Genomic DNA, 72,089 nt, shown 5'->3' on the forward strand with positions numbered 1-72,089 from the left:
ACCACGATCAAGAATATCCTTAAGTACTTGAGAAGAACTAAGGATACGTTCCTAATATATGGAGGTGAGGAAGAGTTAAGTGTAAAAGGTTACGCTGATGCCAGCTTCCAAACTGATAAGGATGATTCTCGATCTCAATCAAGTTTTGTGTTTTGCCTTAATGGTGGTGCTGTGAGCTGGAAGAGTTCAAAGCAAAGTACAATAGCCGATTCTACAACAGAGGCCGAGTATATTGCAGCTAGTGAGGCAGCGAAAGAAGCTGTTTGGATCAAGAAGTTCATTACTGAACTAGGGGTTGTGCCTAGCATATCAAATGCTATAGAACTTCGATGTGATAACAATTGAGCTATTGCACAAGCTAAAGAACCCAGATCTCACCAGTGATCTAAACATATACTTAGGCGCTACCATCTTATTCGAGAGATTATCGATCGAGGGGATGTAGAGATATGCAGAGTACCTACATATGATAACATTGTTGATCCCTTGACCAAGCCTCTGACACAAAAGAAGCATGATCGTCACACTAAGTCACTTGGTATTAGATATATGAGTGATTGGTCTTAGTGCCAGTAGGACATTGTAAGAGTATGCCCAAAGATCAATCACGAGATGGTTGTAATAACATACTTGATTTATCATGTTTATTGATATAAGGCTTTGCCATTATTATTTTAGTTTCTTTTCTGTGTACATAAATAAATTGTTTTATAATAATGTCCTGAGAATAATATGATTATTCTTAAAAGATCCTTAGTCAAGTATTATTGTTGGCTAGGACAACAATAATGCATTAAGACTAACATGTAGTTGATTGATGATAAAGAGTTGTCATTGATATGGAGTGTCAAAATCAATGCATGAATATGTGTGTTAGAGAATAACATATTGGACTGACCTGCTATGAGTATGTTTCTTGGATTATTATGTAATTGTCACAATATTACTCATAGTGATTAATATGTATATGATCCTCATACTTGAGATCATCATTATCCCAACATCGTGAGTTGTATATTTTGATATAGTCAAACGAATATCGTAACTGGTTGTTCTATAAAGACTAATGTTGGATATACCATAACCTATGTAGAGGGATATGGTTGATCAATATAGGATAAGTCCCTCCTACATAATGGGAGTAATATCTTAGGCCACTTGATTGAGTGAGACTAGAAATGCATGGCCATGCTCAAATAAGTTGATATGAGATGTCATACTTACTTGTGTATCATAGTTCACTTAAGGTATCAAGAAACATGGGATGGACTATGCAAATGTGACTATTCCATGACTTGTGTCCATTCCAAAGATATAGGACTTAAGGATTAATGCATGAAAGGTTAATCACAAAATGTTATGTCGAATCATGACTTCTCGTAACTTAGGTAGCAATGATGCATTGCTAGATGCCACTCATTGTTTCTAACATTAGAATCGTTCTAATATTATTGCTAACTTTACAAGAACCTATAGGGTCACACCCTATGGTTGAAATGAACGGAGTAAAACATAGTTGGTATTGTATTCTGATTGTCAGATGAATTAAATCAATTATAGAATTAATTTAATTGGGCAATCAAATTGTTGAACATACTATACGTACAAGAATGTTGTACACATAATCAGAACATAATTTCAAAGTATATGAATTCGGTTCAGATATAAGTTTAAATAAATATAGTTTATCAAATCTTTATTATAATTAATGTAATTATAATTTTGGTTAAACATTATTATATTTATTTTAATGATGACTATTATGTTGATTAATTTTAATGAATTAATATTCATTAAAAGATATACCAATTAAAAGGGTGTAAAAACCCTAAAGAGATAATATATAAATAAGCCCGAAACTATGCAAAAGGGTCTAGCAACCGTCAAGCATAAAAATCACTGAAATAGTTTCTAAGATTTTTCTACCGTTTATTGTCAACTGGGTGGACTACGTAGAGGCCGACATCGGAAAGGTTGCGGCTTGGTTCGATAGTGGTTCAGGATTCCTGTTGCCTAGGCGTCGCTGTCTACTCAGATTGAAGTTTCGATAATTTCGAAACCTTTTATCACCCCGATATGTTCCTTACACATGGATCCATGGTTTGGATCGCCGAAATGTTTTTAATTATTTTATTTTTCCGCTGTGCCTTGGAGGCACCGGCGTTCCAACAAACACAACATATGCAAAATCTCACAACAACATAGCTAGGCCGAATCTTCCTTATATTCATACAAATCCATACATTACATTTATTTTACATTTTAGTCCCTCAATTTATTATTTTTGCAATTTAGCCCTAATTACTCAATTTCATCAAAAAATCCAATACAAAACATATTAATCCAAAACATACTTTCATAATTCATCATCAAACATCACAAAACACAAATATTCATCAATGGAATAATTCAAAATATTCATCAAAATCGGAAATTCTAGCATGATTCGGATAGTATTCGAAGCAATGATCTCAAAAACGGAAAAATTATCAAAAACCGAAACCAAACTAACCTTGAATTTGAATCAACAATGGCCGAATATCATTTGCTTTCTATTTTTCCTTTCTTTTACTAGTTTCGGTCAAAGAAAGATGAACACATGCATGTTTTCTTTTAATGTTTTATTATATTATAACTTATATTATTTTATTAAATTACCTAAATAACCTTTATAACAAATATCCAACCATTATGAAACTATCTTTCATCTATTTAAATATGGTCAAATTTCCACTTAAATACTCTATATTAAAAAGACATATTCAATTCGGCCATTTTCTATTAAATCATTAAATTTTCATTTTACGCGATTAAGCCCATTTTTTTTTAAATTAGGCATCCAAACGATAAAATTTTAAAATGAAAATTTAGCACACACAAATTCACACATTATAAACACCAAAAATAATTTTAAAAATATTTTTCTAACTCGAATTAGTAGTCCCGAAACCACTGTTCCGAATAGGGTCAAAATTGGGTTGTTACAGTGAGAGTGGTATTGTTGAGGCTGTTAAGGCCAATTCTTGAGTGGGCACTGATGATGGGCTTGCCTCGCCACTCTTTGGATTTAAAAGGGCCCGTCGTGGCCTACTTGTATGGGGACGCCGACACCTCACCTCTTCCCCTAACAAATATGGTTTGCCATAGATCTTAAAACATGACATGCAATTCGGATTGATACTAACTCCGAAACGAGAATTGCGTCGCGAGTAGGTAAAAAATCATATTGATTATTCCACATGTTGATGTACTACAAGTGGAATATCGACCAATTCGTATCCGGTCGCCGTAAGTTGATACAATACAGATCATCAATCTCCTAAAGTGCCACGGGAATCAATTATCGAAATTCAAACTGCCGCAACACTTTATCTACCTCACGCATCTCAACAGTAACGTATACTACCAATGAGACCTTAACGTGCCAAGCATTGGGATTTACAAGGAATTCATTAATAATTACTGCCCGAATTGTCGGGTCCTCGTATGGTGTCTATTTAAACTATATGAATGTGATCAAAACGTTAGTGTTATATATACTACTGAATACTAGATATGAAATTGACTACGTTATTTGTATATAGTTCAAAATTGAATAAATACATACATCCACTTCCAACTATTGGTCTAATAGAAGTCATATGTCTTCAAGCTCGATAGGTAATTCCACATGACTCAGGGCATAGTTTCACTTATTCAAATAACTAATTAGCATAATAATTTTATTTTAAATCAATTTTAATAATCGTAATATCTATTAAATTTTACCTTGTTACGAGTGGGAATGTATACGGGTAGTCCACTTAAAGACATAAAAATGGAAAACGGTACTGAGCCCATGATTGTAGTAGTAAAAGGCAACCATTGATTTTTATTTTTTCTGGTTTTGTCACTCAACACATCTCCCGGTACAATATCACCAACATGTTTGACCCCCAACTAAGTTCGTCAGCTCCTCTGAAATCGATAAGTTCCAGCAGCCACCTTAGATGTACAAGGTTTCGTGACTTATCCAACATCAAAAAACCCCCGATAATCTGAATGATGTACGCTCGAGTGTATCGTTCTCTTCTCTCTTCAGTAGAATCCTCCGCCAGCTCCATGAAATTATTTCGTAACCAGGCCATTTTGATTCGACCTTCGTAAATCATCTCTAGAACCACACCCAAAAGATCGTAACATACGATTCCCCAATTAGCAGTTTGAACAGACCCGGTCAATGACTACTGACCCGTACACGAGTAAGCTCAACTGTAACTGCACGTCCTCTAGAGTGATAGTACACTCACCATATGGAAGATAGAATGTGTGCATCTCGGGTCTCCACCTCTCCACCAACGCGCTTATGAGTTTCGGATCCAACTTACACCCTCGACCTACAAGGGCCACATGCAAAAAACCAGCTTCCCTCAGGTATGTTTCGATCAGCAGTGATAGAGGACTAGGTAGATTACGAATATGGCATTACAAAATTCGATTTTCCGCCTATTTACATAAAATTTATAAAAAATATTAAGTTCAATTATAACTATGAAATAAAAAAACAAAAAAATTATTAAAATTTATTTTTACCATTTGCAATTGGTTGACAGAGATGTGCTTGTTATTAAGACGGACTAGAGACTCGACCATTGCTAAATATATAATTGAACATGAACAAATTTTTAATAAAAATATTATTTCTTGAAATTACTAATAAAAATAATAAAAAGAATAATTTAGATAAAAATAGAATTTAAGAAAATAATCTAAGAGACTATTTGAAAGATTTAGGAGAGAATTGTACTTGAGAAATGTGTGTGTGTGAGAAGAGGGTTATACTTTTTTCTTTTTTTTTTTTATCGTTGGAATCCAACATCTAATTTAAATAGTCGTTGAAGTTAATCATTAGAGCACGGACAAAAATGCGCTTATATGAAAGTACTTTAATAAAGCATGCTAACGTAGATACATTTTATTTGTCATTAAAGAAAAAAGCATTAAACTGAACGCACTTTTTTACATTTTCCCTAAAAACATGCCAACTCAATGTTTTTTAATGAAATCGATTCTTTCTAATTATTTTTGAACAAAACGATCTATTCTCGGTTTTTTTTTTTTTATTGTAAAAATGCGGTTAGTAATTTAGTCCTAATCCCCTTCCTGACAAAAGGAAATTAGTTTATTTATCTTCTTTGAATGCTGCTCTTAAATTGTCTTATCTATTATGGATAAAAGGAAAAAGAAAACCCTCTGTCTACATCTAACCTTCAGAAAATAAAATGAAAGGAAACCCTAGATTTCTCGACCTGTGAATACTTATCCAAAAACCATAAATCTCTTGGTTAATAGCTTCTTTCTTGCTAGTATTTCGAAAGCCTCGGATCCAATTCCTGTATCTCTAGGGTTTTTGTTTTGGTTAATGGATTTGCAATTGGTGAACAATGCGTTGACTTTTTCACGAAGGAAGAAAAAATGGCTTATATTGCTAGCTATATGTGGAGTCTCTGGTTATGGGGTCTATAAGGTGTATAATTTACCCTCTGTGGTGAAGAAAAGGAAGAGGCTTTTCAAGCTCTTCGGAGCTCTGATTTCGTTAGCTGAGTTGGTCTCCGAATCCGCCGAGACCATCAATGTTGTCTCCAAGGAGTTGAAGGAGTTTTTGCAATCCGATTCTGATCAAGCTCCGAGTAGTTTGAAGCAAATTTCAAAAATTGTGAGATCAGAGGAATTTTCCCAATCTTTAATTTCGGTTACTGAGGCTTTAACAGTTGGAGTTTTAAGAGGGTATAAGTTAGAATCAGCGAATGAGAATGAATTCGCAGCGGGTTCCGAAAATTCCAGCATTACTGATAGGGTGTTGGATAGGGTTTTTTCTAATGCTGGGACTGGTTTTGTATCTGTTGTTGTTGGTAGCTTTGCTAGGAATCTGGTTTTGGGGTTCTACTCAAGTGGCGGAGAAGTGGAGGGTTTGAGTGGGAATAATGGGTCATCTGATGTACCCAAATGGGTTAATGTCCTTTATGATGATAAGTCTAAAGAGCTAATTGCTGATTGCATTCAAAGATTTGTAAGCACAGCTGTTGCAGTTTATCTTGACAAGACAATGGACATTAATACTTATGATGAAATTTTTGCTGGGATGACCAATCCCAAGCATCAAAAACATGTCAGAGACACTCTGGTTTCTGTTTGTAATGGGGCTGTGGAAACACTGGTGAGAACATCTCATCAAGTGTTGACAAGTTCAAAATTGAATTCGGCTTCAACATGCTCGATTTTTGATCAGAGCGCAGGTGCTGGGGGAATGAGAGATGGTTTCGAGAAGGAAGTGTCATTAAAAGGAGTGAAAAGGGGGAGCTCATTTGATGGGATTCAGAATAATGGGTGGGTTGATAAGGTCTCATCCACATGGGCAGTTCCCAGCAATAGGAAGTTTGTGCTTGATGTGACTTGGAGAGTAACCTTTGAAACATTAAGGTCTTTAGTATTTTTTATATTATGGATGCTTTCAGAGGGTCTGAAAAGAAGCGTTCATATTGTCCATGAGGAAGTTGTGGAAAGGGGACTGGATGTTATCCGATATGTTGGTGCTAAGTCTTCCATTATAGTCACCGTTTGTCTTGCTCTGTATTTACATATCACGGGTGGTAGTAGGGTTCTGATGCCTGCTTGAATGTGTTTTCAGTCCAACTTTTTCGAGGAAATATAATGAAATCTTACTGAAGTTGCTTATATCAGAAGGCCTTGTATGTATATTTCTCTCCTGGAAAATGTTTATAGTATTAGGAAATACTCAGCTTCCTTCAAATTTATTTGAATGTATACTCAATAATCTCAGTTCTCACTGCTGTATGCCAGAACTAGTGGTATTTGTTCCAAAAATATCAAATCCTTTTATTATTTTAGAAACGAAAATTTGCTTTAGGATCAAGAATTTCAATATTTGTGTCAGTGGTCGTTGTTAATAACAGCATGTATCATTCATCATCATGTTATATGCTTTACGGACAAAGATTTATTCTAAATAGGAGGGGATTTCTACACTGGTTGATTCCTTAGTAGACATCTATCCGTAGGAGACTCTGTTCTGCTAAGGAAAGTTTATCTGATACCTCAATATTATTCTACACAGTGAGTGGATTATGATAGAGATAGTAATCTATTTTATGGAAGAGATCAAGAGATTGATCAATTTTAATCGCAGAATGTTAGAAGAAGAGCAATCACGGAAAGATTGAAGGGGACTTATGCACTACCCTTCAGATCCTGTGCATATAAGTGGGAATCTGCTAGAGAGTGAGGAAGTAGTATTTCTTATGTAACCCTATGCTCTCAGAGACAATAAATTACTCCCACAGGATCTGTCTTGTGGTTAATATGATCTAATGTTCTACTAGTAATATTATTTTTCTCAAGTTTATAGGGACAATCATCCATATATCTGATTATGAGAAGCAAATGCATCCTTCGAAAGTAGTAATGATTGTTTATTCTGTCCATTTAAATTTCAAATGTTGAGACTTATGAGAAGGAAAGTGACTTCTGAGGTAAACCAATGCCATGATCTTTGTTGATCTGTACTTTCATCTTTAGTCTCCCATTCATCTCCAAGTAAAATGTAAAATAAATTCTTCCCTACAACTGATCTTAGTATAAACTAAGATCCTTGATTATAATAAGAACTTATTTTTGTATCTTTTAATCGACCTGTTAAGATTTATATTTTAATAAAAGCCTAAGAATGAACCCATATGGGATAGTCTAGTTGGTAAGAAAAACTATTTTTGTTCCACCAAGTTTTGATCTTTGGTATTCAGAAATAAAATCTTAAATGTACCTGGTTGATGAAAGGAGTTTATTCTTAAAATCTTTTTGAGAGGAGATTATAACCGAAAGAAAATTTTATCTGATTCATCTTACTGATTGTTGTTGAATGGTATCAAATTGCATAGCTGTGTTTGACCCTCTGCCTGCCTGTTGTCATTGCTTGGTACAGGTAACTTCTTCACTTGTGCTGTGTCTTATCTATGAAATGTGATGCATGTTTTGATTATTTTCTGTGTATCAGCTGCTTGTTATTACCATCTAAGAGGTTAATGGTTTCCTAAAGTTAAATGCTATATTTTGTTTCTTATTACAATGTTTATTTGTTTCCTCCCCTATTACCCATTGGTGAACCACCTTTTTCTTTGAATTCGAATGCTGTAGCTTAAGAAAGAAAACAGAGATTTATTTGCTGCTACGGTGTTCTTTTTCTTTATTGAGTTTCAGTGTGTTTAGATTATGATTACACTTGAACCACGAGTTATTTTTCCTGTCTATTGCCATAGCATTTTACAGGTAACTTCTTCACTTCCTCGTGCTGTGTGCAATGTGATGCATATTTTATTTACTTTCTGTATATCAGCTTCATGTTGTTACCACCGAAAAGGTTAATTATTTCCTAAAGTTCAATGCTTTATTTTATTGGCATAATGTCAAGAATAGCTCCTAACGTTTAACTGTTTAATCATTTTAGTTGTTTATGTTTTTTTGGAACACTTTTAACACCTAACATTTTTTTTTGTCAAATTGGTCTAGTTTTAACGAACATGTTGACGTGGCCATTAGTTGGTTAACGATCAACATTAACAGCTGACGTGATGGTCCAAAGGTAATTAAATGCTGACGTGGCATTATTTTGTCTTATATACCACATTAGCAAATAATTTTAAAATTATTAAAAAAAAAAAACTCTTAAACACACAGACACAACTAAAACAATCTAAAAGCCCTTAAATGAAGAACCTTATATCTCGAATCCTCTCCCTCTTCACTGAAATTTTGCGCAAATCGAAGCTTGAAATTTAGTGGATCAGTAAAAGAATTGAAAATATTATTTGCAAAAAGTAGTAGGAAGCCATCAACGGAGAAATTTCCTTATTCGAAGCTGATTTCTTCATCACGAGGGGAGTTCGTTTATGATGGAGAAAAAGTAACATGTTTCTATAACAAGGTAGCTCCGAGAGAGACTTTGTAATAAGTTGGCTCTAAGGGAAAGTAACATGTTTCTATAACAAGTTAGCTCCGGAGCGATTTAAACCAAAATAGAAGGTATTATGGTTGCTTAGATTTTCAGGTAAGCATATATTTAGTAAATTTGTTTTAGTGTTCAAATAAAATTGGGGATTTTTTTAGTTTGTTTGATTTTTGTGTCGGTTGGGCTAAATTGGTGCTACATTTAGTCGTCAGTGAATTGTAGGGTTTATATAATATAATGTCGAACTTTTTTGTGTGAATTGTAGATTGGTGAATGCGGATTTTTTAAGTTGTATGAAGATAAGTTGTGTAACAGGGTGAATGAAGTAATACGTGAATTATGTGATAGCAAAAGAATACTTGCAAAAGAGAATACGAGACTTGGGAAGCAAATTATGAAGTGTGAAAGTATATGTGGTAGTAAAAGCAATAATGTTGAGATATCTGATACTGGCAGTGTGTATAAACATGTTAGTGGTGATGTTGTGGATCACATTGAATTAAGAACAAAGATTGAGGGCTTGAAGCAGAAATGTAAATCATTGAAGAAAGAGAGAGTTTTATAAGAAAATGTTTATTTGCAGTGTATTATTTATCTTATGTTTCACATTATGTAGAAATGTTATAATTTGAAAAGTATGGTGTCATGTTCTTGTGTTTTGTATATCTAGTATCTTCAAACTTTGTTGTTGACATAAATTGTCACATTCGAATTGATGTTTGTAGTTAATTTGAGGGAAGTATAAGGAAAATTGTACTTAGTTTTGTATCAATATTGGGTTTGTAGCTAATTTGAGGGAAGTATAATGAAAGGGGAAAATTGAATATATAAAAGAATGTTACATGTACTAAAATATTGGATATTTAACATTATATGTCATGCTCAAAATAGTTGTTTGTATGGGTAATTGTAGGCACCATGAACAAAAGTAACTAATAAAATGACCCTAGACCCACATAGTTGCCTACATCAATAATGATATACCACAACAATTTGTTACATATTACCATCATTGTTATACCAACTTTAAGCAAGTCATAGAAGCCTAAAATACAAAAAAAAAATATCTTAGGCAATTATTACATGTAATGACAAACAAAACATATCTTACACAACTATTTCAACAAACAAACAAAAGGTTTAGTCATAACAATATCTCGATTCATGTCTTTATCTTCTTTGCTGCAATGGATTTTTGTGTGTTGATAGATTCTTGATATGCTATCCTTTTTTAGCTTCTAGTTATTGTACTCGTACCAAACTAAGGAAAAAAATGCCCAACCCCAAATTAGATTTAAATATTTTGAAACTTGACACTAAAAAAGTGTTTACAATATACCTATGATCTAGTTGTGTTAGGTTGATTGCATGATCTTCTGTTGTTCCTTTTTTGGCTTCTAGTTCTTGTACTCGTACCAGACTGAGAAAAAAATGCACAACCCCAAATTAGATTTAAATATTTTGAAACTTAACAGTGAAAAAGTGTTTAAGATATACCTGTGATCCAATTGTGTTAGATTGATTGCATGATCCTCTGTTGTGACCTTTACCACCATATTTCCTGCATCTCATAATCAGACCAACTCTACTGAGTTGTCCATGCCTTACTTTTTTCGGTTTATTTTTTATCTTCCTTCTATTCTTCTTTTGCCTACCAGGCATTTTTTTCTCAACTGGTGGAAGCACGGGCTCAATACAAGATTTTCTCCACTCATGTGACCCATTTATGGGTTGTAAAGCATATGCATTTGCTTTCAAATATGTCTCCTTGTGGTGGTACCTATGTAAGTAGTCATCAGGTTTTTGTTCAAGATGCTGGAGAAGGCATAGGGACAAGGGATCCCAGATAATTGTCAACTTCGACAATTGTAGGCTCTATCCTTTACATTTACTACATACTATTTTTTGCCTTTCTTAACTCACACTCATTTTCCCTATTCTAGATCATCTTCCAATCAACACCTTCGTTCTTGCTGTAATCAAATTTCTTCTTTATCAGTGGACCATAATTGTATTTCCATGAACTGTATTGCTTCCTCTTATACACTATTATGGTTATTAGTTTAACTCTGATTTCCTCCAACATGGTTATTATGCTCTTGAATCTAGACTTCACGATGCTGTAGTTAAATGTTTCACAGAGGTTATTATCAATAATATCTGACACCGAGCACAACCTTTGTAAGGCCTTGGTCCAAGCTTTCGAATTCTTAGAGAACAAATCATTTACAACATTTTCTCTATCTTATACAAATCTTCTTTATTTTGTTCTCATCTCTATCTGCTGTAGACTTCACAGTTTTCCAAAAATCAAATTCATATGCTTTTTCTTTTTTATTGCTAGACTAGTTTGATAAGACATGCTTAACACAATTTTTATATTCTACTCTAGGTACAATGTCATTAATGGCTATCTCAAGACCCTACAAATTAATTTATAAACCATAAGTAAAACAATCTAACAAACATGTTCACATCAGTAATAAATTGGTGCAAATAACATAGCATTGTTTACCTTTTGTTGGTCACTGATGATGGTATACCAAAACCCATATTCCATTCCTAAGTCTGCTGTCAAAAGACTAAGAAACCATGACCAAGAATTAATGCATTTCCCCTCAATAATAGCCAAGACAACTGGATACATCTAATTGTTTCCATCTCTCCTAACAGTAGGCAATATCTAACCTTTGAATGGACATTTTAAGAAGAAACCATCCAAACCTAGTATAGGTCTGCACCCTTACTTCCCACTTCTTTTCAGTGCTTCAAAACAGACATAAAACCTCTTAAAATGTGGTGGGGATTCAGCTTTGACTCTTTTCACTGCAATATTTATAGTACTTCCAAGATTCTTTAGTCTTAACTCATCAGCAAAATCCCACACCATAGCAAATTCCTCTACAAAGTTTCCTGCCAACTTATCCTTCACCATTTTCTCGGCTCTTTACACCTTCTCATGTTAACATTCACATTTATTTATGAAGTTACCCTTCTTTGTATCTCCCTTAGCTTCATTTTTGGGTGGTCCCTAAAAGTAGCTTCAAAATTTTTTACAATTACTTTTACATTGACCATTTTGTTTCTAAAATTAACATAACAGTTGTGCTCATCATGAAAACTTTTCACTTGCAGGCACTAGGACATGCTACTATAACTTGCAAATATTCTCCATGTACACTTTTTAGATACAATACTTTAAATCTAACCCTATTTGGATCATTCTTGATTATTTTAAGTTCCCTTCTACAACACATTGAGTACTTACAAATTGCAGTTTTGAATTGCTCACCATCTTTAAACACCATCCCAGTACAAAAGTGTGGCCTTGCTGAGTTTGGATTGAAGTGGGGAACCTACTTCTTCTACAAGCATCAGTATTATCATAATCATTTGACCTAAGTATGCTCCCATGATCATCACTATCAAAATATTTAGTCTTATTTCCCTCTTCTTCCCTGACTACTTTATCATTTATTCCTTTACCCTTGACTTCTTTAGGGACCTCTACCCTAAACTACTTTCTAGAGCTTTTACTTTTAGTCTCATCAACTATTTTTTCCTTAGCTTTCCTACTAGTTTTCCCCTCCACTTCCCTCCACTTTTGGCTAGCTTCTTGAAACTCCTCATCATTATCACCATCTGAAAAGTACATCGCCTTCATCAAATAATCATAATCATCTTCTAAACTACTATCACTTTCATCTTCATACCCCTCATCATTAGCTTCTTCAACACCACTATTTAAACCTCCGTCACCCTATTCTAACCCTTCAACAGATGCATTTAAACTATCTAAAGCTTCACCTACAACATTAACCTTGATAATACTCTAGAATGAAATATTTTTATGTATTAATTACACATTTATTTTCAGTATGATACTACTAATTTGAGCTATTTATGGTTTTTTATCTTGTAGGGACTAAATTGAAGGCAAAAGGAAATTTGAGGGTAAAAAGCGTAAATTTAAAGATAAAATGGGCCGGCATGCCAAGTAAGAAGGAAATGGTGTCGAAAACACAAAATCTGGAAGACTTGAGGGCAAATGTGCAAAGAAGAGATTTTATAAGCACAAGACTCTATTTAATTTTTAATTATATTAGGATAATTGTTAAAGATTATTTAGATTTAATTGTAGCTTTTATCTTTAATTATATTTATTTATTTGTATTTATCTTTTAGAATTTAATTAGGAATAGATTAGGTTTCCTAGTACTATAAATAGGGGATAGAGTGACACAAATTACACTGATATTTTTTTGTAACACTCCATCTCCCAAAGAACTTAGCTTTTGTTCCTTTCTTCATTCGATAAAATTCTATTTTTATTAAGTTTATTTTTTTCTCAAAAATCATGAGCCACTAAATTCATCTAGCCAAAGGTTGTCGAAATTCCCCAAAAAGGGTTCATGAGGCTTAGAATCTGCGCTTAGCCTTCTCAACGAGTATTTATCGTTTCTCCGCATTATGAGGCTGACGCTTCCGTCCATGTCCCTTCAAAGGTGATCTTTTCAACTTATGCAAAGAACGCTCGCTTTATATGTTTTGGAAAGATTGCACAGTTAGTTCGTTAGCTTACTGTGTTACTGGTTGTCGAGCCGAAGAGACAAAATGGCGTGGCATTCGCCATTGAAAAGTGATGATCTAGTGTAAGACGATCCCACAAAAGCGACTGTTGGTTAGAGTCAGGTTCTTCTAAATCGTAAGTCCAAAATCTAAGTGGAATTGGTGGTCGTAGGTGTCCTCTTCCACTATAACTGGCTTATTCTGTTCGAGAATGATCACCTAAAAGCCTAGGATTGAACCCAAGGTAGATCGAGACAACCGGAGGTTGGAATCTCTCCATAAAAAACTCTCTTTCCTCAAATTTGTTTATCTCTACAATTTCAATTTTAATTTTTGAAATTTCAATTCAATCAAACTTTTAATTCTATTTTTTATTTTTTCCCAGGTATGCAGGTTTCACTAGGCACAACTCTGCCCGGGATCTAGAGGAACAAGAACTTGTGCAAATCCAGTCCCTGAAGATTTGACCTTACTCCCTTATACTATTATTTTCATTATTTTATAGGGATAGGATATTTTTGGTGCTTCCAACGACCGCATCAAACCTCATCACCTTTACTACCAACAACCTCAACACCCTCCTCATTTAAACATTTAAAATCCTCACCACCTTCACCACCCTCAACCTCACCACCCTCACCACCTTTATTGCTAGCAACCTTAACGCCCTCCCCATTTAAACCTTCAAAACTCTCACCACCTTTAGTGCCAACAACCTCAACACCCTCTCCATTTAACCTTTCAAAACCTTCACCACATTTACCACTGTCACCACCTTTATTGCCAGCAACCTCAACACCCTCCCTAGTTAAACCTTCACTACCCTTACCACCTTGATTCCCATAACCAAAACCTTCAACAAATGCATCTAAACCATGTAAGCATTAACTTGCAGCATCAACCTCAGCACCTTTACTGCAAACAACTTCAACACCCTCCCCATTTAAACCCTCACCACCTTGATTACCATCACTAGAACCTTTAACAGTTGCTATAGTTAACAATAAATCATCATCAAGAAAAATAACAATGTTAATCTCGTGCTCTACATACAAGTCTATCTCCTTATGCTTAACTTTGTCGTTCAACATGTAAATAGTGCTACTATCATTCCATACTACCCTATGGTTATCCTGTAAAGTCCTACTACCAGGTACATGGAAATAAATTAGTTGCATTGTATTGAACTTTAACCCATTTTTTAACTATTTAACATAACTCAAAATATAATATCATATTTGTATCCTCTTTAAGCCTCACCATTTCATTTCCTAAATACCTACCATGGGGATCATGTACAAATTTACCCCCAGCATACAAGTTTATGTAGTATTCCTCTACAAACATCTACAGTTTAAATAAAAAAATATATATTACAAAAGTTACAAAATAGTAAGATTCCATACTAATAGACAAACAAAGTGTAGCAAAAAAGGTGTAGGCAAATAAAATATCAAAATAATATAAAGAATACAAAATGCATATAAAGTTAAATGATTTAATAATTGTATAATCAAATCTTAAAAAGTTTATATATATAACAACAGAACAACAACAAAAGATAGACAGACCACTTCAATAAGTTCACCTATTGAACTATGCTTAGAACTAATGCCCCCACCAACCAACATTATAGTCCCAACATAAAATTTGTGCACTGAACCAAAAAGTATAATGAAACATGAAGATTTGTCTAATTTTGGGGTCGACCACTATCACTAACGAAATCGAAATCCCTCAACCAAGAAACCCTAAAAAATAAAAAGCCCTCTTTTTTTCAACAACCAAATCAAGAACCTTAAACAAAAAAACTAATATACCCAACATTCCTCTTCTAATTAGTATCCAAATCAATAACCCGAAACAAATATTTCAAAAATAAAAAACCCTAAACAAAAATCCCTAATATCAAAAACCCTAACCCAAAATCCCTAAATTCGATAACCCTAAACCCAAAATCCACAAACTCTAAAACCTTAAACCAAAATCGAAATAACGTATATTACATTTTCAATGTGAAAAATTTTAAAACATTCCCCAAAATATCATCCAAAATCAAATGTGATTCTGCAACAGGCTTTGGATAATCTTTTTTCGTGCAATTTTTTAACTTTCTCGAGTTAGGGTTCAATGTCTTTTTTGTTAGATTAACTGATTCAAGAGTTTTTTTTTTTTAGGATTGCCTTCTCTTTTTTTTTTAGATTACCTAATTCAATAGATTTTTTTAATTATTTTTTATTTTCATAAGTGTGAAATGTGTTGACGCCTAGGTAGAATAATTTTTTTTCCAAATTAGTGCCGTTAGTTAACTAACCTCTACGCCAACATGTCCATTAAAAATAAACCAATTTAACAAAAAAATGTTAGGTGTTAAAGTGCTCTAAAAAAAACATAAAGGGCCAAAGTGAACAAACAATCAAATGTTAGGGGCTATTTTTGACATTATGTTTATTTTGTTTCTTATTACTAACACTATCTATTCGTTTGCTCCCCCATTACTCTATGGTGAACTATCTTTTTGTGTCTCTGAATCTGAATGCTATAGCTTAAGAAAGAAAAGAGATGATTATTTGCTACCAAAGGTATTCGTTTTCTTTATTGATAGTTTCAATGTGTTATATCACCATTACACTTGAAGTACAAGTTTTTTTTCCCCTTTTCCACTTACCTTGTCCAAAGAAATCATCAAGCAGAGCAAGATTGAGAATTATTTGCTTTCTACAAGTTAACTCCTACTTTAATGTACTTAATGAAACTAATCTTTTGCAAGGATTCCAGAATGTCGATGCCAATATTATGAATTTATGATGCTACTTTACATAATTGAGGAGCTTTCATTCTACCATCCTGCAAGTTGTGAAGACTGTCTATACATCTTTCAGCCAAGTGAATTTTCATCTGGACTAGAAAAAGTTGTTCATCTGTATGTTTATGATCATAGTGTTGCACAAATGCACATGAAATTTCCAGTTAAGTAAACTTTGATATTAAATTCCATAGAAGAGCTTTAGTTTACTATACAGGGTTTCTGTTAGATTTCTAAAATAAAACTGAATAAACTAGGATATATCATGTCAAATCATCAAGAATAAATCAAGAATAAAACTAAATGCGGAAGCGTATCTGAATCCATGAATTCCTTGAAGCTTTTCACGATCTTGGGGATTTGATCTTCCAAATTAGCACATAAGAAATTCAAAGAATATTTACTCTCTCTTTCCTAAGGATGGGATATTAGAAAAGATATCTTGTGTATAATTTGGGGACCATAACCTAATATTTATAACATTGGCATATTAGTTCTAATTCCTAATTAGCCCGTCATTAATTAAAATTTGATTAGAACTCAATTACTAGAGTATCTGCACATATTTGACCCATACTTTATTTTATAATTAAAGCCCAATAAAATTTTAACCAAATTAGATCACTTTTAATTTGGGCTAACCTATCATGATAGTAAATAATAATGTGTAATTACCCTTATTATATATGTAATGTCCATATTTTCCAACAATCTCCCACTTAGACCACATATATATACTAATTAGTCTATAATTACATGTCATTATATAACCTTATGAACTCAAAATTTTACTATCATATCCAAAAGGCATTTCGAACAATCTCGTCCATTAATTATGTTAACATAAAACCAAGACGATTTTCGTTACATATATCGTAACTAAATCCATCCTTAATCACGTATATTAACACAACCAAATGACATTGATTAAGTATGGATGTGTAGCATGGAAATTTCATGCAATATAATCTAAACATGTCTATTTCCTATAGTCCTCCTTAAACCTTAGTGAGATCAAATCTTACCAAAACCAAAGTGTGAATAAACAAAAAAAAAACTTTATTTCTGCAGAAAATAAACTTAATATTTGTAAACTGAAATAACTAAAAATGTGTCTATAACATAAAAACATTTAAAAGTACAAACTCCCACTAAAACCAAATATCCTTAAATGATATTACACCCATATGAGCAATGTGCTCATGAAAAACCTTGGGTGTAGTCCTTTAGTAAATAGATCCGCAATCATAGAGTTTTTCCTAATATGCTTTATAGACACCTAACAACTCTGAACTTTTACTTTAACAACCAGGAACTTAAAATCTATGTGTTTTGACTTTGATGTGCTCTTGTTGCTATTGGAATAAAAGATTGCAATTTGTTTTCACAATTTGCACCTTAGTGACAAAATATTGTTCCATATTCCATCAAAATCGGAGTCTGTATACCTGATGATCTCTAACTGATTAGACCTCTGATATGTGAGCATGTAATCTTTTGTTCTCTGAAAATACCTTATAACCCTCTTGGATGCTATCTAATGGTCCAAACTAGGGTTGCTTAAAATATTTGCCTAACATCCCAACAGTGTACACAGAACCTAAACATACATTAGACTTCCTACTACTAAAATGTAAAAAAAAAAATCTTATGCATTTTTGTAATCTCAAAATCATTCTTAGGGCATTAATTGAGACTATACTTATTATTGACAAGCAGTATGCAATTAACATATAAAACCAAATATAGAACCTTACTCCCATTTAACTTATGGTATATACAATTATCGACAAAATTCATCTTTAAACCAAATAAGATAATCATTTAGTAAAATTGTAATACTATTGATGAGAAGTATGCTTAAACCCATAGATGAAGTTCTTCAATTTGCAAATCATTAACTTTGCATCATTAGACACAAAGTTTACTAGTTGCACCATATAAATGTATGATCAATGTTACCATTGAGAAACTATTAACTTAATATTCATCTGATGTAGCTTAAGGTCAAAATATTCCACTAAAGCCATTATAACCCTTTCTCTAATGGACCTTTTTAATGGAATTCATTCTTTAGGTTGTTGAGTTTGTTCTTCTAGAACAATTACCTCACCTTGAATAATGAGTTGTTTAACATTGTCTTATTGAGGTTCTAGATTCACTTCTTAATCAATAATAGGTATGAGAACCTAAACATTATCAAAAGTGATAGTAGGAAATAAGTTAGAATTCAATTCCTCATTAAAAGTAATGCCTCTAACCTTATTTCTCCTTCCAAACTCAACATCCTAAAAGAATGTTGCAATTCTCGTCTAAAAAATATTCCTAATTGTGGGATCATAAAACTCATAGCCCTTAGATCGCTTATAATTTCCTTAAACCTTAACTTTATAGACATCAAACAAGTCAGAAGTGATGTCATTTCAACCTTATCGCTTTTAGTAAAATGTTTTTCAATTTCGTCAAGTAAACCTTGGCCTGAGTAATCTTTTCAAATTCTGTGCCCCTAAAGGCTTCTGAAATGTTGTGCTTCATGATAATTAGATTCTTGCAATTTGAACGATCCCACCTCTCAAAATCCCTTTTAACATAGGGGGTGCTTTCTGCAGTGAGAGGTGCGAGTTGTTCTTCCCCTAGTGCAAGGTCTATATTTATAAAACCAAGCACTATAAGTAAGTGCCTTTTCCATTCACTGAAATTAGTCTCATTAAGCATGGGTATAGAAATTATATTAGTAGATATTGTGGCAGTAGAAGATGAATTAGCTGAATATAGAAAAAAATAAAAATAAAAATAAACTCTCGTTAATATTCATAAGTAAACAATAAATTTAAGATAATGACTAATCCCATCTTAAGATACCAAACACAACATTAATATCAAGTCTTTGGACAGTAATATTAACAGTAAGTGATACTCTTGTTGTAGAATCAAACATTGACAATAAATTATGTCGCAATTAATTAATCTTTGGACTAAGTTAGTACTCACATAAAATACCTTATAATTGTCCCACATTTATCACCACAGATGTTGTTGAAATTCTGCCAAATATTAACTTACCTTTGGGTCAATTAATAAATGCATGAATCACAAAAACATATAATCATCTTGATATTTCAAATAAACTAATCTACACAAAAGAGGTCACTTTATGCATTTTGTTTCAACTAATCTATTTAAAATATTAGACATCCTTAATTAAAACCTAAAGCCAAAATCTGAATTTATTTGTTTTAAAATACTTCTCCTAATTTCATATTTCAATCAAATTAAAAGATAATAGTATATATATATATGCATATATTTATCCCAAAACAACATACATTGATGTTGGCAAATATAACAATAGTTGAATAAATCATAAACCATAAACAACTTCATATAAGACTTCAAATTTAAACCAAAATAATTTGAATAAAGGTAAATCTCATCTCAAGATATCGATACTCCATTAATATTTCATATTTGGACAAAATATTAACTTGTAAGTGATATATTAGTGTAATAATCAAACATTGACAATAAGAATGTGTCAAACCATAAATCTTCTTTTGGGCTAATTTATTGCTCACATGTAAAACTGAATAATTGTCACATGTTTATTACCATAGTTGCACATGTAATATTATTAATTTTCATTTGGGCCAATCAATATTAACATAACTTAAGTTACATGCACACAACCTTTTATATTTTAAAACAAAATAATTTATACAAAAAAACTCACTTTGGTGACTTTTTGCTTCAATTAGGTTATTTTAAAATATATATAAACATACCAATATTCAAATCTAAAATTTCTCCAATAGTCAAACGTGAAAACTATTTTTTTATTGCTTTATAGACTCCGAAATAACCCAAAATAAGGTTGTCTTAATAATGCAATAAAAAACCGAAAACCTTAATTTTTGACTATTTCTTTTTTTTTTTGTTCCAAAACCATATATATCAAAACCAAACAAAAACAATGTAGTGGTTCAAAGCCAAATAATTAACAAGAACATGTATTCATAATTTTGGTATGGATAAAAACACCAAAGCAATTCACGCATATACATGTATTCATAATCAAATAGAAAAACTTACCTTGAATTTACCATGTAAATTCAAAGTTGTATTTATGATTAAACAAATATTCACATAAATACTTGAAAAATATTTTCAAGCCAATAAATTTAAAAATAAAAACAAAATCGTAATAGTTGTCATATCCCACAATTCATACAATAAACCATATCATCATAATTTAACCAAATATTTGGAACGATAAGATGCCAAAACCTAAGATTATAGAACCAAACTTAAAACCAAAATATTTAAATATGTATGTAGTTGACATGAATTTGCCCCAAAACACCCATAAAATTGAATATATAACCATAAAAAATTAACAACTTCAACGATATACATCAAAACTTAATTTCACCAATTAAACTATAAAAGATATCTTATTGAATAATGGTTATAAACACCTATTCACACAAGCTATAATCATGCATTAATCCTCAAAATCATTGATATGCATATAAAATATATACACACATAATATATACACACAATTATAATAATATAAAAATAATACTGGCTTGCCTTACATATTTCATGTAAACTCAAATTTATATTCATGACTAAAGACATTATCATAAAACTTCTTTATATGCACAAATGCTTAAAAGAAATTCATAACCACTAAATATAAAAAGAATATCAAATTATATAAAAGCCTTTATATGTGCAACTACTTATGAAAATTTATAGCCACCATATTTAAAAAAAATCCCAAATATTTTAATTTTAGTTGGGTTCCATAAGGACTAAAACTTATATAAAATAATTATCATAGAAACCAAAAGAAATCATCCAGATATATGAATTAAATTCAATGGTGAATATAATTCATCATGAATAAAGATAAAAGATGATAATTTTATATATATTCAACCACAAACAGAAAATTTAAAACAAATAGTGCGAAAAAAAATCTTACCAACGTTCATTTATTTGATTATCTAGTAAATTAACTTTCAAAATCAATTATACAATCCAATTGGAATTCTTCAATTGCAAAAGTTGTAACTTTGTAACTTTAATTTAATAAAGGCTTTAACCAAAATTTATAAAATAATTGTGTGAAAAGAAGAAAAGAAATCTCACAAATCAATTTTTATCAATTGATTATAAATAAATAAATAAATAAATAAACCTTCATCTTTCGAATAGCATATGCAAATATTAAACTAGATTATATTTATAAAACCCTAAAACTTTATTTAAAGAATCAAAACCTAAAATTTATTAAGAATCTCAAAGATTCAACATAATATATAATTAAGATATCAAATCCATAAAATTAAAAAAGAAAAACGAATCAATCCAAAAATAATAAAGAATCAATTCATCCTCAATGATTCAACATGATAAAACTCGAATGCCCACTTGTTAGATTTGTAAAATAAATCTAAAATAAAACTGAATAAACTAGGATCTATCATGTTAAACCATTAAGAATAAATCAAGAATAAAACTAAATGCGGAAGCGTACCTGAACCTATGAATTCCTTGAAGCTTTTTCCGATCTTAGAGATTTGATCTTCCTAATTAGCACATAAGAAATTTAAAGAATATTTACTCTCTCTTCCCTAAGGATGAGATATTAGAAAAGATATTTTGTGTATAATTTGGAGACCATAATCCTAATATTTATAACATTGGCATATTAATTCTAATTCCTAATTAGCCCATCATTAATTAGAATTTGATTAGAACTCAATTACTAGAGTATCTACACATATTTGACTTATATTTTATTTTATAATTAAAGTCTAATAAAATTTTAACCAAATTAAATCAATTTTAATTTAGACTAAGTAAATAATAACAGATAATTACCATGGCTAGTTTTACTTTACTGCCTTGCTCTTGCAACCCATTTTTAAAACAGTGAGCTAAGAAGTCGGAGCATGATGATTGTTCAGCATGTGTAAGGACCAATGTTACTTCTTTTGTCAAAGATTTGCACTCTTATCTTGGTTATAATGTCGCTCCGTCGTTCTTTATCATTTCTAATGACATTGCAGGATTTCATGAAAAGCAGAAACTTTTTGTTAATTGTAGGACCTCGCAACTTTTTATTTTCTATTGACAAGTCGCTTTCTCTTTGTAACTTAGACGTGAATTGCTTTTGATCTTTGAGGGACTCAATATATACTTTTGAGAACTCAACTACTAGTGTTGGCGAAGCAAAAGGGTAACGTGGATTCTCGAAGATTTCAGCTTTTGGGTACAGTGTAGTTTAGGGTAAACCTGACATGGGAGGGAGAGGCTCCAACTCGGTTTGCCTGTAGCTGAAGTAAATCCCTGAAAATGGCAAAGGGCTCAATTTTCTGGTCTGGTGTTGTGACGCATGCCAATTGAGTATTCGTGATAGAACAGCTTTTACCTTTTCTTTTTGTCATAATCTCAAAATCCTTTTCATTTTTTTTTTCAATTTTACACTTACTTTTTAGTTAAATTTACTTTTTTGATTTTTTAAAAAAAATTAAATTTGACAATCAATCTTTAAAAGGGTAGAAATGATGTTTTAACAATGATACTAATTAAAATGTTCAATTTTAACACTGTAACTTGTATAATAATTTATGTGTATTGTATTTTAAGTTTTTGAATTTTATGAAATTTTATATATTTTTAAATTTTAATTTTGATGTATTTTTATTTTTATAATTTTGAACTATTTATTGACACGATATAAAATAAATGATGTTATGTTAGCATAATGTGAATATAGACTGCAATATAAGTTATCATGTTAATAATATTAAAATTAATATTTTAGTTCGTATTTCTATTAAAAATTATTTATTTTTAAAAATTAAATGTTAATTAAAAATATCAAAATAATAAAAATTTAAAATATCAAAAATAAATCATTATACTTTCTTTTTAAAAAACTCCCCAAAAAGTAGAGGCCTTTTTGTTTTGCATTTGAGGAATGTTCCGCGCTTCCCTGTGCCGAATACGTTTCATCTTATTGCATTGCGAAAGTTGAGACAATAATATCCTAAAGAAGATATGGTTGGGCCATTTTTAACTTGTTTTAGACCATAGGATAAAATAATAGATTGGATCAGCCGATCTGGTTGGATCCAGTTGGGGTTAAATTCTCATATTAATCATAGACAAATATATTATCACGTGTAATATTATTTTAATTTTTTATTTTAACATGTTATTCACTAAAATTTAATTGATGAATTTATAATTGTTATTCACGTCAAGAGAAAATTTCAAATTCAAAAAGTATAGAGACTTAAAATGATCTAATTAGAAAATATAGACTAAATCTACGATTGTACAAATTTTAAGAATTAATAATTGAATTTAACTAAAAATTTAATTGCTATTTCTTGGGTTAGGACTAAAATTTTAAAATTTAAAAATACAAGAGCTGAAATTGACCATTTCAAAAGTACAAGACTAATTGATAAAATTAAAATACAATGACTAAATCTAAAATTAAAGTACAATTACTAATTGAGCGGAAAAATAAGGTTTAAATATGTCAAAGGTTCCTATACTTTTTTTTTGTTAAATTTTAAATTTAACCTCTATGCTTTAATTTTAAATTTAACCTCTATGTTTTAACCTCTATGACTAATTTAGAAATATTGGTCTCTCCATCTAAATTTTTTGTTAAAGTTAATGATAAAAGGTAAAATAACTTTTTAGTCCTCAACATTTATAATTTTTGTCAATTTGGCCCATACACTTTAAAAGTACATAATTTTTTAAAATTTTTCATATTTAAAAATAAAACATAAAAAATAAAATTATTTTAAAAATAAATATGAAAAAAATTCTTAAAATTTAAAAATATAAAAAATATTTTTAATATTTTAAAAATATAAAAATATAAAAATTCAATGTTATTTAAATCGGACCAGATCGGTTGGACCGTAAACTTGCTAGGGTATAGATTTGGTGAGAGATAAAAAAACCTATTGGCTCGGGAACCGTACAAGTCAATTGAATTGGACTAAAAAAACTAGTTGAACTAGTAGTTAAATTGATTTTTATAAATTCTATAATATTTTTTATTTTTTATTTTTTAATAATTTATTTGCTTTGAATTAGTCAGATCGGATGTTGTGGGAACCAATTGGTCTAACAAGCCAAGCCAAAACAACAAAATTTTTAGTTTTTGGTTGAAATTACTTTCTTATCTTCATTAAAGAATTCCAACATGTTTTCTATTTTCCAACAAATATTTAAAATGAATATTTTATTTTTTAAAATACGTTTTAATAATAATAGTAAACATTATTCAACTTTTAAAAACACTTTTCACAATACTTATGAACTTTAACAGTAAATATACAAATATGAATAATAAAAATATTATTCCTTTAATTTAAATTGCCAAAGTTATTTTACTTGAATTATTTGTTACTAATAGAAATGTGTTTAATCTACACTTAGTTTCCTTTTCCCCGCAATTACAATTCGATTGTTGGAAGCATCCGAAATTTATATATTTTAGAAAATCAATTAAAAAAACTAAATAAACTAAAAATCTAACTTAAGAAAATGTGAAATACTCTATTATAGGGATTAGATTAAATTAATCCTCTATTATTAAATGAATCAAATTAATCCATGTACTATTAAAAAGAATCAAATAAGATCAAATTGAAACAAAGTTAATATTTATTGTTTAAAAAAGACATGAATTTTTTTTCATTTATATTTCAAATCCAAACAAAATATTTCATCTACAAAATATTAAAAAAACTTTCAAAACATAACACTATTAAATAATAAATGACATTTTTAAACTATAAATGTTAATGTAGATAAAGAAATTTACAGACCAATTACAAAGTGCCACATGTCAAACCGAAATTACGATGGGTCAAGCTAAAATTACTATGGGTAAAAAGGATGACATTACATATTGTGTCATAATTATTTTTCTCTTTTTAATTTAAAGTAATTATGATATAAATCATAAAATTTTATATTATCACTAATTTAATTAAATAAATTAAGTCATAATATTAAATGATTATTCTATATCTATTTAATTTAATTTAATTAATTAGAAATAAATAAAAAATAAAAAGATTTAATCTTTGTGGATCACTTTAAATGAAAAGTTTACATTCCACAAGAGCTCTCTATTATTTGATTGACTAACACTATAAAAGGGGGTCACATCCAAGCTATTCAACAAGCATTTACAAGTTTACAAGTTCAGAAGTTCTCTTAAGAGAAGATTTTGTAGACTCAAAGCTTTCTAAAAAACCTCTCAGAAATTCCTGAAGAAACTGTTGGGCACAAAGAAATTCTAATGAACATCATACCATTTCTGAAGAAAGCCACCTTATGATCCAATTTAATTGAGGAAAGGAGGTCAAAAATTGTTTACGAGGAAAGCTACTTTTCGATCATGATCTATTGAAGAAAGGAGGTCAAAGCTTGTTTTAAGAGTAAATCACCATAACATTTGAAGCAAAATCAGCCATCCAATATCAAGTCTAGAAAAATTTTAGATCCAAACTCTCTCCAAATTCATTTTCAATTCAAGTCTCGACGACCCTTGGAGCAAACCCACCCATCCAAGATTAGTTCCTAAAGACTCTTGAGTCCAAGATAAAGTCTCGATGACCCTTCAAGTAGACATTTTCAAGATCAAATCTCAAAGACCTTTGAATCCATTCCAATCAAATTTTTAAGCAAGCATCTTACCAAACTCAACTTTAAGATTAAGTCTTAACAACCCTTGAAGCAAACCAAATCCTTCCAGGATCAAGTCTAGAAAATCCTTAAATCAAAGCTCCATCAAAGAGAAAAATCAAAGGAGTTTTATTTATAATCAAGAATTTCAAAGATTGTACTCTTTTCAAGTTGATAATAAAATTTGACTTCAAATTTTCCAAGTTAATATTCAAATCGAAATTTTTATATACATATTTTTGGCATGTTCGCTATGACAATCTTTACCTTTCAACTCTTCTCTCCAAAAGTCAAATTTCAAAGTTGCAATAGCCGTAAAGATCTCAACAAATCAACTTGTAAGTCTGCATAACCTAATCTTGCAGCCTGTTCAAATTCATGCCAAGCAGCAACTTCCTTGTTCATCCCTATGGCATTAGGTAAAAAATAAAAGCTCTTTTACAGTTATTTGGATAAACTTCTTCGATCTCAATGATAATCCATTTTTTGATGCTTATTTACCAAATCATGACCCAAAAGAATTTTTCCCTCATAGATCAAGTGTAACACCCTGATTTGATGAACCGGGTTGGATTGGGAAGACTACGCTAGTAAAGGACGCCTATGTTACTGGAATTAGCTCATTGAAGGTTGGTGACTGTATGGCGAAGTAACTCATAGAACTTCGCCAATGTAATGGGATATATTAGTGTGAAATGACAAGGTAAAGGTTAGGGTGGGGACTTTATTAGACGGACATTTTTGCTAATGAGATCGCCACCCATGTTTTTACATAGTGGCTAGAGTAAGTAAATAGCTTGTGAAACATATTTAAGTCATTTAACGTTCTATTAAAGGAAACTTGTCGACAATTAGGACACTTGAGGGCCACGTAGGATGTGATTAATTAGTGGAAGCGTGCGAGAGCTAGAAGTGATTCAGAGGTAGTTACGATTAGGATTTGTTCTATAAATAGGATAGAGTAGTGGTGGTGAGAAGATTTCTGGATCATATTCTCCACTGGACCTTGTTATTATCGAAGAAACTAGAAGAGTTCTTCCTTGCTAACGAATGTGTTAACTGTTAGAGATTAGGAGAGCTTCTACGATAAGTTGTCTATTGGTAAATTCTTAAACCTTTTTTTCAATTTTACTAGATAGATAGATAAGTGTTAACATAAGATAGGTGGTAGTATATTTTGAATACTGGGTATGAGAGAAACTTTTACCCTAAAATGTTTGCATGCCTATAGATTCTTCCTAAGTCATAGCTTCTTGAAAGTTCTTGAAAATTAAAAGAGCTGTTTTATTGTTTAGCTAAATACACGAGAGAATGCCCCAATACTAAAGGCAAGGAACTAGTAAAGTGATAAAGCTCTAAAGTAAGACATTTTAGTGAGTTACTTCATACCTAGAGTTATAGTTGTATTGTTTTGTTTCATAGTTTTCTTCATTCAGCAAGGTAAGTCGTAACACCCCTCGCCCGTATCCGACGCCAAGATAAGATTCAAGGCGTTACCGGGGTTTTATACTTACAAACATACTAAATCGGGTCACTGAATTTTTCCTAGTATTTAAAAATTTTCAAACATGTACATCTCATCCCTTACACAGGCCTTTGAGGTCTAAAACATACCTAGGGGTAGTTCGGGACAAAACCGGGAACATTCGATAAACTTTGGGCCTTTTTGAAAATTTCCCTTACTTTGAAGTGTCACACACCCGTGTGGTGGGGCCGTGTGGTCACACACGCCTGTGTGGCTTGGGACATGCCCGTGCCCTCGGCCCGTGTGCAAACTGACTTTAACCTTATCATACAATTAGGGACATACGGCCAAGACACACACCTGTGTGGCCTGCCTAGTGTACAACACTAACTCTAGGGGACGCACAACCATAACACACACCCAGGGGGTGAGCCGTGTGTCACACACAGCCTAGACACACACCCGTGTGTCCAACCGTGTGGACCCTAATAGGCTATTTCCAAGTCTTTGGTCACCCTTTTCATCACTTATACTTAATGGTTGTCAAATGCAAAGTAAAACATGATTATACTCTTATAAATGTTCTTGGCAAAACTTATTGCATGGAAACCTCATATCATTGGTTTCACACATGCTAGGTTATTTCCCATCTTGTATTTAAGGGAATTCCATGTCTCTTTAACACCTTCAAGATTCGCTCGTTCTTGAGACTCATTGCCAATTATAAACAAACCATCACATATGAATATAAACATGTATAGGTTTGTAGGTCATAGCTTATTTCAAAATAAGCCAATTCCAATGGCTATATACAAAAATACAGGTACATCTTTAAATGCCTTCATTTGGCAATTCAAATGACACATATAACAAAATACTCAAAAGCCCTATACATGCCATTGAACAAAATAGAAATGTCTTTATACCAAAGTTGGACTAGTTGATAGTGTGTTGACTCTCCAACCGTCTTCCAATCCTTACGAGTCATCGAGCTCTATAAGGTAGGGAAAAGAGAGGGGTAAGCATTTACATGCTTAGTAAGCTCGAATAACTGGAAAGTAAACTTACCAAGTAATTAACATACAACCAAATTTGGTAATAAAATCAATAAGCTTGAAATGGCTTCCCTATCACATACACTCAATCAATGAGTTAGTTACATAACAAAGCACCATGTAATTTATCTTAGATGAGCTCATCATTCAACATCTCATTCTGTACATATATCTCATATTAATCTTGTTGAGTTTCTAGGAGATCTCGATGGAATATCCATTAACTGTCAATTCGTACAAATGATCATTTCAGGTATGCACTCCCGTGAACCTCACATCTTACGGCGGGATTACCAGTCCAGGCTAAATCCCCCGTATAGTGAACTCATGAGGTGATGTCGGGATTACCAGTCTAGGCTAAATCCCTTATAGCGACAAACAGCTCTATTGAGCTCGAACTTGAATTACTAGTCCAGGCTAAATTCAGACCCTAATCGAATTACTCGTCCGGGCTAAATCCATAATGCACATATATTCTTTGGGAGGCTCGATCATCCAAAGGAACACCTATCCGGGCTAGATCCTTTTCATAATTGAGATCAATGGATTACCCGTCCGGGCTAAATCCTTATTGCAACACATGCAGGATCTCAATTCACATGTCATTAATGGTTTATCCATCGAATTCCCTTTTTAACCTCAACTGAGACAATTTTTTTTCAACATATCAATATCAAGAATGCATTTCATAAGTTTTTATGCCATTAATAAATGAAATCATCATTCATTCACAAATCATATAATTAGGCAAGTTAGGAGTTTACTTTAAGTTATCCGAACTTACCTGGTATTCGTTTCGATGTTGTGTTTCAATTATTTCGAAACCTTTTATTTTCCTCGATCGACCTCCAAAATTTGTTCCTCAGGGTTTATAATAAAAAATTTAAATCATTAACACTCTACATTATGGTTTTCGAGTCTAAATTCCACCCCCGGTCCAAATGACCATTTTGCCCCAAACCTTTCACATTTTTACGATTTAGTGCCTAGGTTCGTATAATGAAACACATGCAATTTCTACCTTACCCAAGCCTAGCCGAACACTTTTCCCTCTTATGGTAGCTCACATTTTCCATTATTTTCACATTTTTACCACACATTTTACAACTTTTGCAAAAAGGTCCCTTTAAGGGTTTTTCATGAAAATCACCTAGGAAAAGATGTTTAACACACATCCAACTTTCATATTTCTCCATAATCCATAAAAATACAAGTAAATCATGCATGGGTAAATTTTTAAACATGAACCCTAGCATGAAATATGGGTAGAAATGGTGAGAGTAAGCTACCGGGATTTCAAATACAAAGAACATTAAAAACGGGGCTCGGGAGCACTTACTATTGAGCTTGGAAAGCTTGGAAACCCTAGCTATGGAGACCTTTGAAATTTTGGCAGCATGGAGAAGAAGAATGAGCTGATTTTGGTTCATTTTTGCCATTTTATTTTATTAAAATGCCAAATGACCAAAATGCCCTTAAGTCATTTTTTTAAAATTTCATCCATGCAAGCCCATTTTTGTCCAAAAACTTAGAAATTGGGGAAATTTCTCTCCAAGATCTTCTAATTTATAATCTAAAGCAATTTCATTCAAATTGCTTCTGTAATCCAAGTTTTGCAATTTATTCAATTTAGTCCCTAATTTCTAATTGGACACCTTACTCAAAGAATTTCTTCATGAAATTATAACACATGCATATTCTCATATCTAAACCTCATAATAGTCATAAAATAAATATTTGATGTCAGATTTGTGGTCCTGAAACCACTATTTTGACTAGGCCCTATTTCGGGTGTTACATAAATAGCATTGTTCCTTGTCACTAGTGTTCACATCTAGAGAATTTTGTTCCCAAAGTTAGTTTCATGCATGGTTAAACACGATAAAAGACTTAAAGGCCTACTATATGTGTAACATCACAATTTTGGGCCTAGTTGGAATAGTGGTTTCGAGACCACAAGTTCGAAGTCATAAAATTTATTTTAGTATTATTTTGAGGTTTATAGCATGATAATATGATTTTGTAAAAATTTTATTAAGTAAATTTACCGTTTGAGTGCTTAGTATGTGAAAAAGGACTAAATCGTGTAAAGTGCTAAAGTTGTGTTCTATTAGCTAAATGTGTTAAACAACTATAAAACTTAAAAATTGAGGTCCTTAATGAGTAATTAGGCCATTATGTGTGTGGATGGCTACACATGGAGTGTAATAAAAGAAAAAAGTCAAAAAGTCAAAGTTGGTAGGATTGGTATTTTGATGACAAAAGCTAAATGAATAAAATAAAAACAAATGGTCATCTTTCTTCTACATCTTTTCCCATAGAAAATTTAAGGAGAAAAACCTCCATGGAAGCTTGAAATTTTTAGCACAATAAACCCTCTACATGTAAGTCATTTTGGTGTTAGTTTTTGTGGATTTTTATGTTTTTGGGACCCTTGAAGCTTAAGCTAGCTAAATAGGGGACTAATTTGCAATATGATTGAAAAGCTAGGGATTTACCATGATATCATGATATTTGTTTGTGAAGATTAATGAAAGAAAAATGAAGCCTTGTTGGGTAATAGACAACTTTTGTTAAGGGACTTTTGATGAAATTATCAAATAGGGGCTAGATGGAGAAATGTGAAATTTATAAGTTAAATGTATGAAATTGTGAAATGTATGAGTTGCTAGAGGTTTATATAAGGTTTGAATAGGCTTGTAAAGGGAGGAAATTGCATAAATTTCATTTTACGAGCCTAAGGACTAATTTATAAATATGTGAAAGTTTAGAGGCAAAACTATAATTTTTCTAAAATATGATTTATGGGATGTTTTGAATAATGTGGTAATTAAATAAGTGAAATTTACTATTATAGATCAAGAAAAATGGAGTCCGAGCCTAGACCGGGGTAAGAGCAAGATCTTGGACTAAATCGAATTAAGTGACCATATTTTTGTATTGAGGTAAGTTTGTGTGTAATTGATACAGAATTTTATTATGTATTTAACATTTAATGTTGCATGAATTGTATAATTGTCTTTGTGAATATTATTGATGTTGTTTGACAAAGAATTGAGGTGATGAAAGCCGGTTGAACCTTAGGATACTTAGGGTACAAATATCATGACATTTGGGATGATGAAATTCCGTATAAGACCATATCTGGGATATGGCATCGGCATCGGTATGTATTATCAAGTAAGACCATATCTGGGATATGGCGTTGATATGAGATTTCGTGTAAGACCATGTAACACTCCTAACCTGTATCCGTTGCCGGACTAGGATTAAGAGGCATTACCAGACATATCAGAATATTTCACATTTATTTCACAATCATTATAGTATCATTTTCACACATCATTATAGGGTCCCTTATATAGGTTTACAAGACCTTAAATATGCTTTAGAAAAGGGTCGAGACTAAACCGAGCACATACAAAATTTTTCAAAACTTAAACATTTTTCGAAGTTATAAAGGTCACATGCCCGCGTGTACAGGCCGTGTGCCTCACACGGCATTAGGCACCCCCGTGTGGCTGGGCCGTGGCAAAACAGGGCATACATACTGAATTGTCCACACTGCCATAAGACACGCCCGTGTGCCAGGCCGTGTAAAAATTAGGGAGGCTACTGACTTGAGTCACACGGCCAGTCACATGCCCGTGTGTCTAGCCCGTGCTCGAAACTGACTTGACCACATGGCCTAGCACACTCCCATGTGTGTACGACCGTGTGGTCTGCTCAGGCTTATTTTAAAATGATTATTGAGCAACACGGTTGAGACACACGCTCGTTTCCCTACTCGTGTGGGAAAAAATAGACCATTTACAAGGCCAAAATGACACCCATTAAGGGTCCTCCCTACAAGCATCAAAACCAAAACATTTACAACATATTTCCAACCAATTTCAATCACAAAACATTCACCATTCATAACATGTATTCATCAACCTATTTCATCCTTAATATACAAACCAAAACATACCAAATCATGAGCTAATGTCATACCAAAACATATGCTTCAGAATCTCAATTCACTTCATTCATTCTTATGCCATGAACTTACCAAATCTTTTAATAAGCACTTACCAAAAACTTACCAAAATGACCTATTCTCTTGGCCATTCATGAACATATTATATTGACCATAACTAAACCATATCACATGGCTAATATTCACAACTCAAAAACATATTAGTATACTTTTAGCCTATACATGCCATACTTTTATATTCACATTTTCAAAAGGTACCAAAGTAGAGTTCGATAGTGTGGTGATGATCCTCGACGATCCCCGAGCTCTCGGTAGCTTTGATATCTATAAAACAATTGAAAGACACAAAAAGTAAGCTTTCAAAAACTTAGTAAGCCATAAACAAATAAACTTATTATTTTAAGCATATAAACATCATCAAATTACATATACTCCATAGCCAAATACTATTACAAACCCCATAGTTCATATACATTTCACATATTCCCAATTCATTTGCACATATAGCATATTTTCTCATACTTATATCACATATCATCAGTAGCACATGTACTTACCTTTTATTCTCAAACATAGTATACATTCCAAATGTACCTAAATAGGATACACATTTCATATATTCATTCTTTTCTCAGAATTCCCGTTGAACCATTTAGAATCAATAAGGATACTCGGATAGCTCAAAAAGCTCGTACAATGCCAACGTCCTAGATGTGGTCTTACATGTAATCAAATACCAATGCCACTGTCCCAGACAGGGTCTTACAAGAAATCAAATATGATGTTGATGTCCTAGAAATGGTCTTACACGTGAATCATAAGTCGATGCCAATGTCCCAGACGTGGTCTTACACGAAAACACATGTCGGATCCTATGTCATGACATATGTATCCTAACTATTCCTATAGTTTGTATGAGGCTTTTTAGACGTCGTCACATTACCTGAACTTTCTCGGATTTCTCTTATTCAACTTATATAGCAATTCATCATTATTCAATGACATCTAAAAAATAATAATTCAATTCAAAACACATTTATTTGTATATCGACTTACCTCGTACGGATTTGAACGGACGAAATCGACTACTCGACGACCTTCGACTTTCCCCAATCTAATTCTATTTTCCTTGGTTCTTGATCTATATAAATTCAAATTTAACTCTTTTATTCAACATATCATTCAATTCAATCCATATACACATATTTAGGGCATTTTACAAATTAGCCCTCACATTTTCATATTTTAACACTTTAGTCCTTAATTCACAAAATCACAAAATACACAAAATTTCCTTTTACACATGCTTAGCTAAATTTTAATGGAGTTCATATAAGCCCACATATTTCATTTATTTCACATTTTAGTCCCTCAATTTCTTATTTTCACAATTTAACCCAAAATACTCAAATTTATCAAAAATTCAAAGACAAAACATATTAACCCAACATCAAGCTTCCATATACTATCATCAAACTTCATAAAACTCATAATTTCATAAATGACATATCTTAAAATCATAATCGAATTCAGAAATTGAGGCATGGTCTTAGTAAAACACAAAGCAACGATCACAAAAACATAGAAATTATCGAAAACGGATCACCAATATCAATAGTCGAACCCTAAAAGCTCTTGTTCTTTCTTTTTCTTTTTTAATTTCGGCAATAGATGATGAATTTGGAAGAAAATATGGCTTTTATTTTATTTAATTCCTAATAATACTTCATTTACAATATTATCCTTATTTAAAACATTATAAAATCACTTAATAAATGGCTATTAATATCCATTAACCTCATCAATGGTCTAATAACATCATAAGGACCCCACAAAAAAGGAACTTAATCAAATAGAATGCCACTTTTACATTTTATGCGATTAGGTCCTTTTATCAAATTGAGCACACAAATGATTAAATTTTTATACAAAACTTTCACACATGCTTAACCACATATTGTAAACATAGAAAATAATATTTAAATATTTTTTGACTCAGATTTGTGGTCCTGAAATCACTATTTTGACTAGGGTCTAAACCTGGCTTTTACTGACCACGTTTGGGACATGGCATTGAAATGAGATTTTATATAAGACCATATCTGGGATATGGCATCAATGTGAGATCCCATGTAATACCACGTCTAGGACATGGCATTGGCATCTTATTGTGTGTATGATGATCCCGAGTATCCTTAGTTTTCCAAGTAGTTTAATGGGAAGTCTAATGATTTGTCAAAGAAATGATGAGGTATGATCATGTTAAAAGGGTACAGGTATGTACGCTAAGCTCGTAGTTATTGAAATTATAAAATGAAAAGACTTTGGTAAGATGAGAATGAAGGAATTATGATCTTAAGTTCTATTGTACATTATGTAAATTGAATTAAGATAGGATATGGCTACAATGATTATTGAGAATGATATACTTTAAGTTATGTTATGTATGTGTATGAAAGTGCATACTCTTATTGTTTATTAATTACATACAAGATTACTAAGATTTATGCTTATGAAAGTGCATACTCTTATTTTTTATTAATTATATACAAGATTACTATGCTTTATGCGTATTCCCTCTCTTTTCCATTTTCTTCTAGTATCGCCAAGCTAGCTCAAGGATTAAGGGACGTTAGAGGCACATTCACACTATCAATTGGATCTTTTGGGTATAGTTAGTTTCAAAATTTTGAGTATGACATGTATATGGACTTGGTCGTTTTGTTATATGTCATATTAGTTTAGCCAAGTGTGTTAGGTTTTAATGATTTGATGATTCATTTTGTATATGGCCATGAGATATGGCTCATATTAACTATGGGGATGTAAATCCTATTCATATATGCAAACATGTGCTAAGGTTACTCATGATGTGGTTAAAGGTATTTGGCATATCTAAATTATGGATATGATTATGGATGTTTGATGGTGGAATTATGAGTGAGTGCCATAATAACAACTAAGACATGAATAAGTAAAATAGAAGTATAAATTGATAAGGAATTTCCATGCATGAATCATGTTATGAATGTGTAAGTGCTCATTTTTACTATGTTGGATGCCATGGATATGTGTATGTGTGCATATGTTATTGAGGGTGACAAAAGGCTTGGAAAATAGCCTTAAATTTGTCCACACGGGTAGACACATAGGCGTGTGTCTAGGCCGTGTGTGACACACAGTTTGCCCCATGGGCGTGTGGTTTGGCCTTATGTCCCCTGCACCTTAATTAATGCAAAACAGAATGCCCAGTAGTAAATACACGGGTAGAGACATGGCCGTGTATCTCAATCGTGTGAAGGACATGGCCTCAGGACATGAGCGTGTGCCCAGGCCGTGTGAAGTCTGCATCTGATTTTTGGAATTTAATTCGCCACACGGCCTAGCACACGGGCGTGTGATTTGGCCATATGACCCTATTTTGCTAATGACGTAATAGCCAGAGAGCTACACGGGCTGAGGACACGGGTGTGTCCCAGGCCGCACGGACGTGTGTGACCACATGGCTTTCCGACATGGGCGTGTGACTCTCCAAAACAAGAAAATTTTCTAAGTCTTCCAAATATCCTCAAAGTTTTCGTTTTAGTCCCGAACTACTTCTAAAGTGTGTTTTGGGCCTCGTAGGCCCATATAAGGGATGATATGTATGTTAATGAATGGTTTTAATTTAGATAAAAATTAATTTCTTGATTTTGTATGATTACGTGAGTTTAGGTCCGGTAATACCTTGTGCCCTGTTTCGACATCGGATAGGGGAAAGGGTGTTACAATATGTATAAAGTATGAGGATTCCTTCCTTGGTGCATAAGCTCTGTATCCAGATTGGTGTGAGGAGGTATTGGTGGAACGATATGTACATTGTATTGAAGATCTAGAATGAATTTTTATCCTTTGGTACGACACGTAGATGCAAACCGTGATTGGTGAAAACCTAGCCTTGGAGGGGAACACTTATGTGTCCAAACAAGGAAGGGGTAAGGAAGATAAGAAGGGAATGTTTGTGTATGGTTTAGTTGAGGAATTATGAAGATCCAGATATGAAAGGTTCCTTGGGAATTAGGATAAGAAGCTAACATAAGGAAGGGAGTACAAGAGAAAAAGAAAAGGGTGTATGAATTTATGCACATTGTATGAAAATAATACACAGTAAATCTATTATTCATTAAATGGTTTAGACCATGTAAGTAGAAAGTCAGCAGAGAAGATGTGCCACAATTATCATGCATAGAAATGTAGACCAGTGAAATGCGCCAATGGGCAGAGTGAGTTGCGGTAGGATTCGCCAGATGTCTTGTGGGTTAGAGGGATGTGTTTGTCAAGATGGTGAGATGATTTTTAGGTAGAGTTCCTATTCCTTACGTCTGCTATCTCATAACTTTTAAAAAGAGTTATATTTTGTAACACCCCGAACCCGAGACCGTCGCCGGAGTCGAACGCGAGGTGTTAACAGACTTCAACCCACTTATTGACAATTTTCAGACAAGCTGCCAATCTGAGTACTAGTCGCTCCAAAATTCATAACTTGAGTTTTACAACTCGAAAATCAGTTCCGTAAATTTTTCCTGAAACTAGACTCATATGTCCATCTACATATTTTTTCTAGAATTTTGGTCGAGCCAATTAGTACAGTTTATTAGTTAAAGTCTCGCCTGCTGTAGGGATCGACTACACTGACCTTTGTGCGTTACGAATTGGATATCTCCTGTACAGGGCTTCAATACTGATGCCGTTTGTTTCTATAGAAACTAGACTCAGAGAGGAATCTACACATATATGGAATGACTCCTAATTATCTCTGGTTAATTTACAATGATTTTCCAAAGTTGGAACAGGGGATCCAGAAACCGTTCTGGCCCTATTTCACAAGAACTTTAAAATCTGTTAACTTATAACTCATATGACCATTTCGTTTCTTCCATATGAAAGTAGATTCATCAAGGTACACTTACATAATTTATTTGCTATTAAATACCATTCCTACTATTTTTAGTGATTTTTCACATCCACGTCACTGCTGCTGTCAGCATCTGCCTTTAGTAGGCTTTACCTATTTCATACTTTCCATGATTCAATTGGCCCTTTTTACATACATAGCACAAAGCGTGATCATGATTAACCATTCCAATGGCTAATCGTTTCAAAATAATTCCATACCTCATAAGGGTCAACATACAAACGATTATAGTTCTATGCTAAAACGATATAAGCCATTTTCGCATGGCTATCCAAGTTTACACAAACCGGAAGGTACATGACCTTCAACAAAGGATGGTCCTATACATGCCATTTCAAAGTTCAACCAAAATTTGTACCAAAATGGGGCTTCGATAGTGTGGATGACTTGACTTCTTTGATCCCGAATCCGATAGCTAACGAGCGAAACCTATAAAATAGAGAGCCAAAGCAACGGGTAAGCATTTTAATGCTTAGTAAGTCTCATGCAATGAAATCAGCTTTGACTAAGGTATTTTATTCACATGGCTAATTAAACCACTTTACTAATTCACATTCCCATACTCATACTTATTTCACATCACCGACCCTTATGTTCATACACAAAAGAACAACTTAGCCCAAGGCCGGTAGCTCGTTTATCAACTTAGCGCATACTTACTTGTAAGAATTCAATTAGTACAAGCACATACAAACATACCTCATTGCTGGAATTTTCACGAGTGTATAAGCTGAAATTTTCACAGCAAGATTGCTCACTTCCGAATCACATACTTTCGGGATTTAACCGGATATAGCGACTCGCACGATTGCCTTCGGGTCATAACCCGGATTTGGTGACTTGCACAAAGGCCTTCGGGTCTTAGCCCGGATATATCAACTCGCACGAATGCCTTCGGGTCTTAGCCCGGATATATCAACTCGCACGAATGCCTTCGGGTCTTAGCCCGGATATATCAACTCGCACGAATGCCTTCGGGTCTTAGCCCGGATATATTTCCAATGTTCACTTACACATATATCAATATTCAAGACACGTCCATAGTTCATTTTCGTTACTAAAGCTCTAACACAAAATATTTATCAACCTTTACTATTTCGGCTCAATGGCCACACAAACAAGGAGCATAATTTTGATATAATTCAAGTAGGGTCATCACTCGAAGACTTACCTCGGATGTTGTCGGCGATTTCGACGGCTATTCAACTACTTTTTCCTTCCCTTTATCGGATTTAGCTCCCCTTTGCTCTTGAGCTAATTCACACAAATTTAACTTATTAAAATCTCATCATGATAGCTTATGGCCGAATATGACAAGGAGTGTAAATGGTCATATGGCCATCCTTTAGCTCAAATACACAATGGTCATGCACATTTTACATCACAACAAGCAATTCAATACATTCAAACATCAACGTGAAGTTCAAAGTACTTGGCCCTTATATACATTAGGCATCAAAGTTGCATATGTACGAAATCATAAATCGAACTCAACACATTAGTTAATATTCCTCTTAGCCAATTTTCTAAGCCAAGAATAGGCATCAATATGCTTGCCTCAAACCGAATGCATGCACACTAATTACCCCTCATGTGGCGAATATACACTTAATACCACACAAAAAAACAGCATACATTTTACTACTAACACATTACATATCGTAATTCATTGCACATCTCTTATTTACTTCATAATCAACACATCATCACAAGCAAATATACACTTTGAATTAGTATATATGTCATACCAATCCATCATGTGCAAACATATATTCATGTAGGTGCAAGGGCGAATTCTCAAGTGGCTTATATCCAAATATATACACATTTCCAAAGCTTAAATCTTACTTACCATGCAACATGCATGAATTATACTTATGGATATATCATGGCGAATACCACAACACCACACCATTTCAATTTGGTCATGGTGAAACAAAGAACTTAGTATCTCATTCAAAAAAATGCTAAAAGAAAATCTAAGAATCTTCAATCCTCCATCACATGTATCACTTTCAAGCTTGTTATTTAACATGCAATGGCATTAACACCACATTCACTTTGGCGAATTTCATTCCCATGACATAACAAGGATTTGAACCATGGGCTAACAAGAACATTAAGCTAGCAACTAAAAACATGCATGAACCTCAAACATACCTTAATCTTGATGCAAGTTTAGCCAACCTCTTCCTAATCCTCTTCCAAACCAAATATGAAGCAAAACTCCTTCCTTATCCTTAGTATTTTCGGCCAACAAGAGAGTGAAAAGAGATGAACAAAATTTTTTCTTTCTTTCTTTAGGACATTCGCCAAGCTATGGAGGAAGATGGACACTTTTTTTTTTGTTTCTCATCTACTAACATTAATTGTTTATTCCATACCCTTATTTTATTCTTTCCATCATAACCCATTTACCAAACATGTTTCATGACATGATTTTTGCCCATAAATCCTTGTCATGGCCGGCCACTAGCTATGGGGGAATTTGACATGCAAGTCCATTGTTTTGCATGCATCCTTTAATTAGTCATCACACATTTCCCTCATACTTTCAAAGTTTATTACTAGGTCCTTTCTAGTGAAATTCACATCTATAATTCTAAATCAAAGCATAAAAATATCACACATGAGTTAACACACATTATAGGCAATAAAATAAATATTAAATTATTTTTATGCCTTGGTTTTGTGGTCCCGAAACCACATTTCGACTAGGGTCGTTTTAAGGTCACACAACTCTCCCCACTTTAGAAATTTTCGTCCCGAAAATCTTACCGTAAATAGGTTTGGATATTGCTCTTTCATAGAGTTCTCGGGTTCCCAAGTAGCTTCTTCTATCCCGTGTTTGAGCCATAACACTTTCACTAGCGGAACCCTTTTGTTTCGCAACTCTTTCATTTCACGAGCTAGGATACGAATCGGTTCTTCTTCATAACTCATATCGGCTTGAATTTCAACCTCTGATGGACTAATTACGTGCGACGGATCAGATCTATAGCGTCGAAGCATTGAAACATGGAAGACGTTGTGAATCTTTTCAAGTTCGGGGCAAGATCAAACGATACGCAATCGGGCCAACTCGTTCGGAGATTTCAGACGGCCCAATGAATCTCGGCACAACTTGCCCTTACTACCGAATCTGAGTATCTTTTTCACGGCGAAACTTTAAGAAACACTTTATCTCCCACCGATACTCAATGTCCTTTCGTTTCAAATCCGCATACGATTTCGACGATCGAAGGCTATCTTCGATTTTCACGGATTACTTTTACTTTCTGCTCAAAGATCTTTAATCAAATCCACTCCAAAAATTTTGTTCTCACCGAGCTCGGTCCAAAACAATGGTGTACGGCATTTACGCCCGCACAAAGCCTCGTAAGGCGCCATCTTAATACTTGATTGAAAACTATTGTTGTGCGAATTCAATCAAAGGTAGGTACCGCTTCCCATGAACCATCGAACTCGAGGATGCAACATCTCAACATATCCTCAAGTATCCGAATTATACGCCGGATTGACCATCGGTTTGGGGGTGAAAGGCGGTCTTTGAAATGCAACTTGGTGCCCAATGCTTCTTGTAATTTCTTCCAAAATCGCGAGGTGAACCTCGGATCTCTATCCCACACAATGTAAATCGGTACCCGTGTAATCTCACAACTGAGAAACGTACAATTCAGCTAGTTTATCCAATGAAAATCCATACGCACAGGATAAAGTGAGCCGACTTAGTCGGTCTATCAATAATAACCCAAATTGCATCCTTCTTACTTGTCGACAACGGCGGTCCGGACACAAAGTCCATTGTGACTCGATCCCATTTCCACTCGGGTATCGTGATCGGTCAAGTAACCTCAAGGCACTTGATGCTCCGCTTTCACTTGTTGACATATTAAACATCTTGCAACAAAGTCGGAGATGTCTCGCTTCATACCATGCCACCAAAACCGACGTTTCAACTCATTGTACATCTTCGTACTCCCGGGTGGATTGCCATTCGGCTACAATGAGCTTCGTTCGAATTATCGAAATAAGTTCAATTCTTTGGAACACACAAACGACTTCGAACCTCAAACAATCGTCATCATCAATTTGAAACTCCGATTCCTTGTTCGTAACACACTCACCCGTTTTGCACGCAACTCCTCATCAACTTTACGAGCTTCACGAATTTGATGAGTCAACAATGGTTTGGCCTTTAATTCGCTACTAACACATTGTCGGGTAGGATAGACAAGTGTACATTCATCGTCAGAAAAGCAAACAAAGATTTCGGCTTAAGGCATCCGCAACCACATTAGCCTTTCCCGGTGATAGTCAATGACCAGCTCATAATCCTTTAACACTCGAGCCAACGTCTTTGTCGCAGATTTAAGTCTCTTTGAGTCATCAAATATTTGAGACTTTTGTGATCCGAATACATGGCACTTCTCACCAAATAAGTAATGTCGCCATATCTTTAAGGCGAATACGATGGCGACCAATTCGAGATCATGGGTCGGATAATTTTTCTCATGTGGCTTTAATTGTCTCGACGATAGGCCACAACTCGACCTTCTTGCATCAATACGCAACCTAACCCAAGTAGGGAGGCGTCACTATAGATGACAAACTCTTTGCCGATTCGGGCAGTACTAGTATTGGAGCTTCATCAAATGAGTTTTCAATTGGTCAAAACTTTTCGACACTTTTCCGTCCATTCAAACTTGACATCTTTCTCAAGCGGTTTCGTCATGGGTGTGGCTATCATCGAGAATCCTTTTACAAACCGTCGGTAGTAACCGCAAGTCCCAAAAAGCTCGAACCTCAAGAATATTTCTTGGAGGTTTCCGATTAAGTATGGCTGAAATTTTGCTTGGGTCGACTCGAATACCCGATCGCGATACCACGTGACCCAAGAAGCTAACCTCTCTTAACCGTAACTCACACTTGCTAAACTTAGCATATAACCGCTTATCCCGTAAAATTTGCAACACTAATCTCGGTGCTCCGCATGTTCGGTCTCATCTCTTGAATAGACCAAGATGTCGTCGATGAACACAACTACTGAACCGATCCAAATATGATCCAAGATCCGATTCATCAAATCCATAAATACCGTAGGGCATTAGTGAGCCCAAACGGCATCACTAAGAACTCGTAGTGACCATATCTCGCTCAAGGCGGTTTTGGGTATGTCCGAATCTCGGATTCAAGAATCGATAATAGCCCGATCTCAAATCTATTTTTGAGAACACCGAGGCTCCTTCAGCTTGATCGAACAAATCATCGATACGTGGTAACGGATACTTGTTCTTTATTGTCACTTTATTAAGTCGACGATAGTCGATGCACAACCTCATGGTTCCGTCCTTCTTTTCACAAACAACACCGGTGCACCCCAAGGTGAAAAACTCAAGCAGCAAAACCTCTATCCATCAACTCTTGCAACCGAGCTTTCAACTCCTTTAATTCCGTTGGTGCCATACGATATGGAGCTATCGAAATCGGTGTGGTCCTGGTACAAGCTCAATGCCAAACTCTATCTCCGAACAGTGGCAAACCCGGCAATTCTTGGAAAAACGTCCGGTATTCACAAACCACCCAAGATGATTTGGGTTCTATTCCTAACTCCTTATCATCAAGTACATACGCAAGGTATGCTTCACACCCTTTTCTTACATATTTCGGGCCAACATTGATGATATTACAACCGGCAACCCCTTCAAGTTCGTAGACTCAACTCGGATCATCTCGTTGTTTATGCATCTCAAATCAATAGTCTTGCTTTTGCAATTCACAACCGCATCATGCACGGTCAACCAATCCAACCCAAGAATAACATCAAATTCATCGAACGGCGAAGCATCAAGTCCGCGGAAAACAATACCTCAATTACTAGGGGCATTTCTTACACACTTTGTCGACCAAAGCACATAACGACCCAAAGGATTTGACACCGAATTACGAACTCGAGAGACTCAATAGGTAAAGTCTTCTTGGATGCTAAGGTTTCGCATATATAAGAATGAGTAGAACCAGGTCAATCAAAGCAATCACATTAGTATCAAAGAGAGTGAAAGTACCAGAATAACATCCGGCGAGGAGGCATCCTCGCGTCGCGATAGCATAAGTCCTAGCTGGAGCGCGAGCCTCGGATCTGGTCGCAGATCTCTAGATCCTCTCGACCACCACTAGCCTTGCCCGTATTTCCGGATGGTCTACCTCGGCGGTGGTAGTACCGGTTTCCCACTCCGATCTACATTCTGCTCGCACAACCTCGGGCAATCTTTAATGAAGTGGTCAACTGATCCACACTTGTAACAGAGCGGTCACGGAATCTACAGACTTCAAAATGCCATTTGCCACAATCATCGCACTCCGTCCTCTCTCGTCGATCATTCCCACTCGGCGATCGAAGTGATTCGTGGGTCACAGGGGTCGATCGCGATCTCGCCTAGAAAAGCCCGAAGTGTCTCTAGATCGGCCTAAGCCATCTCTAAGTTTCTTTGATGATCTGTTGGAAGGGCTTCCCGAATACCTCTTACTGAAACTCCCTTGCTCCCGCTTCACTTTCCTTTTCTCCATACTAAACTCCTCGGCTTTGCATCGCCTCGACGAGAGTCACAAACTCTCGGATTTCCAAAATGCCAACATACAGCTTTATCTCATCATTCAGTCCATCTTGAGCGTTTACATCATCACCTTCAAGAAATGCATTCTCGCAGCATCGCTAAGCCTCACGAATTTTCGCTCATAGTCGGTAACCGACATGGAACCTTGTTTAAGTTCGAGAAATTCCTTTCGTTTTTGGTCCATAAATCTCGATGATATACTTTTTCCAAACTCGGTTTGGAAGAACTCCCAAGTTACTTGTTCATGGGCACAACAGAAGTCGAGTACTCCACCAATAGTAGGCGTAATCACGTAGCAAGGAGATGGTACACTTTAGGCATTCATCGGTGTACAAGATAGCTCATCGAGTACCGGATCGTGTTGTCCAACCAAAATTCGCTTGCTCGGCATCATCACTATCCGTAGCTTTAAATTCAGTAGCCCCATGTTTTCGGATTCTATCAACTGGGGCTTATTCGACCTTATTTGGTCAATTACCGGAGGCATTGTAGGTCTTGGGGTGTGTTTGTTGGGAATGGAGGTTGTGGAACAGTAGTATTAGTTCGAATGTATTGGTTGAACCAATCATTCATCACGCTATAAAAGGCTTGTCTAGCCTCGTCATTCGGATTGCTAGCAACAGGTTGAGAGTCCGCCGCGCTGTCCCTTGTGCGGGAGCAGCGCCACACTCTCCACATCATCAGCTATCGCTCGGTTGGGATCGGGATCCATTACTATAAATAAACACAAGTTCAAACGCCGAAATCACCACACTATCATATAATCACATAAAATGGCATGTATAGCTAGACCCAAACGCATTACGGTAGTCCTAGAATCGACTAAACCGTAGCTCTGATACCAATAAAATTGTAACACCCGAACCCGAGACCGTCACGAGTCGAACGCGAGGTGTTAATGCACTTCAACCCACTTATTGACAATTTTCAGACAAGCTGCCAATCTGAGTACTAGTCGCTCCAAAATTCATAACTTGAGTTTTACAACTCGAAAATCAGTTCCGTAAATTTTTCCTGAAACTAGACTCATATGTCCATCTACATATTTTTTCTAGAATTTTGGTCGAGCCAATTAGTACAGTTTATTAGTTAAAGTCTCGCCTGTTGTAGGGATCGACTACACTGACCTTTGTGCGTTACGAATTGGATATCTCCTGTACAGGGCTTCAATACTGATGCCGTTTGTTTCTATAGAAACTAGACTCAGAGAGGAATCTACACATATATGGAATGACTCCTAATTATCTCTGGTTAATTTACAATGATTTTCCAAAGTTGGAACAGGGGATCCAGAAACCGTTCTGGCCCTATTTCACAAGAACTTTAAAATCTGTTAACTTATAACTCATATGACCATTTCGTTTCTTCCATATGAAAGTAGATTCATCAAGGTACACTTACATAATTTATTTGCTATTAAATACCATTCCTACTATTTTTAGTGATTTTTCACATCCACGTCACTGCTGCTGTCAGCATCTGCCTTTAGTAGGCTTTACCTATTTCATACTTTCCATGATTCAATTGGCCCTTTTACATACATAGCACAAAGCGTGATCATGATTAACCATTCCAATGGCTAATCGTTTCAAAATAATTCCATACCTCATAAGGGTCAACATACAAACGATTATAGTTCTATGCTAAAACGATATAAGCCATTTTCGCATGGCTATCCAAGTTTACACAAACCGGAAGGTACATGACCTTCAACAAAGGATGGTCCTATACATGCCATTTCAAAGTTCAACCAAAATTTGTACCAAAATGGGGCTTCGATAGTGTGGATGACTTCGACTTCTTTGATCCCGAATCCGATAGCTAACGAGCGAAACCTATAAAACAGAGAGCCAAAGCAACGGGTAAGCATTTTAATGCTTAGTAAGTCTCATGCAATGAAATCAGCTTTGACTAAGGTATTTTATTCACATGGCTAATTAAACCACTTTACTAATTCACATTCCCATACTCATACTTATTTCACATCACCGACCCTTATGTTCATACACAAAAGAACAACTTAGCCCAAGGCCGGTAGCTCGCTTTATCAACTTAGCGCATACTTACTTGTAAGAATTCAATTAGTACAAGCACATACAAACATACCTCATTGCTGGAATTTTCACGAGTGTATAAGCTGAAATTTTCACAGCAAGATTGCTCACTTCCGAATCACATACTTTCGGATTTAACCGGATATAGCGACTCATACGATTGCCTTGGTCATAACCCGGTTGGTGACTTGCACAAAGGCCTTGGTCTTAGCCCGGATATATCAACTCGCACGAATGCCTTCGGTCTTAGCCCGGATATATCAACTCGCATTTAATGCCTTCGGTCTTAGCCCGGATATATCAACTCGCACGAATGCCTTCGGGTCTTAGCCCGGATATATTTCCAATGTTCACTTACACATATATCAATATTCAAGACACGTCCATAGTTCATTTTCGTTACTAAAGCTCTAACACAAAATATTTATCAACCTTTACTATTTCGGCTCAATGGCCACACAAACAAGGAGCATAATTTTGATATAATTCAAGTAGGGTCATCACTCAAGACTTACCTCGGATGTTGTCGAGCGATTTGACGGCTATTCAACTACTTTTTCCTTCCCTTTATCGGATTTAGCTCCCTTTGCTCTTGAGCTAATTCACACAAATTTAACTTATTAAAATCTCATCATGATAGCTTATGGCGAATATGACAAGGAGTGTAAATGGTCATATGGCCATCCTTTAGCTCAAATACACAATGGTCATGCACATTTTACATCACAACAAGCAATTCAATACATTCAAACATCAACGTGAAGTTCAAAGTACTTGGCCCTTATATACATTAGGCATCAAAGTTGCATATGTACGAAATCATAAATCGAACTCAACACATTAGTTAATATTCCTCTTAGCCAATTTTCTAAGCCAAGAATAGGCATCAATATGCTTGCCTCAAACCGAATGCATGCACACTAATTACCCTCATGTGGCCGAATATACACTTAATACCACACAAAAAAACAGCATACATTTTACTACTAACACATTACATATCGTAATTCATTGCACATCTCTTATTTACTTCATAATCAACACATCATCACAAGCAAATATACACTTTGAATTAGTATATATGTCATACCAATCCATCATGTGCAAACATATATTCATGTAGGTGCAAGGGCAATTCTCAAGTGGCTTATATCCAAATATATACACATTTCCAAAGCTTAAATCTTACTTACCATGCAACATGCATGAATTATACTTATGGATATATCATGGCGAATACCACAACACCACACCATTTCAATTTGGTCATGGTGAAACAAAGAACTTAGTATCTCATTCAAAAAAATGCTAAAAGAAAATCTAAGAATCTTCAATCCTCCATCACATGTATCACTTTCAAGCTTGTTATTTAACATGCAATGGCATTAACACCACATTCACTTTGGCGAATTTCATTCCCATGACATAACAAGGATTTGAACCATGGGCTAACAAGAACATTAAGCTAGCAACTAAAAACATGCATGAACCTCAAACATACCTTAATCTTGATGCAAGTTTAGCCAACCTCTTCCTAATCCTCTTCCAAACCAAATATGAAGCAAAACTCCTTCCTTATCCTTAGTATTTTCGCCAACAAGAGAGTGAAAAGAGATGAACAAAATTTTTTCTTTCTTTCTTTAGGACATTCGGCCAAGCTATGGAGGAAGATGGGCACTTTTTTTTTTGTTTCTCATCTACTAACATTAATTGTTTATTCCATACCCTTATTTTATTCTTTCCATCATAACCCATTTACCAAACATGTTTCATGACATGATTTTTGCCCATAAATCCTTGTCATGGCCGGCCACTAGCTATGGGGGAATTTGACATGCAAGTCCATTGTTTTGCATGCATCCTTTAATTAGTCATCACACATTTCCTCATACTTTCAAAGTTTATTACTAGGTCCTTTCTAGTGAAATTCACATCTATAATTCTAAATCAAAGCATAAAAATATCACACATGAGTTAACACACATTATAGGCAATAAAATAAATATTAAATTATTTTTATGCCTTGGTTTTGTGGTCCCGAAACCACATTTCGACTAGGGTCGTTTTAAGGCTGTCACATATTTCATGCCTTTAGGTCTAGTTAATTGCCTATACTTAGGTACATTTAGTTGCATTTTAGGATATTATTTTAACATTTTTTAGAACCTTGTATAAAGAGCTTGGGTGGTGCTTAAATGTTATTATTTGTTACTTTTAATTGTCCACAAGAAGGACTTGTTTGGTAGTAATTGGCAAGAGCATGATGAGGAACAAGAAGTAAATGAGTGAAAATTTGTCGAGGCAAAGGGTTGGATAGTTTTTCAAAATGAATGCCATGGAAATTCCAGGAAAGAAGACCGATTCAACACTCAATACATACCAGTTTTAGTCAAACTGTATGTGTACCGGAAAAATTAGTCTAAAAAAGAGGGAAGAAAATAATGGGCTATTGGATTTACCTTAGGGAAAACGATTATAAAAGCCAAAGGAGGAAACCCTAAAGAGGGCAGAAAAAAAAGGCAAACATAAAAGAAGAGAGATCTTTAGGGAAAAATAGAGGGTAGTAGCTGAGCATTGACAGGAAGAGGAAGACGAAGGCAGTTCCTCTTAGCCACCACAGAACACTATATTGTTGGAGAGTAAGCTAGATACGCGAAAGCTATCCTTTCGAAGTTCTTCCATTATTTCTTGATTGCTCTTCTTGCATTGATTTGTTGAAATAATGTTGAATGATGTTTTGGATTTGAATTTTAATTTCCAACCATGAGATAAATCTCATAGGCTTGGGATTACTTGATGAAACCTTTATTTTCTTTAATGATTGAAGTATATATCTACTTTAATATACTGTTTCATTCAATGATTTTACAAAATTACATGTTTGCAAACTCTAGACATAGATGGATGTATAGCATGTTCATTTAGTTAATCTAATTCTAAAAAGGTTAGGTTAATGAGAATGAAATTGAATGACATGAGCAAATGTTCTATCAAATACTTGTAGTAGACTCTAGACATAGAGCAACATTCATAGGGATAGAAAACAAATAGTGCAGGGTGTCGTGCTTAAGGCTTATATAGATATATCGCTTAAGGCAAGGTAACTTGAGGTTTTCCTCTCAAAAGAAGCATAACATTTTAGAACTTTTTCGAGCAGTAGATTAAGTAAGGTTTTGCCGAGGCATTACTGTTAGTAAGGGTAGATTCTGGTAATCCTGACCTTCCAAATCAACACTGTAGACCCTCTATCCTCTATCATTTGTTTTAGTATTTTTTCCATAGCATTCTTAGTTGTTTATTTATTTCTTCACATATTATTCACGTAATTATTCTTATAATTGTCATTGCCTTTTTACTCTTGACTTGTCATAGCATTTTCCGTTATTTTTCAGTTACACATATTGCACACATAATTGTTTCTTTAAATTACTGTCGCAGTCTTATCACTATTTTTGCCATAACATTAACCGTATTTTAGTATAATAACTTGACCATTTTTATACCTATCTGATCCTTGTGGAGACAATCTCATTTATCACTTTATTACTTGATTCGACATGTATACCTGTACAATTATCATATCATTTCACATGCGACAAGTTTTTGGCGCCGTTCCCGGGGATCGACAATTTGGTGAAATTTGGTTTTGTTATTTTCTATTTTAATTCCATTAGTTTTATTTAACTTAATTGTATTTAATTTTTACAGGTTTGCTGTTAGTGTATGAGAAGAGGCATTCCTGCTAACGAAGAATATCTTTTTGACCTAGAGATCGAAGGAACTTTGCGAAAAAGGATAAAAGAATTGTGAAATATGGCTAGTGAGGAAAATGACCTTGGTTTTAATGATAATCCAATTGGTCGCAATAATAATCCTCCTCTTGGTCGAGATGTTAATCATCTAATAGATCGTGTGATAGATTGTAACAGCCCGTTTTTGGGTCAAATTAGAACAGTGGTTTCGGGACCACAAATCTGAAGTAGAAATATTTATTTTATTATTTCTTTAAGGTTTACAGCATGATAGAATAATTGTGTGAAAATTTTGTTAAGAAATTTTATTAGTTGAGTGCTTAATTTAGTAGAAAGGACTAAATTGGAATAGATGCCAAACTTGAGTTCCCTTAGCTAAAGGGGCTTAATTGTTATGAATTTTTAAATTGGATGCAAATTTAGGACTCGATTTGTATGTTTTCCTTACATCCGGTAATGCCTCATATCATGTTCTGGAGTTGAATACGGGTAAGGAGTGTTACATTTAGTGGTATCAGAGCTATAGTTTAGTCAATTCTTAGATTAACATAGTGTGTGAGTCTAGCAATACATGCCATATATAATTGATGATAGTGTGATGACTCCTGACAATTTAAATTGTATTTTCATATAGTAAATGGATCCCAACCGAGATGTAGCTGATGATGTTGAGAGTAATGCGCCTGCTCCTGCCCAAGGGGCAGCGCCATCTGAAAGTAGACCAGTAAGGGTTAGCTAGGGAGGAGAGGCTAGGGAAACCTTCTTCCAAAGGATGAATGAGTGGTTTGCCGAGTTTGTTCGAACAAATTTGGCGGCCCAACATCCTTCACCCCACCTAACCCCTAACCGATTCTCGTAGCTCTTCAAGGTATGGAATTGTTAAGACTGAACAGGCCTCTAGTTGATAAGATTCGGAAACAAGAGGCTGAAGAATTTTGAGCCAATATTGACGATGATCCTGAGAGAGCAGACTTTTGGCTTGAGAACTCTATCAGGGTATTTGATAAGCTTTCTTGCACACCCGATGAGTGCTTGAAATGTGCCATATCACTTCTAAAGGACTCGGCATATCAGTGGTGGAATACTCTTGTATCCTTGGTAATGAGAGAAAGAGTTACCTGGGAATTCTTTCAAGATGAGTTCAAAAAGAAATATATCAGTCAACGGTTCATTGATCAGAAATGCAAAGAGTTTTTAGAGCTAAAACAAGGCCGAATGTCTGTGACTTTATATGAGCGAGAGTTTGTTGGGCTCAGTAAGTATTCTCGGGAAATGTGTTTCTATTGAGGCCATCATGTGTAAAAGATTCAAAGATAGGTTGAATAAGGATATTAGACTGTTAGTTGGGATTTTAAAGTTGAAAGAACTGGTTGTGCTAGTCGACCGAGCTTGCAAAGCTGAAGAGTTGAGCAAAGAAAAGAGAAAAGATGAGTTTGAGACTAGAAATTTGAGAAAAAGACCGCTGAATAAGTCATTTCAATCTTCTTCAAAGAAATCAAGGGATTTGAATACTCGTTCCAATGTTTAAGCTGGGTATCCAAATAGAGATTGTGGGAAGCAATATTTGGGTTCTAAGGCCCAAACTAAGTCAATAGCGAGCATTGGAAATGCTAGGTCTAATAGACCTGAATGTCAACACTGTGGTATATGACATCATGGTGAATGTAGAATGAATAACTGGGCTTACTTTAAATGTGGCTCCCCAGATCACTTCATTCGAGATTGCCTTGAAATGGCTGAGAAAGATAATTTTCAAAATGTAAGACCGAGCAACACTGCCACTAGAGGAAGGCCACCGAGAAATACGGGAAATGGGAACAGTAGCAGAGGTGAAGCTTATCTTGCATATGTACTGAATACGAACGTGACTAAATTGAAGATTGAATCTGTGCCGGTAGTTTGTGAATACCCGGATGTGTTTCCTGAAGAGTTGCCTGGGTTGCCATCGATCAGAGAAGTCGAGTTTGCTATTGATTTTATACCGGGGACTTCACCGACATCGATAGCTCCATATAGAATGGCTCTGACTGAGTTGACAGATAAGGGTTTTACGAGACCAAGGTTTTCGCCCTAGGGTGGACCAGTGTTATTCGTCATGAAGAAAGACAGATCCATGATACTTTGTACTGATTATCGTCAGCTTAACAAGGTTACGATAAAGAATAAGTATCCCTTACCGAGAATTGATGATTTGTTCAATCAGTTGAAAGGGGCAACAGTGTTATGGAAGATAGACTTGAGATCAAGCTATTATCAGCTGAGAGTTAAGGATTCAGATGTGCCGAAAACTGCGTTCAGAACGAGGTACAGGCATTATGAATTTCTTGTTATGCCTTTTGGATTAACTAATGCTCCTGTAGTTTTTATGGACTTGATGAATCGAATCTTCAGGCCGTATTTAGATAAATTTGTGGTTGCTTTTATTGATGACATTTTGATTTATTCCCGAGATGAGTCTGAGCATGCCGAACATTTAAAAATTATATTACAGACTTTTAGAGATAAGAAATTATTTGCTAAATTCAGAAAAAGTGAGTTTTAGCTTCGAGAAGTCAGATTTTTAGGACACATTGTTTCAGCGGAAGGTATACGGGTTGATCCAAGTAAGATTTCAGTAGTTGTTGATTGGAAACCACCGAGAAATGTATCCAAAGTCAGAAGCTTTTTGGGCTTGGCCGGTTATTATCGATATTTTGTCAAGGGATTTTCGATGATTGCTACACCTATGACTAGATTGTTACAAAAAGATGTGAAATTCGAGTGGTCTGAGAAATGTCAATAGAGTTTTGAGCAGTTAAAAGCATTGTTGACTGAGGCACCAGTATTAGTGCAGCCTGAGTCGAGGAAAGAGTTTGTGATTTTCAGCAACGCATTATTGAACGGTCTTGGTTGTGTGTTGATGTAAGAGGGTAAAATGGTAGCTTATGCCTCGAGACAGTTGAAACCGCATGAAAATAATTATCCGACGCACGACTTGGATTTAGCCGCTATTGTATTCACCTTAAAAATTTAGAGACACCATTTATTCTGTGAGAAGTGTCATATCTTTACCGATTACAAGAGTTTAAAGTATTTAATGACACAGAAAGATTTGAATTTGTAACAATAGAGATGGCTCAAACTATTGAAAGATTATGAATTAGTGATCGATTATCACCCGGGGAAAGCAAACGTAGTCGCAGATGCTTTAAGTAGAAAGTCCTTGTTTGCTTTGAGGACCATGAACACACGATTAACCTTATCTGATAATGATTCAATTTTAGCTAAGTTGAAAGCTAGACTGGTATTTCTTCAACAAATTTGTGAAGCTCATAAAGGTGATAATGAGTTGCAAGCTAAAAGAGTTCAATGCGAATCAAATAGTGATTCAGAATATCAGATTGGATCCGATGATTGTTTGAGGTTCTGAGAAAAAAATTTGTGTACCGAGAGATACTGAACTGATTTAGAAAATTCTTCATGAGGCACATTGTAACACCCCAAACCCAGCCTAGATGTTATGGCCGAATCTAGCGTGTCACATGAAGCTTTTTTCAAAACTTATCTTTTCAGTAAAAATTCGTTACTGAATTTAAATCATTTTATTATTATTTAACAAAAGTTCTCGTCAAAACGTTTACCAACTTATTTTCCTTTGGTATATTAATTCCCTTTAAACCGTGGAAGCATTAGAAAACTATGTTGTTGAAAGCTCGTGTTCTTTAGAAAACCGTGACTATTTGAAAACTTGTGTTTTCCTAGACTAGAAGTTTAATAAAAGAAATCAAAGGCCAAATTAAAACCTAAACCCACACATGGCCTTATTACATAATCAAAAACCCAATATCAAATTTAAAATAAATAAAGTCAAGTTACAGATCAACTGCATCCGTGTGGCCACCTCCGAGTCCCTCGTGGCTCCAAATCGTCTAAGGCTGGGGATTTCCTGTGCAGTTAAAGCAAATGGGTGAGTTTATGAAAACTCAGTGTGTAATCCCAATAACAAACAAACAATGAATAACACAGTCTGGGCCTAAGCCCAGATCAGTAAAGGTCTGGGCCTGAGCCTTATTCAGTATCAGTACAGTCTGGGCCTTGCCCTATACAGTAGCAGTGTGGGCCTAAGCCCAATGCAGCATCAGTATAGTGTAATGCAATTATGCATCCTACCCAAATCCAACCAGCAGACCGCCCATACGGACCAGTACACCATGTGAGGATATAAATCGACCCACCTAGCCAGCTGCCAGTAACAATAATGCAGCATAGCTGCTAGAAACAGTACATGTGGCAAAGCCACCAGTATCAGTAATTGTGGCATAGCCACAAGTAACAGTGAATGTGACATAGTCACCAGTATAGAACTTCCTCCATATCAATATCCCAACCTCATGCAGTATCTCGTGCCAAAAATGTTATGTGTATGCAAAGTCATACTCAGTATAATCATATATGTAAATCATAAGCACATTAGTCATACGGAACATAAGGGCATTTCGTCATTTTACCCTACAAGGGCATTACGGTCATTTTACCCTACAGGGGCATTACGATCATTTTAACCTATAGGGGCATTACGGTCATTTTACCTTACAGGGGCATTACGGTCATTTTACCCTATAGGGATATTATGGTCATTTTACAAATCGAGGGTATTTCAATAATTTTGCAAATCAGGGGTATTTTAGTAATTTTACAAATCAGGGATATTTCGGTAATTTTACAAACGAGGGTCTTAACGACCCAACAGAGAGTCCAACGTTGCCTCGAGCGACTTAAGTAACCTAAACAGACCTACTAGTGTAAGTGGGCCTGAAGCCCATTACTCAGCCCAAGTGGGCCCACACGCTCGTGTGGCCCATTTAGCCCAACTTAAGATACGGCTATGTGTACGCCATAGCTCAGTTAATTAATAGTCACTTACTGTAGATTTTATCTGTGTGGGGCCCACGAGACCATTTGGCCCGTACGGCCCATTTTGGCCCAACGTGGCCGAAAACAACCTAAGTCATGTGCGCGACATGACAAGTCCAACTACTTCCCACTTAAAAGTGAGATTTACCCATACGGGCCCACGGGCCCATTGGGCCCATTCGACCCATCGAGGCCTAGAAACGTCCTAAGCCATGTGCGTGACATGGCCAGCGCAACCTTTCCCACCTGACGGTGAGATTCACCCATATCGGTTTACGGGCCCATTGGGCCCAACGTGGCCTATTACAGCCTAAGCCCACGAGATCACCCGTGGTGGCCTCTTTCGTCGTACGCCCACGTTTCGTGGGCTCAGTTTACCAAACGATCGTTCGCACGCTCAAACCCAACCTTTCGGCTTTTCGGCTTTTTGCCGTACCATTGTTAGATCAGGGTGTATACACATTTTACCGGCTTTTATGCCTATTACCATTTACAGGGTACGAATACACACCTGTTTAGTGAGATGCACGAAGACTCCCACGTGCCCAACCTACACTTAGCAAGACCTTTAGTTAAAAAACTGACGATTCGAGTTAACCACATCATAACCTTTAGCCCAAGAAATACACCATCTTACCTTGCTTCAATGAGAGTGGCTTAACCCTCTAAGATCGCTAACCTAAAATTGATCACACGCTTGTCGAGAATCTGAATTAGAAACAGATCTTGTTAGATAGGATCAACTACTTTCCCATTAACACAATGACAACATACACGCTTAACCCTAGACAATGAGGTAGCATATTACCTTAATTGAATACTTGAGGAAAAAGGTTGTGGTTGCTTCAAAACCACTTGTACACCACCGCTCCTTGGAGAAACCCTACAAAAATTAATCTTACAGAGACATAGGGAATATTCGGCTAATACCCCAAAACTAAAGTAACATCTCACCTTAATTGAACGATGAGAGAAAGAGTTGATTGCTTCCGAAACACTTGCACCCCATTACCCCGCAGAAATAGCTAGAACCCAAATCACATCGTAGAGATGGAGTGAATAACGCAATCAAGGAATATAGGGACAATGAACTTCAGCTTTGAGAAAAAGATAGAAAGAACAGATTGAAAAGCATATATCAAAACAATAGAGAAACATAAGCATACCCACCGATTGCCAGAAATTCTTGCAAAACCGAAACCTCAACACTAAGAGCAGGGTACAGAACGATAGGTCAAGAATTAGGGAGGGGAGAAAGACCGTAATTAATCGATCTAGAAAGAAGAAATGAGAGAAGAAAAGAATAGAAAAGGGAGCAAACTGCAAGGGAGAAAACAAAAAGAAACCAAGGTAAGGGTTTATTACTATTCGACCAAAGAAAAATGTAGAAGGGAGAACCAGGAGAAAGGTACTTCGGAAAAGATTGGAATACAGGAAAGAAGAGAAAAACATAAGAGAAGCAACACAAAATTTCGGCACTAGAATTCTAAAACAAATCAACAAAAGAAAACTCTCCCCAAAGCCACAATGACCAAAACCGAACAATCTCCATTCCCTTAGCAAATTCGTCATCAATCTTCTACAGCTCAAACTCCCCTTTTTCCTCCTAAAATCCCTCTATAATTCATTCCTTGATTTTCTCCACCATCTTCTCTTGACCCATTCAAATTCTCACCCAACAGAGCTCGAAACCACCTCAAACTCCTGCCTCCTCATGTTAGCAAAATAAATATCCTTTTTTCTTACAATGGGATTCAAACCCAAGCCCCCTCAATAGCTAACATGCCACTTGCCTCCTTGCCAGAGGCTCTTTTGTGTCACATTTTATCCTCAATTAATTATAAGGTCTATAGACCAAAGTCCAGGTTCTTTTAAAATAAAAACCAAAATAAATTTCAAGAGCCAAGACTTGAACCCAAGCTCCCTTGCAACCTTAATGATGCCACAACCACTAGTCCACACGCTTCCTTATGTCATATACTTACAACAATAATTTAAAAGGCCTTCATCCAAGCATCCAGGGTTTTATTCACTTTAAACCAAAATTTTTGGTAAAGCCTAGGTTTGAACCTAAGACTTTTTCAAACACTTCCTAGAACATATAACCACTAAGGCAGACATACAATTGTGTCATTTCCTTGCACAATTAAATACTTATATACAACCTCCTTACAATCCCATACTCATGGCCCAATACTTCTAAGCCAAAATTCAGAGCATTACAATTCTACCCCCTTAAAGAAATTTCGTCCTCGAAATTTCCAACTATCAAAATAGTTGCACAGCCTAGCCCACCACACAACGCTCTCGCTGCGCACTCTGATCCTAACAATGCTAACACATTTTACCTTGAACTTGGAACTTCTCACACACACCCAAAACACCTAACCACTGAAGCAGACATACATCACACGCATACAATCTCTATGTCCAAATCATCACACTCAAACAAAACATACCTGACTTAAATGTGATTTGGCAATCTCGAGCCTGATGTTCTTTAGACTCGCATCTGAGACATGCTCCTGACTTCCTCCAGTATTTGCCCGAATGACGGCTTCTACAATGCTCACAAGTCAAAAAGTTTGGATGCATTTTAACATGCTTCACAGAACGAGACTCCAACCCCAGAGAATTGCGTTCTCTCTTCTTCTTACAGTCTACACACCTAGCCCGGAGTGTTTCGCCAATCTCTTTAACTTCCTCCAGCACTTACCTTACTAACCGGGTTAGCGCTTCAGTACCAAGATCCGGGTTATCGCTACCCGAAGTTGGTAGACTTGTCCTGACTTCCGTCTCTTGAACCATCTCATGTTCTGGTGAAGCTGGTGCCTCCCTAGTAGGCATGTGACCCAATGCTGAAGATCTAACCCTAGCACTTCCTCGGCATCTATCGCAGTCTCTTGTACCCCTTCCACGAATACCTCTAGAGCTCATATTGATTCGCGTATTATATGATTTTAGGAATGTTATGCACCAGTTAGTAAGTCCAGTAATTATTAACAAATGACAGTAATTAGGGTTTGTTTTAGCAGAACAAGGTCTTACTACAGTTTTTAGTCTTCTATAGTTTCAGTTTCCTACAATCTCAGTTTACTTTAACTATAGAGTTTCAGTACAGTCCTACAATTTATAGTAGTTTCTCAGTAACATTTCAATTTATAATAGTAAACAGAGTCAGAGAAATTACAGATTTGGTACCGGAGACTCGGTGTGCCACACCTCCAAGGTCAACATTTTAAAACAATCCAAATTCTTTACAATCATCTATTTCAAAAACTAAGGTTAGAAAAAACTTTTGAGAACCCAATTTTGAGAAAAGAAAATTTCAAAAACCCATTCCACAGTCGAGTTTTGCAACCTGGCTTTGATGCCACTAAATGTAACACCCCAAACTCGGCCTAGAAGTTATGGCTGAATCTGGCAGTCACATGGAAGCATTTTTTGAAACTGATCTTTTCAGTAAAAATCCATTACTGAATTTAAATCCTTTTATTATTATTTAACAAAAGTTCCCGTCAAAATGTTTACCAACTTATTTGCCTTTGGTATATTAATTCCCTTTAAACAGCGGAAGCGTTAGAAAACTTTGTTATTGAAAGCTCGTGTTCTTTAGAAAACCGTGACTATTTGAAAACTCGTGGTTTCCTAGAATAGCAGATTAATAAAAGAAATCAAAAGCCCAATTAAAACCTAAACCCACACATGGCCTTATTACATAATCAAAAACCCAATATCAAATTTAAAATAAATAAAGTCAAGCTGTAGATCAACTGCATCCGTGTAACCACCTCCAAGTCCCTCGTGGCTCCAAATCATCTAAGGTTGGGGATTTCCTGCGTAGTCAAAGCAAATAGGTGAGTTTACGAAAACTCAGTGTGTAATCCCAATAGCAAACAAATAGTGAATAACACAGTTTGGGCTAAGCCCGATCGATGAATTGCAGGGCTCGAGCTCTATTCAAGATCAAGATCAATCGGGCCATAGCCCTATACAAGATGTGATCTTGGGCCTAAGCCCAATGCAGTATCAGTACAATGCAATGCAATTATGCATCCTACCCAAATCCAACCAGCAAACCGCCCATACCGACCAACACACTATGTGGGGGATATAAATCGTCCCACCCAGCCAACACACCAATATCGCACAAAGCTACAGTAATAATAATGTAGCATAGCTGCCAGAAACAGTAGATGTGGCAAAGCCACCAGTATCAGTAATTGTGGCATAGCCACCAGTAATAGTGAATGTGACATAGTCACCAGTACAGAACTTCCTCCATATCAATATCCCAACCCCATGCAGTATGTCGTGTCATAAATTTTATGTGCATGCAAAGTCATACTTAGTAAAATCATATATGTAAATCATAAGCACATCAGTCATACATAACATAAGGGCATTTCGTCATTTTACCCTACAAGGGCATTACGATCATTTTAACCTACAGGGGCATTACGGTCTTTTTACCCTACTGGGGCATTACGATTATTTTACCCTACAGGGTATTATGATCATTTTACAAACCGAGGGTATTTTAGTAATTTTGCAAATCGAGATATTTTGGTAATTTTACAAATCTGGGTATTTGGGTAATTTTACAAACCGGGGTCTTAACGACCCAACAGAGGGTCCAACATCGCCTCGAGCGACTTAAGTAACCTAAATAGACCTAGTAGTGTAAGTGGGTCTAAGGCCCATTACTCGGCTCAAGTGGGCCCACACGCTCGTGTGGCCCATTTAGCCCAACTTAAGATGCAGCCATGTGTACGCCATAGCCCGGTTAATTAATAGTCACTTATTGCAGATTTTATCTATGTGGGGCCCACAAGCCCATTTGGCCCGCACGGCCTATTCTAGCCCAATGTGGCCGAAAACAACCTAAGTCATGCACGTGACATGACAAGCCCAACTACTTCCCACTTAACAGTGAGATTTACCCATGCGGGCCCACGGACCCATTGGGCCCATTTAGCCCATTGAGGCCTAGAAATGTCCTAAGCCATGTGTGTGACATGGCTAGCCCAACCTTTCCCATCTGACAGTGAGATTCACCCATATGGGCTCACGGGCCCATTGGGCCCAACGTGGCCTATTACATCCTAAGCCCACGAAATCATCCGTGGTGGCCTGTTTCGTCGTACGCCCACATTTCGTGGGCTCGATTTACCAAACGAGTGTTCACACACTCAAACCCAACCTTTTAGCTTTTCGGCTTTTTGCCGTACCATTGTCCGATCAGGGTGTATACATACTTTACCGGCTTTTACGCCTATTACCGTTTACAGGGTACAGATGCAGACCTGTTTAGCGAGATGCATGAAGACTCCCACGTACCCAACCTACACTTAGCAAGATCTTCAGTTAAACAACTGACGATTCGAGTTAACCACATCATAACCTTTAGCCCAAGAAATACACCATCTTACCTTGCTTCAATGAGAGTGGCTTAACCCTCTAAGATTGCTAACCCAAAATTGATCACACGCTTGTCGAGAATCTAAATTAGAAACAGATCTTGTTAGATAGGATCAACTACTTTCCCATTAACACAATGACAACATACGGCTTAACCCCAGACAATAACGTAGCATATTACCTTAATTGAATACTTGAGGAAAAATGTTGTGGTTGCTTCAAAACCACTTGTAGACCATCGCTCATTGGATAAGCCCTACAAAAATTAATTTTACAGAGACATAGGGAATATTCGAGTAATACCCCAAAACTAAAGTAACATCTCACCTTAATTGAAGGATGAAAGAAAGAGTTGATTGCTTCCGAAACGATTGCACCCCTTTACCCCACTGAAATTGCTAGAACCCAAATCACATCACAGAGATGGAGTGAATAACGCAATCAAGGAATATAGGGACAATGAACTTTGGCTTTCAGAAAAAGATAAAAAGAATAGATTGAAAAGCATATATAGGAACAATAGAGGAACATAAGCATACCTATCGGTTGTTAGAAATTCTTGCAAAATCAAAACCTCAACACTAACAGTAGAGTACAGAACGATCGATCAAGAATTAGAAAGGGGAGAAAGAACGTAAGTAATCGATCTAGAAAGAAGAAATGAGAGAAGAAAAGAATAGAAAAAGGGAGTAATTAGCTAGGTAGAAAACCAAAAGAAACCAAGGTAAGGGTTTATCACTATTCGGCCAAAGAAAATCGTAAAAGGGAGAACCAGGAGAAATGTAGTTCGGCATAGACTGGAAACAGGAAAGAAGAGAAAAACATAAGAGAAGCAACACAAAATTTCAACACTAGAAGTCTAAAACAAATCAACAAAAGAAAACTCTCCCCAAAACCACAATGACCAAAACCGAACACTCTCCATTCCTTAGCAAATTCGTCATCAATCTTTTACAACTCAAACTCCCCTTTTTCCTCTTAAAATCCCTCCATAATCTATTTCTTGATTTTCTCCACTATCTTCTCTTGACCAATTCAAAATCTCACCCAACAGAGTTTGAAACCACCTCAAACTCCTGCCGCTTCATGTTAGCAAAATAAATATCCTTTTTGCTTGCAATGGGATTCGAACCCGAGCCCCTCAATAGCTAAACATGCCACTTGCCTTCTTGCCACAGGCTCTTTTGTATTACATTTTATCCTCAATTAATTATAAGGTCTATAGGCCAAAGTCCAGGTTCTTTTAAAAGAAAAACCAAAATAAATTGCAAGAGCCAAGACTTGAACCCAACTCCCTTGCAACTTTAATGATGCCACAATCACTAGACCACACGCTTCCTTGTGTCATATACTAACCATAATAATTTAAAAGGCCTTCTTCTAAGCATCCAGGTTTTATTCACTTTAAACCAAATTTTTTGGTAAAGCCTAGGTTTGAACCCAAGACTTTTTCAAACACTTCTCAGAACATATAACCACTGAGGCAGACATACAATTGTGTCATTTTCTTGCACAATTAAATACTTATTTACCACCTCCTTACGAACCCATACTCAGGGCCCAATACTTCTAGGCCCAAATTCAGGGCGTGACACACATAGTGGTTGTCTATTTGTTCATCTTGGAAGTGCCAAGATGTATAATGATTTGAAAAAATTATACTAGTGGTTGGGCATGAAACGAGACATTTTAGAGTTTGTATCGAGATGTTTGATTTGTCAACAAGTAAAAGCTGAACATCAAGTGCCTTTGGGTTTACTTAAGCTTGTGATGATAACCGAGTGGAAATGGGATAGAGTTACGATGGACTTCGTATTGAGGTTACCTCTGACTCTGGAGAAGAAAGATGCTATTTTGGGTTGTTGTTGATAGATTGACGAAATTGGCTCATTTCATTCCGGTACGTACCGATTATTCACTTGATAAACTAGCTGAATTGTACATTGTTGAGATTGTTAGATTTCACGAGGTGCCTACTTCTATTATTTTGATAAAGATCCGAGGTTCACGTTGCGATTTTAGAAGAAATTGCAAGAAGCGTTGGGTACAAAGTTGAGTTTTAGTACTGCATTTCATCCACAAACCGACGATCAATCTGAGAGAGTGATACAAATTCTCGAAGATATTTTTCACTGTTATATTTTAAAGTTCGAAGGTAGTTGGGAGAAATATCTACCGTTGGTCGAATTTGCTTTTAACAACAGTTTTCAATCGAGTATAAAGATGGCACCGTATGAAGCATTGTATGGCTGTAAATGTGAAACTTTATTGTACTAGACTGAGCTTAGTGAGAAACAGATTCGCGAGGTTGATTTGGTTAGAGAAACCAAAGAGAAAGTGAAAGTAATTCGTGATTGATTGAAGACAACCTCAGATCAACAAAAATCGTACGCAGATTTGAAACGGAAGGATATTTAATTTCAGATTGGTAATAAAGTGTTTCTGAAAGTGTCACCGTGGAAGAAAGTTCTTAGATTTGGTCGCAAAGGCAAGTTGAGTCCGCGTTTCATTAGGCTGTATGAGATTATTGAAAGAATAGGGCCAGTGGCATATAAACTAGCTTTGTCGTCGGAATTAGAAAGGATCCACAATGTATTTCATGTGTCGATGTTACGATGATATCGATTAGATCCATCGCATGTAATCTCATTGTCAGAGATTGAGATTCGACCTGATATGACATATGGTGAAGAACCGATCAAAGTGTTAGCTCGAGAGGTTAAACAGTTGAGAAATAAAAGCATAGCTCTAGTGAAAGTTTTGTGGCAACGTCACGGGGTTGAAGAGGCTACGTGGGAACTTGAGGAAGCTATGAGAAAATAGTACCCTAACCTATTTTCTAGTAAGATTTTTGGGGACGAAAATCCCTAAGGGGGGAGAGTTATAACAACCCGTTTTTGGGTCAAATCGGAACAGTGGTTTCGGGACCACAAATCTGAAGTAGAAATATTTATTTTATTATTTCCTTAAGGTTTATAGCATGATAGAATAATTGTGTAAAAATTTCGTTAAGAAATTTTATTGATTGAGTGCTCAATTTAGCTAAAAGGACTAAATTACAATAGGTTCCAAACTTGAGTTCCCTTAGCTAAAGGTGCTTAATTGTTATGAATTTTTAAATTGGAGGTCCTTAAATGGTAATTAGACCATTATACTTTAAGATGGACAAAAAGGACATGATTAGGCGAAATTTTAAAGGTATGCATTAAGGTAAATTGGTAATTTGGTAAATAAAGACAAATTAACCTAATAAAAGTGTCCATCTTCTCAATTTAGTCCCCCCTTGTCGAAATTTTGAAGGAAGCCATAGCTAGGGTTTCGGCCAAACTTTCAAGCTCGATTGTAAGTCTGTTCTTGTCCCGTTTTTAATGATTTTTATATTTTTGATATTGTGGTAACTTGATCTAGCTATTTCAAGGACTAATTTGAAAGAAAGTTAAAGTCTAAAATCTTACCCATGTTGAATATGTTTTTATTTTGATGTTTGATGGTAGAAAATGCATGTTTATTATTGTGAAACAACATTTGTAAAGTGATTTTCGATAAAAACGTCAAATAGGGACTTATTCGTAAAAGATTATAAAATGTGTAGAAAAGTGTTAATAAATGAAAAATGTGGGCTGTTATGAGTACAAGTAATATGAGCTAGGCTTGGGTTGGGATGAAATTGAAAGAAATTCATTTTACGAGCCTAGAGACTAAATCGTAAATTCTTGAAAATGTTAGGGGCAAAAACATAATTTTTGCCATAATGTGATTTTGGATTGAATTGAATAACTTGATGATTAAATAAGTTAAATGCGGTATTATAGATCCAGAAAAATGAAGTTCAGATCTAGATCGTGGTAAAAACAAAGTAATTGACGAACAGATCCTTTTCGCCGTTTTTGTAACCAGGTAAGTTCGTACGTAAGTAAGCTTTATTATATTTGTATTTCAAATACTTTAATTTTGTATGAATTGTGTAAACGAACCTACAGACACATTTGACGACATTTTGGCAAGCGAGAAATCCCAATCAAACCTTAGGAATAGATTAGGATACAAGTGACATGTCACTAGGGTATTATGTTATGTGATTCGGGTGCTGGTCCTGTACGTCCTACTAGAAACAAAAATATTTATATACTTTTTCATACCTAACTTTACTTAAATTCATGCAAATCCGAGTAAATTCTTATCAAAAATAATTAAATATTATAAAATAATTAAAATGTGTTAAAAATATAAACATGGTGAATTTAGTTTATTTTATACTTAATTTTGATTAATTTTGACAATTTTTGATAGATTTGCGTAAAGGGCGAAAATTGACTCGGCTGACACTGTTGAAAGCACAAAACCGAGAAGCAATTTGAAGTTTCGAGGAACATTAATTTCCAAACTAAGATGGTCCAGAAATGTGTATTAATTCATAATTTAATTAATTTTAATTTATTCCCCATTTAATTTGGGTTAAATAAATTATTTTTAATTAATTATGGAGAAATGGTCCAGTTGAACCGCACTGGTCGAACCATATTGAGTGAACCGAACCAGCCACTAAATGGGCAGCCTAGAACCGTCCATATGCTGACCCAAATCAGCATTTTAATTGATTAAATATGCTTGCAAAAAAGGCCTTGAAGAACTTTCAAAATGCATTCAAACCCCTTCTTTAATTATGGCTTTATGAAATTGCCCCAAGCTTAAAATAGCAAAGTTGAAACTCTCAACTTTACCATGTGTGTGGCCGGCCAAGGGAGGTATCTTAGGCTGATTCTTTTTGCTATTTTTAGCTGCCATAATTAGCTATAAAAGCCACCCCTTGCTAATCATTCAAGCCATCCCTCATTCCACAACATTCTCTCATTCCCTCTCTCACTTTTCTCTCATTTTTCCATCCCATTTCCCTCTTGTTCAAGTGCCGATTTCTTCTCTTGGGAAAGAGGCTCTCATCAGCCATTTTGGAGCTACAATTAGGTGTTCATAAGCCACCTTGATAGCCGAGGGCAACGAAGAATGAAGAAAGAAGAACGAAGAACGGAGCAACTAGTCAAGACAAGGAGAAACACCGGATTTGCTTCTTGTTCCCTATCTATTTAAGTTTTGTTGTTGTTTTGATGAACATGCTTATGAATTTTTATGCTATCAAAATGGTTATTTTAATCAATTTAGCTTAAACTAAGTTTGTGTTGGGTTGATTATATTCTGCCTGCTTGAATTGTTAAAATGATGTTTATGCTGTTATAGGCCTCAGTAAATTGCTTGGTTAAGTAAAATCATGCCTAAGTTATTCTTGTGTTACGACTATAAGATAGCTAATGAATTAATTATTTAAATGGATTGAAATTGTAATTAACTGACACAGTACTTAATCAGTGCATGTTTATTCTTCTAAGGTAGCTGAAGGTTAAATTAGCAATGTATCTGGCGATATTATTGCCTTGCATAACTCGCAAGATTATTGTGATTAAACTGTTTCAAGGTAGGGATGCCTTCTTACCTCACATAGTCTTTTATATGCTGATTAGATTTAATTAATCATTTGAATTGACATAGGGATATGCAAGAGATTAGTTCAGTTTAATGAGTATGTATGTGCAATAACATGTTTGCTTACTAGAATCTGTTTAGTCGGTTGAATTGACATAGGGATATGTCAAGAGATGAATGGATTTTTGTATGCAAGTTTGTTCATAAGTTAGCAAATTACCAGGTTGCTGTGAATTTATTTGTAACAGTGTAAACATGAGTTTAATAATTCTGAGTTCAAGAAATACAATTAATCCAACACAAGTATGTTACCTTGATTAAATCTTATTTGAAATCGTGCATTAGAACTCCTTTGTTTTATTTTAATTATTTACTTAGTTTTCAAATAGTTTTTAACCATCTTTTTAAACCAAATTATTTTTACCTCACCAAAGTGTTTTACAATTAATTTCATAAATAATTCTTTTTTACAGTCCCTGTGGGTACAATAACTCGACATTACTTGTCACTTTATTACTTGTTGCTATTGTGGACACTTGCACATTTTTCCATCGTTCCAAGTTTTTGGCGCCGTTGCTGGGGATTGTTTTAAAAAAAATCATTATTTGTGAATTTTTTAGTTTTACATTTTGGTTTATTTTTCTGTTTAATTTTTAACTTAATTAAATTTTCATTGATAATTTCAGGTGTTTATGAGTGTTGACTATATTATTGACTTACTTCTTCCTGTAGACCTTGAGATAGAACGAACCTTTCGATAGTGAAGAAGACAAGCAAACCAGAGAAGGACTGAAGGAATGAATTTTGAGAATATGAATCAAGGAAACATAGCAAACCTTGCTCAAAATCCTATCCTTTTTGCTGACGATAGGGATAGAGCCTTAAGACAATATGCTATGCTAGTATTTAACGATCTTAATCTAGGCGTTAGGAGACCCGAAATCGAGGTAGAACAATTCAAGCTAAAGCCAGTCATGTTCCAGATGTTTCAAACGGTGGGCCAATTCAGTGGAATGCCTATTGAAGATCCTCATCTTCACCTAAGACTATTTATGAAGGTGAGAAGACTCTTTCAAATTAGCTGGAGTTCCCAAAGATGCATTACGATTGAAGCTGTTCCCGTACTCACTAAGGGACAGAGCTCGAGCCTGGTTGAATTCATTGCCACCAAACTCAATTTCTACATGGCAAGAGTTAGCCGAAAGATTTCTCATGAAGTATTTCCTGTCAAGCAAGAACGCTAAGTTGAGGAACGAGATCACTAATGTCCAAAAAATGGATGAAGAGTCCTTGTATAAGGCATGGGAACGATACAAAGAATTATTACAGAAATGCCAAGAATTATTACAGAAATGCCCTCACCATGGAATCCCACATTGCATCCAACCTGAGACATTTTATAATGGTCTCAATGCTCACACGAGGATGGTAGTGGACGCTTCCGCTAACGGTGCTCTCCTTTCTAAGTCTTATAATAAGGCTTACGGAATCATCAAGAGGATCACCAGTAACAATTACCAATGGCCAACCAATCGAGCCGCGTCAGGAAGACGAGTCGCTGGAATACATAAAGTAGACGTTCTCACTTCACTTGCATCTTGGTATCTTCAATCTCTTCAATACTTAAGAATCTTACCACTAATGGGTCTAACAGTTTTACAACCCAACCACCTCACCAATTTGAGAGTATAGCCTGTGTTTATTGTGGGGAAGGACATTTGTTTGAAGAATGTCCATCGAACCCTGAATCTGTATATTACATGAGTGACCAAAACCAAAATCAAGGAAGGCAAGGACTGCAATCCAACTTCTATAACCCATAATGGAGAAACCACCTAAATTTTTCCTGGAGTAACTAAGGGGCTGGAACCAGTAACAACTACGCTCAACCTAGACAGACTTAGCCACTTAGTTTTTCCCAACAAGCTCAGGAACCAGCTCAGGCTGAATCATCCAATAGCTTAGAGAATTTATTAAAGGCATACATAGCAAAAAATGACGCCACTTTAAGGAATTTGGAGAATCAAGTGGGCCAGCTTGCTACTGAACTCAGGAACCGGCCACAAGGTGCTTTACCTAGTGATACGGAGAATCCAAGAAAATTTGGGAAGGAACATTACAAAGTGGTAACACTGAGGAACAAAAAGACAGTAGAGCTCAACACTATCAAAGCTGAAAATGAGCTAGTCGATGCTCAAGACTTAGAGGAAGTTCAACTGAGTGTTGAAATTCCAGTTTCACAAGAACCAAAATTTGCAAAACCCGACAAGGTAATTCTAGAACCAGCTAATTCTTATCAACTAACAAATCCGTTAGATGCAGAATTGCTGTAGAAAACGAATCAACTAGTTCCAGTAAAGAAACCTCTACCACCCTAACCTCAAAGACTTTAGAAGCAGAAGCAGGAAATTCAATTCAAGAAATTCCTAGACGTACTCAAGCAACTTCACAACAACATCCTGTTGGTTGAAGCACTTGAACAAATGCCAAACTACGTCAAATTCATGAAGGATATCCTGTCCAAAAAATGAAGACTTGGAGAATTTGAGACGGTAGCTCTGACGAAAGAATGCAGCGCTTATCTTCAAGACAAACTACCCCTAAAACTGAAGGATCCTGGATGTTTTACCATACCTTGCAACATTGGAGCAACATATTGTGGTAAGGCACTATGTGACTTGGGTGCAAGTATAAACTTGATGCCTATGTCAATATTTTGAAAGTTGGGGATAGGTGAAGTTAGACCTACTACGGTTACACTTCAACTAGCAGATCGATCCTTAGCATATCTAGAAGGAAAAATTGAGGATGTATTGGTACGAGTAGATAAATTTATCTTCCCTACTGATTTTGTTATCCTAGACTTTGAAGCAGACAAAGAAGTGCTAATTATCCTAGGAAAACCGTTCTTAGCAACCAGAAGGACCGTTATTAATGTGCAGAAGGGCAAGCTTACGATGCGTGTTTAGGATGATCAGGTAACATTTACTGTTTTTAAGTCTACCCAATTTCCTGACACAATTGATGATTATTCTACAGTATCCGATTTAGAGGATTTAATAGTGGAAAAAGAGCTCAACTATGTTGAGAATCCGTTGGAACAAATTTTGACATTAGATCTTCTAAATAATGAAGAGGAGGGTGAATACTTAGCTTTGTTAGAAGCTAATCAAAGGGGATTTAATCCGCAATCCCATTTTGAATATTTAGAGTTAGAGAAGAGGAGTATGCCCAAGCAAAAGCATCAATCGAGGAACCATCTAAATTAGAGCTTAAGGTATTACCTTCACATTTAAACTACGTTTATTTAGGTAACGCTTCTACTCTGCCTGTGATTTTTTTAGCAGAATTAACTATTGAGCGAGAAGAGAAACTTATCTCGGTGTTGAAACAATTCAAGAAGGCTATCAGATGGACCATAGCTGATATCCGTGGTATTAGTCCATCTGTATGCATGCACAAGATTATCCTGAAAGATGGCGAAAAAGAGACGATTGATGGACAATGAATACTGAACCCCATCATGAAGGACATGGTGAAAAAGGATATTATCAAGTGGTTAGATAAGGGTACCATTTATCCCATCTCAGACATTTTGTGGGTAAGTTCGATCCAGTGTGTGCCAAAGAAAGAAGGTATCACAGTAGCAGAGAACGAGAATAACGAGTTGATACCAACTAGAACAGTTACAGGATGGAGGATTTGCATTGATTACCGGAAGCTGAACAAGGTGACTAGGAAAGATCACTTTCCTTTGTCGTTCTTAGACCAGAATCTAGATGGACTCGCGGGGTGAGACTAATACTATTTTCTCAATGGATACTTGGGGTATAATTAGATTATAGTAGCACCGGAAGATCAACACAAGACAACGTTCACTTGCCTGTATGATACATTTGCATTTAGACGCATGCCATTTGGTTTATGTAATGCACCAGCTACATTTCAAAGATGTATGATGTCTATTTTTACTGACATGGTTAAGAAGTACTTGGAAGTTTTTATGGATGACTTTTCAGTATTTGGAGATACTTACGATGATTGCTTAGCCAATCTAGCAAAGGTACTAAGGTGATGTGAAGAAACGAACCTAGTACTTAATTGGGAAAAGTGCCATTTCATGGTGCAAGAAGGAATTGTTCTAAGGCATCGGATAACGAGACATAGAATTGAGGTAGACAAAGCAAAGGTAGATGTTATTGAGAAGCTCCCACCTCCAACATCTGTAAAGGGTGTTAGAAGCTTTTTGGGCCACGCCGGTTTCTATCGAAGATTTATCAAGGACTTCTCCAAAATTGCTAAACCCTTATGCAAACTATTGGTGAAGGACACAACGTTCAAGCTCGATGATGAATGCTTAAAAGCTTTCAAGGATTTGAAGAGTCGATTAGTTATGATGCCCATAATCGTCACACCAAACTGGGATTTGCCATTTGAATTAATGTGTGATGCAAGCGACTTCGCGATAGGAGCTGTCATGGGCCATCGAAAGAACAAAGTTTTCCATCCCATCTACTATGCAAGATGGACTCTTACAGGAGCTCAACTGAACTATACGGTAACAGAAAAAGAGTTACTTGTTATTGTATTTGCATTTGACAAGTTTCGATCTTATCTTGTAGGTACCAAAGTAACTGTTTATACGGACCACTCGGCAATTAAGTACTTACTTGCTAATAAAGATGCTAAGCCAAGACTGATCTGATGGGTGCTTCTACTTCAAGAGTTCGATCTAGAAATTCAAAATCGAAAGGGAGTAGAAAACCAAGTAGCAGAACACTTGTCCAGATTGGAGCCGCAAGAAGGGAATTCTCCTATCATACAAATTCAGAAAACATTTCCAGATGAACACATACTGAAGGTAACTCATGCCCATAGTACCCCTTGGTTTGCTGATATTGGTAACTATTTAGCTTGTGGTTTGATGCCAATTGATAAGACTTATCAACAAAGGAGAAAGTTTCTTCACGATGTGAAGTACTATTTCTGGGAAGAGCCATATTTTTTTAAAAGGTGTGTAGATTAGATGATCAGGAGATGTGTGGCAGAAGATGAAGTACAAAAGATTTTATACCATTGTCACTCATCTCTGAGTGGGGGACACTTCAGAGGTGCTTGTACGGAGGCCAAAGTATTGCAAGCTGGGTTCTTTTGGCCAACACTATTCAAGGATGCATATGCGTACGTAAAGAGCTGTGACCTATGTCAAAGGGTCAGAAATTTTACCAATAGAAATGAGATGCCTCGAACAAGCATCATTGAGGTAGAATTGTTCGATGTATGGGGTATTGACTTTCTTGGTCCTTTCCTTCTGTCTTTTGGTCACAAGTATATATTGGTAGCAGTAGACTATGTGTCCAAGTGGGTCGAGGCTGAAGCTTATCTGACAAACGATTCTAGGGTTGTAATTAAGTTCTTGTAAAAACACGTGTTCACAAGGTTTGGAACCCCAAGAGCTATTATTAGTGATGAAGGGTCCCACTTCGTGAACAAGTGGTTAAAATGGTTATTAGACAAGCACGGAGTGAAACACAAAGTTGCAACAGCTTACCATCCGCAGACGAATGGGCAAGCTAAATTGGCAAATAAGGAAATCAAATGCATACTTGAGAAGGTAGTTTGCCCAAACTGACAAGACTGGTCCAAAAGGCTGGATGATGCTTTATGGGCTTACAGAAAAGCATACAAGACGCCTTTAGGGATGTCACCTTATAGGTTGGTCTTTGGGAAAGCATGTCATCTACCCCCCTTAGAGTTAGAGCATAAGGCTTACTAGGCTCTTCGAAAACTCAAATGGATGCTCCAACTCAATGAGCTAGAGGAACTCCGGCTATTTTCCTACGAAAATGCCAAATTACTTAAGGAGAGACTCAAGAAATGGCATGACAAGCACATTAGAGTTCGAGAATTTGAAGTAGGTCAGTGAGTTTTGTTATTTAATTCCAGACTAAAGTTCTTTCCAGGTAAGCTAAATTCACGTTGGTCTGGTCCATTTATGATTCATCACGTCTATCCATACAGAGTTGTCGAGCTCCAGGGTAAGGGAGGTAATTTTCAAGTTAACGCTCAGCGTTAGAAACACTATTGGGGAGATAAGATTGAACAGAATGAAATTTCGTTCATTTTATCGAATGTTTAATATTTTCTTATTTTCCTTTTTAATAAATTATTTAGGGTATATTTTCGGGATTAGCATGTTTAAATAAATTCTGTCCAGGAGATTGGAACTTAAGCGGGACCGCTTGTGACCCCTCCAATCTTTCCTAGGAATTGATTTTAACATAATTTTCTAAAATTATTCTCTAAATAGAAA

General features: G+C 35.4%; 2 protein-coding genes across 2 annotated transcripts; one reads left to right on the forward strand and one right to left on the reverse strand.

The window, feature by feature from the left end:
• Window positions 1-4,969: 4,969 nt before the first annotated feature.
• LOC108480719 (protein PHLOEM PROTEIN 2-LIKE A10-like) lies at window positions 4,970-6,897 on the forward strand. Its single transcript, XM_017783801.2, has one exon. It carries the CDS (start codon window positions 5,402-5,404, stop codon window positions 6,653-6,655), a length of 1,254 nt encoding a protein of 417 aa, XP_017639290.1. The 5' UTR covers window positions 4,970-5,401; the 3' UTR covers window positions 6,656-6,897.
• Window positions 6,898-12,518: 5,621 nt separating this feature from the next.
• Window positions 12,519-57,817, reverse strand: LOC108481204 (uncharacterized). The gene is made up of 6 exons (XM_017784367.1): window positions 57,625-57,817; window positions 57,340-57,440; window positions 14,854-14,917; window positions 14,481-14,561; window positions 14,116-14,423; window positions 12,519-12,761 (listed from the first exon to the last, which is right to left on the reverse strand). The coding sequence occupies exons 1-6, from the start codon at window positions 57,815-57,817 to the stop codon at window positions 12,519-12,521; spliced, it is 990 nt and encodes a 329-aa protein (XP_017639856.1).
• Window positions 57,818-72,089: the final 14,272 nt, after the last annotated feature.

This window comes from Gossypium arboreum, chromosome 1 (assembly GCF_025698485.1).
Source record: "Gossypium arboreum isolate Shixiya-1 chromosome 1, ASM2569848v2, whole genome shotgun sequence".
Lineage (NCBI taxonomy): Eukaryota > Viridiplantae > Streptophyta > Magnoliopsida > Malvales > Malvaceae > Gossypium > Gossypium arboreum.

Excerpts from the sequence above, each read along its gene's own strand:
- LOC108480719 (XM_017783801.2), top strand. The coding sequence starts at position 5,402 with ATGGATTTGCAATTGGTGAACAATGCGTTGACTTTTTCACGAAGGAAG.
- LOC108481204 (XM_017784367.1), bottom strand. The coding sequence starts at position 57,817 with ATGAGCTCTAGAGGTATTCGTGGAAGGGGTACAAGAGACTGCGATAGA. Across the intron at positions 14,918-57,339 it reads CCAAATCACATTTAAGTCAG|ATGTTTGTAGAGGAATACTA; the intron begins GTATGTTTTGTT and ends TTTAAACTGTAG. Across the intron at positions 12,762-14,115 it reads TTGGTAGTAAAGGTGATGAG|GGTGACGGAGGTTTAAATAG; the intron begins GTTTGATGCGGT and ends GGGTTAGAATAG.